The 68,802-nt window shown below is 45.9% G+C and overlaps 1 long non-coding RNA gene across 1 annotated transcript; it reads left to right on the forward strand.

Annotated features, from left to right (window-relative positions):
- The first annotated feature begins 30,019 nt into the window (after window positions 1-30,019).
- LOC144111239 (uncharacterized) lies at window positions 30,020-40,316 on the forward strand. Its single transcript, XR_013310008.1, has 3 exons — window positions 30,020-30,197; window positions 31,498-31,524; window positions 40,053-40,316. It is a non-coding gene; the product is annotated as an uncharacterized LOC144111239 (long non-coding RNA).
- The last annotated feature ends 28,486 nt before the right edge of the window (window positions 40,317-68,802 follow it).

Consider the following 68,802-nt stretch of genomic DNA (forward strand, 5'->3'; position numbering starts at 1 on the left):
TTCTGCAGTGAAGATGGATGCGCACTGTGGAAGTCGTATTGTTGTCTCCGAATTCCCTCGCACCACTGCACTTCCTACATAAGTATCCGTTTTCGAACCGTCAGTATAAAAGGCTGTGAAACCATTGTATTTTTCCTCAAGTGCCAGAAATTCTTGTACTATTTGGAGTTGTGGAGTTTGCTTTTTGCGGAACTGTGAGAGTGAAATCGCACAATGTAGGAAAATCATACCATGGAGGCAGTGGACCTCGTCTTTGCGCAATGCTGGGTAATGTGTTCAGTATGCCGAGATTCTGGCAGATCTCTTCAAAGCGCAAGAGCAGTGGCCTGGTGGTTTGCGGTTTGTTGTTAAAGATTGTTCTGGATGGACACTTTGTAACTATTTCATAACAGATGTGTTTTGGAAGGGAACGGATTTTTAGGACGTATGAGCATGTAAGCATGCTTCTTCTATCTGTAAGTGATGGTTCGTTTGTTTCGACATAAAGACTGTTTATGGGCGACGTCCTGTAAGCGCCAGTGGAAAGACGCAACCCCAAATTATGCACTGGATCTAGTCGTTTCAAGTAGGATGGCCTTGCAGAACCATACACCAGGCAGCCATAGTCTAAGCAGGACCGTACCACAGAGCGATAGATGTGTAGAAGGCTTGCCCTGTCAGAACGCCAGTGTTTGTGTGAAAGCACTTTGAGTATATTCAGCGATCGAGAAGCTTTCTTTTTCAAGGCATTTATGTGAGGTAGAAAAGTTAGTTTTCGGTCAAATGTTATGCCTAAGAATTTGTGTTCAGTTTTTAAAGGTAACTGGCTTTCGTTTAGGTATAATGTGGGGTCTGTCTGTAGACCCCGTTTCAGTGAAAAAAGTAAGGCCACTGTTTTCTGTGGAGAGAACTGGAAACCATTCCTGTCTGCCCATGTTGCCAGTTTATTTATTGTTAGCTGTATTTGTCTTTCGCAAGTGGATATGTTTGAGGATGTACATGCTATCTGAAGATCGTCAACATAAACAGAATACATAATGGACCTTGGGATTATTTTCCTAATAGAATTCATTTTTACGACAAAGAGAGTTGTACTTAAAATACAGCCTTGGGGTACCCCATTTTCCTGAATAAAATTCTTTGAAAAGGTCGAGCCTAGGCGCACATGGAATGAGCGATTGGATAAAAAGTCTTTTATGCAATTTAACATCCTGCCGCGGACGCCAAGCTCGGCAAGGTCTTGCAGAATCCCAAACCTCCAGGTTGTGTCGTATGCCTTTTCTAAGTCAAAAAAGACTGCAAGACATTGTTGTCTGTGTATAAACGCATCTCTGACAGTATTTTCAAGGCGGACTAGGTGATCTGTGGTGCAGCATCCTTTTTTAAAACCACATTGATGGCTGTCGAGAAGTTCACGGGATTGAAGGACAAAAGTTAATCTTATGTTTAGGACACTTTCAAAGGACTTGGCGAGGCAACTGGTAAGGGCTATGGGTCTATAACTGTTCGGAGCGGTTGGTGGCTTCCCGGGTTTAAGAAACGGCACAATAATAGCTTCCTTCCAAGCTTTGGGTATTTTTCCTGATACCCAAACTTTGTTAAAATACTTTAGAAGCGCCTCTACGGCAGGTTCAGAAAGATGGGCTAGCATTTGGTAATGTATTTGGTCTGGGCCGGGGGCGGTATGTTTACCGGCAGAAAGTACTGTTTGGATTTCTTGTATTGTAATTAAACTATTGTACGGTTCGTTTGTACCGCAGTCTGTCGGCAGTCTTTGTTTCTCTGCTGTCTTTTTGTATTTTAAAAATGAATCGCTGTAGTGGGATGAGCTGGAAACTTCGGAAAAATATTCGCCTAAAATATCTGCCTGTTGTTCTAGACTAGTCTGTACACCGGGGGCTGTAAGAAGGGGGACTGTGAACGGAGAGTAGTTGCCTTTTAGCTTTCTGACCTTCTCCCACATTTGTTTTGATGTGGTTGAGTTGTTTATCGACGACACGTAATTTTTCCAAGAAGATTTTTCTGCACTACGACGGATATAACGAGCTTTTGCTCTCGCCTTTTTAAATTTTATAAAATTCTCCTGTGTGGGGTATCTGCGAAAAATGCCCCAGGCTTTGGTTTGTTTCTTTTTTGCTTCTTTACATTCTTTTGTGTACCAGTATTTGTGATTTTGTTTTACTATTCCAGAGGATTGAGGAATAGCTTGGCGTGCAGCGGCAATAATACAGTTTGTGAGACATTCGTTTAGTTCGTCTACACTCCCGTCGTCAGAAACTATTCTATCTAGGCTGGCTTTTTCACGGAACAGTGCCCAGTCGGCTAAGTGCAGTTTCCATCGTTGTGGTTTAGTTGGAATTACTTCGGGTGAATGTGCTAAGCTAATTAGTATGGGTAGATGATCACTTCCATATGGGTTATCTAAGACATCCCAATTAAAATCTGTAAAATCGAGGACGAACTAAAAGACAAATCTATGCAACTGAATTTTCCTGAGCTAGGGGAACAATAGGTTTGTTTGCCAGTGTTCAGGAGGCAAAGGTTATTGGAGAGTATAAAATCCTCGATCAGTTGGCCTCTAGTGTCGGTTTTGTTACTGCCCCAAAAACTGGAGTGGGCGTTAAAATCTCCGACCATCAAAAACGGTTCTGGTAGTTGCACTAAAAGGTCTTGTAAGTCTTGGAGTGTTATTTTAAAATGTGGATCAATATAAACGCAGCACACTGTGAGTGTTTTAAATGTGTGCAGGATGGCCGCCACAGCTTCTAATTTGGTTTTAAGCTTGTGTTCTCGGGCTGCGATTCCATTGTTAACAATGATGGCTACGCCACCCGAAAGCCGGCTCACCTGCTCTCGGTCACGGCGGAAGACCTTATAGTGTTTTAGAATGTTTTCGTGTTTAAAGCCTAAATTTGTCTCCTGTAAACACAAGGCGACAGGTGAGTATGTGGCTAATATGTCTTTTATGTCGCTTAGGTTATGTAAGAGTCCCCTACAGTTCCAGTGTATAAAAGCCATGTTGTATTATGTGGGTACTGAAAGGAACTAGGTTGGGTTTTCAGGCGCCCTTATTCGGGGCTTTTCTTTTTTGTTTCGGTCTATGGAGCCCCGCCGCCCTTTCGACGTCGACGCCTTAGGACTACTTTGACTTGTGTCCATCGTGTCCATCGCATCTTCCGACACGCTGGACGAACGTGCAAGCCGCACGTTTGTTTTCATGTTCGGCCTCTCCGTGTGGGGAGGGACCTTGGGGTCCGCGGACCTGGAGGTCCGCGCGTCCTGTTTTGTGGGTGGTGGCGCAGCGCTAGCTGCTGCCACCTTGGGCACGGGTGGCCCCACTACAGGCTCACTGCGTGTGGCCTGAGTGGGAGCCAAAAGCGGCTGTGGTGCTGTGCCCCTTTGCACCACATCGGAGAAAGTAGGTTTGTGTATTGAAGCTACCCTCTTTCGCGCTTCCCTAAATGTTATGTTTTCTTTGACTTTGATTGTGACAATCTCCTTTTCTTGTTTCCAAACTGGACATGTGCGTGAGTATGCAGGATGGCTGCCCTCACAATTTACACATAGGTGTGGTTCAACTGCACAGTTTTCGGAATCGTGTTCATGGGAAGAGCATTTAGCACATGTGAGTTGGCCCCGGCAACTCTGAGAGCTGTGGCCGTAACGTTGGCATTTGAAGCAGCGTCGTGGGTTTGGTATGTACTGTCTTAGTTGGAGCTTTATGTAGCCTATTTCTACGGAGTCGGGGAGGATACTAGATGCAAATGTCAGGACAATGTGCTTTGTAGGGATTTCTTTATTATCTCGTCTCATTTTTATCCTGTACACGTTGGTCACGTTTTGCTCCTTCAAACCTTCCAGAAGTTCTTCATCAGTTACATATTTGAGGTCATCATCTGAGATAACTCCCCTAACAGTATTCAAAGATCGGTGTGTGCTGATTGTGACCGGTATATCTCCGAATGACTTCACTTCTGACAATTTCTCTTGTTGGTGGTTGTATAAAACTTCTAAAAGAAGGTCTCCGTTTGCTAGTTTTTTGATCTTGTACCCTTCTCCTATGGCACTTGTTAAAGTCCTGGTAACAATGAATGGTGACACTTGTCTAGCAGTTTGTTCCTCGTGTTCGCTGTGAACAACGTGGAATCGAGGGAAGCTTGTAGCGTTTTTTTTGAAGAATTTATCTGTCTCGGTGCGCCCTCTTTTTCGAGGGAGATCGGGTTGAAAAAAATGAGAAGCCATGGAATGCGTTCTTTGTTCGGCAATGGTGGCAGCCACCCACCATGGAGCCCTACATGGGGACGGGACAGGTGCCTTTAAAAAGCCCTGTCTGCGCCAGCTGTACACCATCACTATAACCAAATATGGCGTAACAAAGGTTTGTCAGCCACACAAGGTTAACCCTCGCCGCCAGGAAAAAGGAAAAAACCAAGAAGTGAGTGGGAGACAGGAGAGTTGTGAGAAAGGGGTAGGAAAGTGAAAGATGAAGTGGAGAATAGGAAAAGGCGACTGCCGATTTCCCCCGGTCGGGTCAGGCCGAAGGTGCCGTCTACAGGAAGCTGGGGCCGAAGTGGTGTGTTGCCTCCGCCGAGGGGCCTTAAGGGTCCAAACGCTCGGCATCGGCTCAACCACCAGGATCCCCTTTTCCCCGGACACGGCGATGCCACGCACGGCGAGGCGTGGGTGCTCGGGTCCGTGGTGATGCAGGGTTCACCATCATCCCCTTGCGGGGATGTCCCTGCGGATGCTCGGGAACCCGCGGTGTCGCCACTCACCGTCGCGACGCCTGCAAGCTGCAGGCGCCCCCCTGCGGGGGCTTATAGATTAGCGTGAGAAACAGTTAAAGACGGCATTGATTTTCCTTTATAAAAGCAGCTGGCTGTGGCGACACCTCTTTTTCGTTTTTCGCATTTTATAGGTAAAAGAACTCGCACTAAGCGGGCCTAGGCAATTTTTCGTTACAATGCCAAATCAATACAGGACAAGCTCAGTTTTCCCTGAGCCTGCTTTTAGGCGAAATAATGAAACTTCCTAAGCCACAGCTACACGTGTAAATCTAGATGACATATTAATAATGTTCTGAAACCGGTTGAAGATTCTCGCTTGGGCATGCGGCTCCACTGAAACACGTATTAAGCGGTAAGACTTGCTCAACTGTAAAATCAGAACTCCCCTACACACAGTGCTTCTGTTTCCGATTAGCAAGTCAAAAAGAGAACTATAAACCCACACGTCTCTACTGACGGCGAACTGACTGAATGAGATGAATTAGAAAAATTGCTCACTTAATATGCACCTGAAATACCTGACTTGAGCGAATATTGTGAATAAATCGTTACTTTGTGGAACGTTGCTCTTATTTATATATGCGATTGGATTCTCTGTAGTGGGAACGCTAGTACCAGTTTAATGGGCGAATAAATGGCCACGGCTAATCGCGAACACCATTACTTCTGTCTGTGCAGCATTATATTAAATCTGATAAGGTGTGCAGCCCCGGGCATTTTCAATTCAAAGTTGCCAAGGATTAACATCAGGTAATGTAGTCCTGTACCTCTATCATTTGGAAACTTTTGGTTTATGACTTCCCTGCCCTTGGTGTTCTGTGCCACCATCGCCTACCCGCGATTTATGTATAGAGGTACAAATAAAAAACAACGTGGTCGTCATCGCGCGATGCACCTGCGCATCTTCCAAAAGTGGGCTGGTCTTCTTAAGTATAGTAAACGTAATCGGAAATGGCAAGAAGCATGAGTATAATATTTAGTGGTTTCTTGGCTTCACATCCCTCTATCTATAATGACGGACGTTACAAGGAGCCGTTCGGCGCATCTTATAGTTCGGTAATCACATTAAACTCCATAATCGACTTTTGAAATGCCGCCATACAGAAATCTACTGTAATTTAAAATTTCTGGCCCTCTTGAGAGTTATGAGACAACTTCTAAATACAGCTCTAAATGCTAGCTGTTGCTGTTTGGCTCCACAAACTGTCTGAAAAATGACTGTGTTCCTTGTTGTTTTGCAGCCGCAATCGACGTCGTCATTATTAGATTTTCACCATATCTCGTTTTAACCACCCTTCAATTCATGTACGCTCACTTAAATTCATTTTTTCCCAAAAGAGGCCATTAGATCTCATGATTTGTTTACTGAATAAGTGAAGAAAATGATAAAATGCACTAGGCAATTTCCAGTTCATTTAAATTGATTGCATTCAACGTGAGAGCTCCTGCGTGGAAGTGTTTGAAAAGCGTCCGACAAAATTTTCAACTTGCATGCTTTAAGGAACATCGGGGCGAATTCCACGTATAATCCTCCCCTTTGCGTGAAAGGGCAACGAATTGGATCCGCTGTTTGGCGTCAATTTCAGGCCACCTCCGAGATGCCGACGGCACATCCCACTCATCCATCCCGAGCACAGCCTCCTCCTGCTACCATCCGGCCTACGCCGACAGCATCTTCCTCGAATGCGACAATCTCGGTGACTGGGGCCACGACTGATTCGATGAGTACGACCAAGGTGGCGACTGATTCCACGCCATACACTACGCTCTCGGCGACAGCAAGCCCGCAGACCACCGTATCAGCTCAAACGACTACGCCAAAACGTGAGGGCTGGCCTTTTTTTCATTCTAATGCTCATGCGTCAGAAATAGGAGATCATGTCGCAAGGGGAAGCTACGCTGAGCCAGGCGGGCCGGCAACAAAGTGGAAGTCAACGCGTTATCCTCATGCAAGTGCGATGGCATTACGCGTGGACAGGACAGCGACTGCACGAAACGCGGCGAAGAATAAAACTCACTCGAGAAATACGAGCCAACCTTTAGAAGTTTACATTCAGCCACGTGATACTTATGGAGACAAGCACGCGAGTAAGTAATAATAGTTACGGCAACATCACTATGCACGCACCGTTACTATAGCCTGAAGTGAAAAGCAGGAGCATAGTATAGTAGGTTCACAAAATACGATGTGCTAACTATCCACTAAGAACTACGCCCTATGTGCGGGTTGAGTAAGTGTGTATTCAGGTTGGATGCGTACCACGGCGAAAATGTGGTCTTACACAAGTACAGACACGGAGAAAACTTTCGGGATGCGGGCTCATGAAAAAAAAATAATGAGAGCATTAAAAGCGTAATCGGGGAAAAAATGTCGATCATAAACTAATTCACTGCTTGGAGAGAAGTGACGTCCCCAGACCTGAAGTGACAACTGTACGTTTAAATGTGTCTTCAATTTGTCCGTGCCGACACCTTTAGACACCTTCGGTAAAACATCTAAGCACGGCTGGATGACCCGAAGAGATGCCTAGCTGCGTGCAGACATGCGTGTAGGGGCCGCAAACGCAACCATGAAAGAATGACACCAAACTCGATGTTAATACATCAAAATTCCCTACCACATTCGCACTGCATTCGCATAACGTGAGTAGGTGCCCCTGTAAATTTTTTTTTCTGCGTTGCCTGCCTAGCTAGTGAACCGCATTCGTGCCAGCCGATAGAGCACGCATGCCCGGAATATTTTGCATTTTCACTTTCGTTTTCGGAAAGCATTATTTCTTTATAAAGAATCCGCATTCCGGAAAAGTGTTCTTGACTGTACACAGTACTGGCCAAAAAAGAGGCACTCAGATCTTCAACGATAGAAGGATTACCCAGAAAGCAACATACTAGACTGTGTATGTTCGAAACCTGCAGCTTGGCGTCCATCTCTATTGGACACACGCTAGAAGGCAGTTAACAAGCACGAATGATTCGTTTCAGAAAGAAAAATTGTTTCAAGGGCTTTGCACGAGCGCATGTGTTGTTGGCAGAACTCTCCGCTGGTGAAGCGTACCGCTAATATTCTCCTGCTCGCCCCTTAGATGGTCGTGGAGTAGGCACTTTATGCTCTCAGCCACTCCATCTGTCGTCATGTGGCTCAGACAGGTTTGGATCATAAGGTTAATGTAGCCAGAGGCTTAGGAGTTATTGATAATCGGCCATCCGTGGACCAGTTGGCGTTGAGAACAGGACGAATGCAGAGGCCTGAAATTCCACGCGTGAAGTACACATTTCCGGACGTTTGGATTAATACAGGTAGATAATACTTAAGGACCGATGAGGAACATCTCAAGAAGAAAAAAAAGAAGATGAACAGGGCCGTTATCAAGCATATATAGATCATTTAGGGGTACAACAAATATGATGTAATTCGAGTCCTTCGGATTGTTGCTGTGGTTACGCGGCTGACATCTGCGAACGCGGGAGTGTACACGAAATGAGACGTGCTATAAAAACTAGAGATTGACCAGACAGCGGTTGATGAACTCCAGGTGGTCACGGAAAGTCAGAAAGTAAAGCTATACAAGGAGAATAAGAGTTAGACGTCATTTCAGGCTCGTGAAAAACAAAACAAAATATTCTGAGGAAACACTTAGAAAATAGAATGAACAAAACAAAATATTCTGAGGAAACACTTAGAAAATAGAATGACAAGAAGTGGGCAGCCAGTCTGCAAGTTCTTGTATAGTAATAACAGAGACAAGCTGTGTAAGAAAAAAACTAGAAGCATTACGAGAGACATAGCAGAGACAACAAGATGGAAAAGGAGGTTACCGTGAGCATAAAAAAGACGTTCACGAAATCAAGACGGCCGATTGACACATAAATAGAAATAAAAAAATCACAGCTTAAAAAATGCCGTAAGATCGAAATTCAGAAGGTAGCGCTACATATTATTCGAAGATGCAGTGCCCTCCAGACTGAGGCTCGATAAGGTTGTCCTAAAAGGAGATATGTAAGTAAAGATGAACAGGAAGAAATTGCACGAACTATCACAGAAATTGAAATAGAGCTTTGAACTTAGGAAGAAAAATCCTCAGAATCCAAAAAAAGACAAGCAACCACAATAGGAACAAAAAAGTTTCGATGAAACGGCATTTTTAATTCTCTAGGCAAGATGGCGCTCGCCACCACTTTGATTCAACGTGTATGCGAATAAGATATACGTTGGAACCAAGACGCCATTCAGTGAAGCGGTGCGCAGTATCAAGCGTTCCCGTGGAAATAACGGTGCGACATTGTCGGGGTAAGTGGCTCCCTTTCTATATCGGGTGGAGGAAGCAATTTTAATCTGTCATTCACTCTTACTGTCGTCCGAGATAGTTATGAGACGACCAGAGTCCGTCATTGGACTTCTAAGGCACAAGCAGACCTTCATGCAATTGGCTTGGAAAGTCCCTATGCTGTTTTGAATGCGATGAGTGCGCTTAACATGGCGCCAATCAGCAGCATCTGGTTGCCGCTCGAGCGGAAAATAAGATTAATGATATGAGCATGAGCGTTGGGTCTCTTCTAGTTGACGTCTAAATGCGCACAAGCCGCGCTACGAATTTCGAAGAAATCTGGTTACACACCTGTCAGAGAGACCACGTACGCAATCAGACCGAAGTAGGTGAAGCAATGTACGTTCAACGGCCGAGGATGAAGGAAGCGCGCCCATTAATTGCTCTTAGGACAGAAGACAACATACCCTGTTCTTGAGGTCATATTCTGCTGTAAAGCACTTTTTGCGCGTGCGCGGATCACCTCAACAGGCGTTTTTTTCCTCTTGCTTCTACCCTCAACAGGTCCGGGTCTGCGTCGCTTCACCACCGTGTGCACAGTGAGCTACCTTCACATTGGTCTCGTGATGCCTCCGGGAGATAACTGCAACTACATCTTCTACGACTCGCTCTACTCACGGCCCGAGGACACCTTCATGGGGACATTCACCAACAACTACCTCAAGCCCTTCTTCGACGCGGCCAGGCAGAACACCACAGTCCGCTTCGGGTTCTCTGTGCACGCACCGTAAGCCATGGCGTCCTTCTCGCTCTTCGATGATATTTTTCATTTCGAGAAACGAAAATTCATAGAGAAAAAATTTATAAACTACCGTTCTGCACAAATGTTTTTGCGTAAGCGTCAGGCTGCATTTCTGGCACCACGCAACGCGGTACACGGTAGGGAATAATAAAAATCACTCATTGGGAAGCGGAACCTCACGTTTCCAGCCTTCGCATGCCAGGTTGTCCTGACGCAGTACTCTTTCCCTTATCACTGGGATGACCAAATTGGCCACACTTCGGGGATGCTGTATTCGTTGTTAAAGCGTACCAATGGCCATCGTCGACTTTCTCCGCTTTGTATAATTTATTAGTAGGCCTGAGGAGATTCATGTGGCACTCCATTCGTGGTTAATTATCACTACATGCAGGACCAAATAAAGTTTTCCGTCCGTCCGTCCGTCCGTCCGTCCGTCCGTCCGTCCATCCATCCATCCATCCATCCATCCATCCGTCCGTCCGTCCATCCATCCATCCGTCCGTCCGTCCGTCCGTCCGTCCGTCCATCCGTCCGTCCATCCATCCATCCATCCATCCATCCATCCATCCATCCATCCATTCATTCATTCATTCATTCATTCATTCATTCATTCATTCATTCATTCATCCATCCATCCATCCATCCATCCATCCATCCATCCATCCATCCATCCATCCATCCGTTCAGCTGTCCTCCGCGATTGCTGGCGCCTCTTTTCGCTGTGTTGATTCATTGAAGAGACTGATTGCGAATTGCGCTACGAATGCAATGAGAAGACCTCATAAACGACTCAGTGTGAGGAAATAATTTCCACCGGTTTTAAATTTTATAGTGCATATAGAAGTCATTGGACTGGTTCTGCGTGGCAATGAACACGAATGAATAATATGTATTCGGTAGCTGGAGGGGAAGTTAATAAGTTTTTGCACAGAACCAATGCCCAAAGTGGTTTTTTAACTATCAGTGGCCACTGCGTCTTAACTTTATTTATCGTAAATGATTATTAGTAATCGGGGTATAGGATTTCTGCTCTGTACCAATAGGCTCGTCTACAGTGGGATTCAAAATCATATTGCTTACAATCGAGTCCTAGCGCTACCCGATCGTTATCACAACCAACCCCAGTACGTCCGCTCCAGAGTTGTACCTCTTCCAATGAAGTCCATGAGTCCTGTCCTGCGCTACGTGCTGCAAACCTAAGCCTGCGAACAGCTCAGTGCAGGTCTAACCATGTAATTCTCTGTCGCCCCGAACGCATTTTATTCCTCCGAGTCCATTAAACTAACCTACTTGCTAACCATGACCTCTGCACAACGTGCCCTGCCCTTCTCTGTGTTCACTACGGCCTCTTGAGCTCAGCTAGGATATCATTGCGTAATCTCTGTTCACTAGTCCACTCTGCTATTTTCGTGTGTCTTACTGCCGCACAACTACACTGAAGTGGCTTTCCAGGTGGCTGCAATGGCACAGGGTCGGCCGATGCCGCAACAGTCAGTCGAGAAATGGCTTTAGTCACCTCTACAAGAACGTAAATTTTCCCTCGAGGGCAGTCGATGGTTTCACCAACGAGATCCGGCCGGTCGATGGCAAGAAGCACTACAAGGAAAACTGGCAGCAGAACGTCTACGGCTGGGGCTTTCTCAACATCCACGAGCTAATCGTAAAGAACAGCCCGCAGGTGGTGAAGTATGCACTCACCGCACTCAAGGTTTGGTGTCTGAACCTCTGAGCCGGTTCGGTAGAACAATGACTGAAACACCGCTTTTCAGTCCAGAAAGATCGAATCCACTTTTCGAAATTCAACCGGATGAATGAATTGTTTTAGTAGATTTACAGTCTTGTCATACCAAGAGATTATGTTCATTTCCTCAGGCTGTTTTATGTTCAATTGTCTTCATGCTCAGTAAGAATCGAGACAAGCAAGAGGAAGTGGTGCTTACGTCACGAGCAGTAGATGGTTTGTCGTGTACTGCGCTTTGCTACTCCCCGTTCCTAATTAAAGAAATGAGAAGCATGGCAGTAAGTGAGAGACGCAGCTTGCCATGAAACCATATTTCAAGCCACTAAGATGAATAAGATTGCATCTCTAAAGTGAAAGCGGCGATGCATATTAGACATTCTCAGCAACACTGTAACGCCGCTGTCAGCATATACAGTGGCAGTCTGTCTTTTCAAAGAATCTTATTCATAAAACTTATTTTAAAAACGCTGCTAAAACACTGACATAAATCTGTTGCTATTTACAAACGAAGAAAACAAGGGTGCCTCAGGTTACTTTAACAAGAAATGACTTCTCTTCCGCAAATAACTATTCAAAAAGGTAAATACACTACAGGCGACGTAGCCTATTTAGCAGCATAGAGAGACAGTTATTCACTGCCTTTTACATACAAAGGACAACACCAGTATGTTTAAGATGAAAAGATCAACGCGTTCGAGTTTTAATGTTTTATTTTCGTGTTCTGCAAGCACGAGCGCTTTGAAAAGAATATACCTCCTGTTCTCTTTACATAACGAGTTATTTTGGCGAGCATAGGTCAACAGACGCGTAATTAAGAACATTATAGCAGCGCTCAATATATTCTTCGACATAGGAGGGCCAAAGAAAAATTAGAAGTGTGCACATCAGAGGGCGGAAATGTTTTCTTGTAACGGCATGTGTCGATCTATATTAAAAAGTTGCCATATTACACTCCCGTGAATAATTCGTGGCAAATAAGTGTTTTCACGACCTGTAAAGCCTGTGTTGCTTGTGCTCGCAAAGCACCAAATCTCATCAGTCTTGTACGAAGAGCATTTACGAACTTATTTTCTCAAAGCAAAGTAAGTGTCCACTCGAAAAAGCGCAGAAAGATGCTGCTAAACGCACTGACAAAAAAAAAAGCTAACCAGTTATGCCGGTAAACAGCTTACCATTTCAACAAACATGCGTCTAGATGACCCGGCAATATAATGACATTGAATAGCGCTATTGGCGTATTGTATGTGCATGTGCGTGCTTCGTTGGAGTTTTACGAATTCAGACACTAGAATTACTTGGTGAGTTTGATCGTAGAACCTGAAAAGTTTTCTGAACTCAACAGTCAGTATAGCATATTTCTGCCGCTCGCAAGCCAAACACTTACAGCAGAAATTTCAGTGTGTCAGCAGCTCAGAAGTCTCACTGCAGAGACGCAGATATTACTAAGGCTGAAATTCTTCTATAGTATATACCATTCTAAAACAGGTTTTGACCATGACCATTATTTAATCCCGCCAGACTATATGTCTGCAAGAAGGAACCACCCTTTCAAAGTAAACGAAATTAAATGCAGAACTGATTTACTAAAAGTGTCCTTTTTTTCAGAAATAATAAATGAATGAAATAAGTTGCCCCAGGAAGTCCTTTCAACGAAATGTAATGAATAGTGCGCCGCATTGCTGCAATTTTATACTTGTGTTTACATCAAATTATGCTGCAATGTATTTTCTGTATTTTTTTTCTTTTCCTGTCACTATGTTGTATGATTATTGTAACTCTCTCCCTCCGCTGTAATAACAAACCGGCGCTGTGGGTAATGTGATAAATAAATAAATAACAGCAGCAAATTCTAGGTAAGCGAAATTTTAATTGTCTACACGTTAGTGGGTTTGCGTATTGCGGCAATCAACAGTTGCATTTTGGTACAAGGATGCTTTTTTTGTCGCCCGCGCGGCTGATGGTTCGCTGCCCTTTTTTATGTTTGAAGATAAATCTTTGCCAACTTTTACGTCCAGTGAGCCATAATTAATAGGCTCAACATCACAAGCACCCCTGTGCTGGCGCATGCGCCAATTACAAGCTGGCAGGCAGCCTCAATCTTCGTAGTCGGATTCAGGGTTGAGAGAAAATTTCGAATGTTTCGATATCGGCAGGACACAATAGAGTTCCTTCCTTTCTTCCTTCTTTCCTGTAGTGTATTTACTTACTTTACTCTACTTCATTACATACCTTACTTACTTTACTTATTTACCTTACTTTACTTACTTTGCTTACTTTCTTTCTTCCTTTTTCTTTTTTTTTGTGTTGCGCGTGGAGCAGCACTAGTTACTTGCGCTGGTGTGAACAGCGGGGGTGGGGGGGGGGGGGGGGAGGGGGGAATTGAAATTCGGAAGTAGCTGCGGCAGAGTACGAAAACGTTACGTCTTTGAGTGTTGCTGGCGGCTGTGGCCGTTATGGTCAAAGTTCACCTCAAGCTCTGCGATTATAGCACAATGTCTCGCAGGAGTTGGAAGAAATCGCGGTTGCGGAAGGCAAGAATGCTTCCAACACGGTCATCGGAATTTACTGCCGGCCTCAAACAACCTGCGATCAAGTGGCGGATTACATGAAGTGAGCGCTCGATCTTTTGATTTCTTTCACTTCCAAGAAGCGCGTCGGCACAGAGATTGTTAGACTTGCTGCAGTTTCCTTTATTAATCCTCATCCTATTTTGTATGATGCAATCATGCCTTAAACGCCTTATCATATGTCATACGTTATCCCTGTCGTGTTACCGTAAGTGTTCGGAGTCTTTTGTTCCCGAAGCGTCGCAAAGTACCCCGTAAAGGAGCTGTTGGCAAAATTTCTTTTTGCAGTTGGCATTTAATATTCATGCTGTACTTGCAGGACTACATTCATTCCGGGAGGAGTGGTGATTCTTGGACACTTATCTCACCGCGACAACAACATCACTGAATGCTTCATACTTGCGCCAACTTTAAGGATTACTAAGGGCAGAAATTATGAAAACCTGAGCTACATACATACTCTGGTGAGCTCCACATCAATCAGTTGCCTGAGTTTCTAATCCTGCAAGGTGCATGCTGCATAGCGTATTTGTTGCTCTTATACTACAAGGGGCCAAAATTGGGTGCAATTTCCCCATGCTACCGAAGTACTGAAACTCGGCAAGATCAAGCGTAACATATACATTTATTCAAATTACCCAGTCCTGTACCATCCGCGGCTACCTTATTCACACAAACTGCCTAAACTTCCTAAACTTCTCAGTCTCCATATGGCTGAGTGCAAACAAAGGTATTCACCATGGGTAGCACACGCGAGATAGCCCCGAGTCTTTTCGAAGCCAAAGCACCAGGCGGTAGAGTATATATGCGAAAAAGAAAGAAAGAAAACGTATTTTTGGTTTCAAACTTCTCATGTATCTGCTTGTAACTTACCAACATATTCTTCTAAGTATCTTACCTATGCTTCTAATATCTAAGTGAGAGAAAAAACTTTTTCGTTATATTTTCAGGAGCACTTAAAATTTCCGGAAATTTTACCTTTGTATTCAGCAACCAACCGCCACAACAACTGATCCTCCACGGCGGGTCCCGCGAAACAATGTTTTCTTATTGCAAGGTGCTTCCATCAGAGTTAATAATAATAATAATAATAATAATAATAATAATAATAATAATAATAATAATAATAATAATAATAATAATAATAATAATAATGTTATATAGTAGTTACAGAACTAAGTTTAGTTATATCAGTACCTGCCCTAAATTTTCACACATTGAATTATCTCAAGTGCTTGAGAGATTTTTACCTCACACTCCCCAGGACAGCTAGTCTGAGAACGGCAAATTGTATAATGGCAAACCTTGTTGTAAAACCGTGGTGTTATCGAAATTAGTGATGTGTTCAGTTAACTCGCTTCCGCAACAGGAGTTGTGTCTTCAAACTTAAGTCCTGTTCTGCCCTCTTTGCTCTCAGGCGAAGCTTTTAACTTGCTAAAAGTCAGACTGCCCGTCAGGTGTGAGGAAATGAGTGGTCCCTGACCCATGCCCAGATTTCCAGCCTTCCTGCGAAATCAAGGGCGGCGAAGAGCTTTGTGAGAGAGCGCTTTCTCTATTTCGTCTTCCAATATGCGATAAAATATTTATTCGGTCCCTAGCATTGTTTAAATGTTTCTGCATGTAGTCCTTTATAAACTTCACTCAATTACATCGCGGCGCACAAATCGGTAGGCCTTGACGCCGTCTGGCTAACTTGCCCCTGTGACATATTATGCAAATCATCAACATCATTATGGTATGACTGGGTAGAGTGAACGATCGATTAACTGGAAGCGCCTGAAAATTGTTATGACACACTCCAACCCTGATTGTTATGAAGGTCAACACTCTAAACACGAGTTATCCCATATGGGAGTAAAAATAGCCGCAAGCTCTCCTGTAGCGCACTCTCTTTAAGGGGAAAGGTACTCTACTCGAGCCCTGGAGTAGAGCCCTAGGGTAGAGCCCTGAGGCAGCCTCCTCCCATTACTAGGTTCATCGTTATGCTTTGCGGTGGGAATATGACTCCGCTGCCAAGAGTAAGCATTCCGTATATTTACTGAACAATGTCTTCCCCGGTACTTCAGAAACATACTCAGCCCCTAAAAGGGTGTCCGTAAAAGGGAAGCTTATTCCCTTTTTACTTCCATATAGGTTAATTCGGTTTTAGAGTGTGCGAAAGAGGCTTCCTTCAATTCGCGTTCGCCTAGAGATCTATACCGGCCTCTTTTCTTCTCTAGATTGAAATAAATGCTATTGTTGGCTGTAATTAGAGTACGGCCTTTCCTCTGAGCGTGGCGAGAACTCTCAGCAGCTCTTGACTATATCTCTTCTCTCATTTATTCCTTTTATTGCACACACTAGTTTTAGACCTCTCGAAGTAAGAGCGCAAAAAATACAGACGGGACACATAGAACAAAAACACACAACGAGCGCTGTTTTTCAAAGGCACATAGAACAAAAACACAATGAGCGCTTTCTTTCAAAGAGAGAGACAGCGCTCGTTGTGTGTTCTTGTTCTATGTATCCCGTCTGTGTTTCCCACGTTCTTAATTCATGTTGGATCACCAACAAGCCCAAGCTGCTGTTTTGACTAGTATTAGCGTCGAAGTGATGCTTTTAAATCAATGCATTGGATTCCCCGATATCGGCTTGTTTAGCAGAAAGGAAACGTGTCTGAAGAGATTATTTTTGCCATATGCGCGGTCTTGTGATCTTTCTTTTTTCTTTTTACTTCTTACTCCCACCCCGAACAAAGCATTCTTTTCATTGCTTGCCTTTAAATTTACTAACCAACTTTTTTTTACTTTCCTTTTGCGTTTTGCATAGCACTGTTACAATATGTTTTCATATGTACATTTTGACACAGTACAATATTCTGGATAGTGTTGCTTGTTCTTGTATAACTGTTGTTGTGGAGAGCAACTGCTGACGCGCCACTGTTGCTGCACCGTCGGTGTCCTCTGAGGCCAGGGCCTAGTCAGGAGGATGTGTTCAGTCCTTTTGCCCTGCCTCAAGGGGGATAACTATGTATTACATCAATAAACAATATAAACACACTATATATCTTAAAAATCCGTGCTTTTTTCGAGCGAGAAATGAAGTCTCGCTCATTTATTCCTGTCGCTTCACAGCAGGATTCTATGGCAGCAGTGAGGCACCTGCAAAAGACGCACGGCATCGACACCATGTATTCTGTGTCGTTCACGATGGCGGGGCGTTGGTACCAGCCAAGGAATCCGGACAATCATTTCTCCAGAGCAGGAAGGTACCGCCCAGGGTACCCCTGCAGAACCGGAAACTACTCGCAAAAAGTATTCGTGCCAGAGGCAAGTCTCGTCTTGCTTACTGGGTGTACGATATGCTCATAGCGTCGATTGCAGAGAGAACTGCACCATGAAGAAGGGATAAATACGAATTAAAGTGCACTGAACCCGTGTGACACACCTTCAACCAAATTTGCGGAACCGGAGTGGCACTGAAGTGAAATCCATGTGCAACAAAAAGTGCAAATGTTTCAACGTAATTAAACCGAGTAGACATGCGAAAGAATGTGATTAGCCTGGTTGTCTAATGGTTTTGCATTGCTGGGTCATGGGCACGTCTGGCGGCAATATTAGTTCGATAACAGTATAAGCTGATGAAGACGACGATGTGCAATGCACAGCGCGGGAGTGTTATGTTAGTTGGATGGTATTATTAATTGATGAACACTATGATGTGCAATGCACAGCGCGAGTGTGTCTATATTAGTAGGATAGTGGTATTAGTTGATGAAGACGATGTGCAATGCACAGCTTGAGAGTGCATTGCACATTAAGGCGAGATAGGTTGCGGCGATAGCATAGTGGTCTCGTGCAGTGGCCTGTGAAGTTGATCTTTTAGTGCGGGTTTGGCTACGGTAGCCCTCAAAGGCAAGCTGGAGAAAAACTCGGCGAGTCGGTTGGAACTCGTGAGGCAGTGTTCTCGCACACGGAACGCATGGACATCGTGGCAAAAAACGAGGGACGCTTAAGCTCCCACTTAGCCACCTCAGTGGTTCAGTAGTTAGGGCACTCAGCTGCTGACCCGAAAGACGCGGGTTCAATCCTGGCCGTTGAATTTCGATGGAGGCAGATTTCTATAGGCCCGTGCAGTGTGCAATATCAGTGCACGCTAAAGAACTCCAGGTGGTCTAAATTTACGGAGCCCTTCATACGACGTTGCTTACTACTAGCTAGGGGTTGTTTAAAATGCAACAGAAAACTTAAATATCACTCGAAAAAAATGTAATCATCAGTATAAAACATGAGAATAGAAATCGTATTATGTATAGATAATGACAGTGTTAGAGCCATTTATCATAGGATCGGAACAAAAGGGAGGTCTTACATATGGGAAAAACAGGGAAAAGAAAATATCAATCCCGCTAGCTTTTATTATGCTAAAATTGCTAAATAAGGTCATTATTTGTGTTTCTAGTATATCCTGCAATATTAGTAACGTAAAAATAAGTAGGTCGTGTTAGAAAAAAAAAACGTTTGGCTCTGTCACCGTCAATCCGAAGTGCCGCTCGCTCGCTGGGCGCACTCCGCTGTGGTGACCATACGAGCGGGCGAGGGCGCAGCGCCGTGAACCCGCTGGTCCGCCTGAGCGTTCCGCTTTCGTCCGCTCCGCTAGCCCACTCTGCTAAAAGTATCTGTTAATGGCAACTACCGAAGAGTTTTATTTGCGGCTCCTAGGCGGCGCTTCCATCTACTAGTGTCTTATTTGCGGTTAGTCTCACAGGCATTTATAGCTGACCTCGGTAGTGTACCGAATATCAATACATACCAACGCAAGGCGGTCACAGGGAACACCAATGAATCTACACAGAAGCTCATTGTGCAAAGCTCGCATGTTTCACGTGAAATAACATGATCATCAGTGACACGTAGGCCGCAGTAATGACTCATATGGCTGACTATCTCTCATGCGGCTCTTTATTATCGACGCCTCATTCCGCGGAGGTCGGGTAGGTCGGGTAGTAATCACGCGAACTACAACGATGACTGGGTAACTGGTCCAAACAGCGATTGCACACTATAATGGACCATGTAACTCACTATAATTGTCATGTGACCTATTAATTATCAGTGGATTGTTTATAGAGATCACGTCGTTGTCACAAAAATGGCGTCATTAACACGTTAGTGCTCCCGTTGACGTCTAATAGTCATGTAACTGGTTTGCCAATGGGCGACATGACCCGTTGAAATCCTTTTAAATATGACTTCTAGCAACTTACGCTGAAACACGTTCATACAGGAACGTTCCTTTGGTATTTTTAGTACGCTAGGGGCCATTTCCCTTATTTAGCCGTTGTGTGTTTGTCTATTTCTGTTTGTCTGAGGCCTGTACTGTGGCAGGCTGCTCACCTGCCCACTGGGTGATGGGCAGCCTGCCTATGTGTATATACCTAGCAACGAGCCCACCGTGTCAGGCAGCAGCTGAATCGTGAGAGGCTGCTCAAGAAGAGCAAGCTCTGTCGCAACCCAAGTCACATCGATGGTAGAACCTGCCATAGAAGGGCAGTGGCGCATTGCTTGACCCCTTCACCACTGCGCCAGGAGTGGAAGGAAGAGTCCCAGGGATCTATGAGTGCAGCGAACGACCAGTTTCATATTATGGACATCAAACCATTATCGCTATCCGAACAACTGCCGTCCGTGTACACTGGATCTGAACACCGGAATCGAAGTCAAAACCAAACTGCCAGAGCACCTAATTCGCATTTGACCCTACTTCGCAAATCAACAATTTTTTTTTCTTTAATCGTACTCGCTCCTTTCCTTCTAATGGGTCCTCCGCTTTCCTTCCCAGGTCTGCGACAACACATCCCTCACATACAAGTCGACATTTTATTACGCCTCGACCGACAGCGCTGTATTCGCATTCGATAAGACTCACGGTTTTACGGTGACTCTTGACAACTCGGAATCCTTCAGAAGAAAGGTAAGCTGCCTTCCCTTAGCCGTCTCCGAAGCTCACACAGCGCTTATGTCTTTCCTTTTCGAGTGAAGGTGTGACGAGCGCTGCGAAGTCTGACTTCAAATCTTTGTGCTGTGCCGCATGGATTGGACACGAATGCAGAGTGGTTCCTGCAGCACAGGGGATATAAGGCGGGATAGAAGATGATTGGCTTTGCGCTATTTTTGAACTGAAAATTCTTGAGGAAAGTTGGTGTTCGAGTGCCGTACAAACTGAGAGACCAAAGGCCTGACAACTTCATAGGAAGCTTACAATACACTCATCCTTTGACGAAGGGGAGACGTATATGATTTATTCTTCCTTTCCTAAGCACAGCGAAATGTCATTTCCAACTTCACTTGTTCATTGAGCAGCAAGCAGTAGTCAAGTTGAATTCCCAGCTTTTTCTAACTACATCACTTCAAGAATATAATTATATTCCTCATAAAGGAACTCTACCAACACGCCCTTAATTGTTATCATTGGGAAAGATATTGATCCCTGCAATATGGTGTTATTCGTGTTTTTTGAGTTGCCTGCATCATTAAGGAAAAGATACGATACCACTAGCCCTGCCTTTTCGTGTGTCACATTTGTTTTGAGGCAAAACGAACAACTAATAGTTCGGGTTAGCAAACTTGTTTTCTTTCTTTTTGCCTTGTTAATGTTCAGCCGGAAAATAATTGCACAGCGAAAGCTGTACAAATAATTTTTCTCGAGATTACTTCGTCGGTGGCCGCGTGAGCTGTGAGAGCAAGAAGTGAGACTGCCAAAGAGCTGTCTGATGAGCGGCGCTGCGTACCTGCTGTACTTTCTGCCCGTTACTGATGGTAACAATCCGGCGATTTTATTGTTCAATAGAAATTTCGAGCGGTGTCACAAAGACTTAAAAGCGATACTCCGTGCAGCGATCTGATATTCACGGAAGCTCGCAAATCTGCGTTGCTATCACGCTCTGACACCCTCCAGTTCGAACTTCGTAAATTTTCGAATCAATTGGTGAACCTTCGCCTATGGCGTACAATAAAGCATTAGGCAGTTTTAGTTTCACGTACGTACACAGTTCACGTACGCAAACGTGAGGAGTTTACGTAGCATACGCGCATTTCGTTTCAAACCCTTTTAGTTGCACGTACGCCATCTACTGACAGATGCAGGCAGTGCTGTAGCCACACTAAGACAAGAAGAGTTAAAGCCAAGCCAGTCGAACTGAGCGTCGGAGCACTGCTTCGTTAGGGTTAACAGCTTGGAAACCGCCTTTATATCTGAAAAAAAAAAACAACACCTATTTCTCGCTTGAAACTTTATGCGAGGGTAAGAATGGACAAATCGAAGGCTAATACAACAGTTTAGAACACGATATCGCGTCGAGAGATTAGCCACGAAGCTGTTATCGTTTTGAAGCGGGCGGGCAGGGCGCCGCTGTTTGTCAACGCTACGTACTTGCGCAAACAACGCAAAGATCGCAACGCAAAAATCCGAATCTCACGCACATACGTGAGACTCGCGCATACCCTTTACGTTCTGCGCATGCGCACTGGTCACCCGTAAGAGCTCTACGTACGTGAAACAAATTATTAACGTCCCGCATCGTGAACGTCCTCCGGTTATAGATGGTTAGCGGCGTTCGCTCAGTGATTTCAACCCTTGGTTACCAAATTTCAGTATCAATGGGCACCTCGCACGAATGCGACGATCGTCCGACACTGGCGCTAGAATCATAAAGAGATTAGAGTTTGAAATGTAACTACACCCTTAGATGCCCACAGTGTATTAAATAATCAGGGTATAAAACACATGTAATCCGTCGCGGGAATAAGTATTATGGCAATCCCCTTACATTAATGAGCCTCTTTTATTTCCGTATCTTGCGTTCAATATTATTGTGACCGTTCGCACTTCAATGCTTACTGATTTTGAATGTAATACAATGAAAATTACACTGTGACGCTTCCTGTCGCAGATTTGCGATACTTGGACAAACAACACGGACCTCCTGGCTGGTCTCGCTGTGTATGACGCAAACTATGATGGCGCGCTCAAGAACTGCACCACGTATAAGGGGGCCGCTTGGAGTTTTCTGCAACGGTTTAGCATCGCCCGAAATCTGCTCAATACGTGGGGAGCTAGCAAAGTTGGAAATTTCTCGGCAACATGCTACGCGCGTAAGTATAAGCACCTGCGATGGTTGACCCACTAAAAGACACATTCTTTTTCGAACATGCTATAAGTATGGGCCATTCAAAATCAGGCCGTCCATCTCTCTGCTGAGAAAAAAATGCTTTATACGAGCCCTTCGCGCCTTGAAGCGGATACAGAGTGCCAGAAAGTAGACGACAATCTGGACTCGTCATGAGCCAGAAATGATTAATTTTTTCATGTTCCCTTCGTTCAACCCCCGGGGGACTAGACCAGCCAGGTTCGTCACATCGATGACTACCATCTCTGGCACATGAAGAGTTCAGCTTGTCGAGTGTTTTCTGAAACACTTTCTCCGATTTGAGACGAGAAGGTCTCGTCCAAAGGATTTTTTCTTCGAAAAAAAAATGCAGAGTGGGTACTAAACGACCATTTTGGTACCATTTTGAGAAAAAAAATTGTTAGGCGAGTAACAGTATGCAACTTTACAAAAAGTAATCGTGATGGTGTAGCACCCGGTTGCTGAAGATATCGGGACACGAAGGAAGAAATAAAAAAGAAAAAGAGTTAGACGAGCGCAGACTACATGCTAGGTGTCACAAACGCGAAACTTCATTCACTTTGATTGCCCACAGACACCCAGAAAAAAAGGTGCCTTCCTCGTCGTCTACAACTTCCTTCATTTGAAAATGAAAATTGGTTTTTGGGGAAAGGAAATGGCGCAGTTTCTGGCTCACATCTTGGCGGACACCTGAACCGTGCCGTAAGAGAGGGAATAAAGGAGGGAGTGAAAGAAGAAAGGAAGAAAGAAGTGTCGTAGTGGAGGTCTCCGGAATAATTTCGACCACTTGGGGATCTTTAACGTGCACTGATATCGCACAGCACACGAGTGCCTTTTGCGTTTCTCCTCCATCGAAACGCTGCCGCCGCGGTCGGGTTCGAACCCGGGTACTGCGGATCAGTAGCCGAATTCATTCATTGAACCTTCATTTATTCATGTTATTTTTTCACGATACCGCCCTCCTGCTATTTACGCGCCCGTTTCGCGGCCTTAAACGGAGTGATTCGAACCCAGGCCAGTTCGGAGTCTGTGGTCTCCATCACTACTACTTTAGACCACTCGACCATGGTCGTTTTTGTGTGCTTCCAACTTGTGCGCAATCACACACACTATACATATACAAAATGCGCTGACCTATGTCCACTGGCCTGCGAGGTTCACGTTTTTGAGTATCACTAATTCGTCAAGTACGGACAACCACTCACTGGAAAGTCTGTCTTAAGCGCTTCACATGTAAGCAAAGCTCTAATTGAAATTTCCTCGCGCTTACCGGTTCAGCGATCACCTCGAGGCTTCGAATTATGCGTCTGTTTTGTACTTTCAAATATCTTGCATGTTTGTGCTGCGTGGGAACAGTTCTGAAATGGCGAGTTTGACTGGATAATTCGAGTGAGTGCAGCCTTATTGAGAATCTGGAATGCGTCGCGAGTTTGGTTTGAGGCTTTAGCAGAAAAGCGCTGGAATCAATAGAAACTGCAGAATATGCACAAGATTGGGGCTGAACTCGTCTCTACGCTTCAAGGGGAGCAGATTAACGCTGCCCAAGAGCACTGGCTGCCATTCATTAAAAACGCAGGCTAGCAGCACCTACCATCCGCCGTAGTTGTGCGACGAACATGATACGCAGAGCGGTTGTTCGAAGGAGTTCCAAAAGTATAATTGTGGGGCATACCAAGGAAGTTCTCATGCGTACTAACAAAAGAGAAAGTGGCGACGTGGAACATCATTCACTGCGGAAAGGTTATGAGGTGGTGGCTTTTTTTTTTTGCCCGGCTAGTGTAGGGTTGTAAACGTGTATTCAATCCTAAAAGCAAGACTTAACTGCGGATGCAGTGAAAATGATATAGGTTTTAAAAAGCAGTTAGGCTGTAAATGCGAAAGTAGTTCTCGGAGTCACTTGCTCGGGTCACACTAAACGATGATGATTGGGAAAGGCGACATATGGATGTGACCTTACGGATTCTCCCAAATAGAAAATAAGAAGCCTCGAATCCGGCTAGCACTGATTTATAGTGTCTAAACACTTGCATGAAAACAAGTTTGTTAGAAATGAGGCTGAAAAGCGATAGCGACAGTTAAAGGGAAGGTGAAATGGTTTTTTGAGAATTTTAGGTTCTTCAAGAAATCCAACCTATGAAGCTTCAAGGTAAAGCATGCCAAGTATTTTTTCGCCAGCATTGAAAATTTTGACGTAATCGCCGATTAAACCGCCGCGATAGTCAGGCTTCTCCTCACTGCAATAGAGATGTACGGAGAAACTCGTGATGAAATCTTTGTTGCCGAAATTTAAGACGTCCGCTGCCTTCGCCCACGAGCTGCAGTGAGCCTTCCAAGACCACCAAACAATGCTTCACGGGCTTCACTGTCGGCGGTGTTGGCTTAATTCCTTGAAACAAACGTTTATTAGCTGTAAACGCAGCGCCGCTCTATGTGACGTCATCGTTGCGGTCTCTGCCCATCGCAGGCACTGAAGAGAAGCCTGACCAACAATGCGGATTTATTCTGCTATTACGTCACCATTTCAAATCTTAGCCCCAAAATACTTCACATGCTTTACCTCCAGGTGTCACACATTCTACCCCATTTAAACTCGTACAATTCTAAAATATCTTCACCTGCCCTTTAAGGTACCTGATTAGCGGAATGAGATATGATTACATTTCACATTATACGCAGCTTCTGTTGCAATCCCAGGGTGTGTTTGCGTCAGTTTCTTTGCAATTGTCAGTGCATCAAGTGTCATATTACGATTACCAGCTGCAGTAGCAGGTACCTGCTGTGCTGTGGCGGTGACGACATTTGAATACCAACCTTTTTTTCCCCAGACTTCTGATATCGAGTCTCTTCCTTGCTGTCTCCAAAATATTCTCGACCAATCATTATTTATTTGTCATCTGCCACGGTGAGCAGGTTTTGATGAACTGACAATGTTTCGTGACCTCTCTCAAACAATCAAGGTGTTTCGTCAGGGTAGGTTGGGATGATGTCACAAGACCACACGACATCTCTCGGTCAATGAGCGAGTTTCATCTCGGACAGTGGGGAGGGGGTGAGGGGGGGGGGCGGGGGGTGTTTGGTGTGTCAACTCTAATGGCATTGCATTAAAAGCAACGCACGCATCAGAGGAAGGTGAATAATATCGTAGTACGACACAGCAAGAAAGCAACATGGATAGTTAGATGAAAAGCGAGTTAAGGATTTTCCAGCTATAACTTCGGCCTAAATTATAACTTCCACTTTCCAGCTGTAACATTCAAGCTATACATTTTCCACTACACCATCTACACAGACTCCCAGGATTCGTGTCATTGAATCAAAAACACTCCCATCACACCTGTCCACGGAGCTCGAGGCCGCACTTGCGTCGCTGCACCCTTGCCCTCTATTCCTTCGATGGATCCCTGGGCGCTCGGGGATTGACGGCAATGAGCTGGTTAACCAGCTCGCCCGTGAAGCTCTTAAACACTTGCCCGGGTACCGTTCAGCCCCTGGCCAAGGAACACGGAGGGCGGTTCGAGACGGTCCTTTCGCGCCACCATCAAAGAATATTACAAAGCACTACGCCTCGACCGTAACATCTACCCCGACCCTCATACGGTCTTTCTGTGCAGGAGGCTCACATCCTTCGACAGCTACAACTTAACGCACTTGTCACACCTGCAGGGCTTTATCTATACAAATTTCATCGTGATACTTCATGCCACAACGGCCCTGCCTTTTATGCCAACCTCTCCCACTGTCTATTCTCCTGCCCGGTTACTCTGCAATCAGATTTCTTTCCCACACCCTCCCACGCACTGTCGGGACCTGGCTGCACAGGCTACGAGCCCGTACTACCACCACCACCACCACCACCACCACCACCACCACCACCACCACCACCACCACCACCACCACCACCACCACCACCACCACCACCACCACCACCACCACCACCACCACCACCACCACCACCACCACCACCACCACCACCACCACCACCACCACCACCACCACCACCACCACCACTACTACTACTACTACTACTACTACTACTACTACTACTACTACTACTATTACTATACGAGTGTGTATCCCTCCCATTACAACTGCTTTGCAGTGTCCGTGGCTATCTGGAAATAGACGAACACTAGACGTGCTAGAATAATTATGAGACAGTCGAATTAGAATCTGAGCGTCACGCGTTGACTAATCTGAAGATATTTCGCCCTGTCCAATCTCCTTCACTTTGATATGGATAAACAAATTTTCCTACTTTTTTTTTGTCCAGCGCTAAAAACTTTTCATTTTTCCGGGGGAGAAACACCACTGCTGTGCAACGTAATATGTACAACGTTAAATCGATCCTTTTCGGTGATTATAAAATAAGCGCGAGAAACTGAAAAGAAAATGAAATAAAGAGATGCAGGCAACGTGGGCGCTCGAATTTCTTGCATCTCTTCGTACCGTTTTTTTCCTCGCTAATTTTGTGAGAAACTTACACCATGTGCCTGAAAAACCGGAGAAGCCGGGTAAATTTTATTTTTGGGTGTGCGAGTTGCCGTCTCCCATTTTGTTCTTACTGCTTACATACCGCAAGTCACAAAGAGAAGTAAAAAGTTTAAAAATATCTAAATTCCAGAATAATTAATGCTAAGTCTACATTCTGTTCGCAGTGCCTCGCCTGAAGTAACGAAGATGCGCCGCCATACAGCCAGCCCTCCGGAATTTGCCTTGCGGACTCCCCCTGGTCTCGAATGGACTTTAGTTCATTCCTGAGCTCAATTATGTGTTCATAACGCTATCTTTCGTTTGCTTTTTAGTTATCTTGTATTTATTTTAATATTTGCGTAGACACTGATATAGGAAGTGTGCTTTTGGTCGTTACGTTTTCTCATTCATGGCACGGTTTTCCAAGTGTGGACCGGCTGCTGATGGCGCCATTGCGGACTTCCCGGTCATTACTGAAGATATAGACGCACAGAGAGCAAGCATCCACGCACAAGAGGAGCAGTATTGCGCAATGCACGCTCACCAATCAGCAGGGACGCTCGTGCAGGCACTTCTGATCGTCGTCGCCGGCGGCTAATCATGGTGACCGTTGATAAAGAGAGGAGCACCAGACACCGCTGTCGACACTCAATGCGGAATTGTTAATGTTTTACCAGTTTCTTATCAGAAGATGGGAAAAGGTGGACAGATGAGGTCGCAGGTGTGAACAGGGTACAAATAACGTCGTTCGTCTTGTATATGAAACTCCTGCAAGAACCCCTGCTCTGCTGACTGATCCGCAGCTTTATACAAGAAGAGGTTAAGCTGCCTGCCCATTTACGGCGATTTGGAGTATACGACAGAAAGCGACACAAGCGGTGCTCTACTGCGACTTTTTTTTTCCAATGACGCTACATGTTCCATCACCTGCATGGCATTTGCTTTATATAGGTGCTGCGGTCGCTTCGCCGAGCGCCTCCCATATTTTTACTTCTAAATCTCGACCGAAATTTCTTCAGACGAAACTTACTGACAAGTGTTCGAAGTATGTCACTAACACCACACTAAAATTTTGTCCCCCTTCCAATGTCTTGCGTCCCTCCGCGCTGAATTATCCGCCAATATGAACTACATGCAACTTGCCCAACTCGCCATTCTTATACCTCACTAAAATCTTGGATGCCATTCCTTCTGAATAATCAATGATGATGATGAATTTTTTGTGTTGCAAGTGCATCTGGGGCCAAAGAGCGCCATGGCACAAGATATTTTCGTTTACTCATGTGGGATCCCAAATATTTCATCCTGAATAAGCTCAACACCAGGCCAGGGAAAGCTTGTACCCATTGTATCATTGGCGGGCACCAGGCGGCGCTGCGGATCGAATCCCGCACCACCTGCAGACGGGGCGGATGCCCAAACTGCTAGGTCACGGCTCCGGTAATAAACTACCAATAAAAGTTTACGTTTCACACCATACTTTTTTGTGGCATATGTAAATTAAGCTGGGATGAGACTTATTGGATCTTGCTTAGAGAGCATTTCTTCAGCGCTCAGAAAATACGATATTAAACTTGAGTGTTCGAGACTTTAGAAACACTCTCTTTAGAAATCTCTCTTAGTGGCAACATCGGGAGGAGAGGTACGAGTTTTCAGATATGTCATCAGCATTTCTGTATGCTCACCAACAACAAAGTTTTGCCAATATTTCAAACAATGATTTTTTCATGGCTGGTACCACAATCAAAAGCACAAGTCTATTTGAATTTAAATCGCTGAAGAAAAATTCGACGGGAGCAATTTCATTGAAACAAGAAAGAGACGTAATGTATTGTTTCTTCAATACCCATACTTAGGAATCAGTTGTGTTGAACAACATATTGTACTTTTGCGCAAAAATTGCGCTGCTTTTAGTAGATTTTAAGAAAAACAAGGCGATGAAAACTACTGGGCAGAATTTCAGTCGAGAATTTACAGCTGAGGCAAGCTGAATCTATTTTTCAAAATCGGTGGAAAATTTCGTAGCCACAGCTTTTAGTACAACTTCTCGACATCCGACTTTCCAAAACTATACTCAGTTTCGCCGCACCTCAGCAAAATGAGGCTTTTTTCGACCAACTTTCCAAAACTGGCGGCACGAGCACCAGAGGTGGCCAGTATAACAACTATTTGTATACAACCCAAACCGCGCTAGAAACCTCAGTCGTTACAGAATGGTAATAAATTTGCGGAAAGGTCAATTTCTCTTAAGCGTCTCTTTCACTAGCAGTTTGTATTCCTTTGGTACATGGCCCAGCGGGAGCATGCGAGGCCGATAGTGCTCCACGCTACCTCACGTTGATCAAGTAGCGCGGCAGAGTGCTCAGTCTAGCTGCCCATTCAGAACACTTTCACCATACTGACCATATGCTCGCATCCACGTTCCTCTTTGGTGTATTTTTACACCTCTCCCTCCATTCACCTCTTGATTTCATCTGACAATGCGGTTCAGGGTCACTCCTCATTTTTCCTAGCCAGATGCGGCTGCCTCCCCGCCTACCTCTGCGCGAAGGAGGCCGGCCAATGATAGGTTGTATCTGGGATTCCAAAAGACGAAGCACCGTAGTACTTTAATGTGAACACTGACAAGCTGGACAAACGCCTGAAAAGGTCGTACAGGCAGCTAAGCGGCCATTTTTAACGCGACAGCGTTAAAGGCCCCGTTCTACAGAAAATGCGGTGTAGGCGTTGTGAGCGAAAAATTAATTTAAAGCAAATATATTGGTTGACATTTGAAAATATTTTGGTTCTCAATCTGTTGTTAGCTTTGGGGCTGGTTTAGGCAAATGCATTACCGAAATTCAATATCTTAGTTTCTCAGCGAAACGGAACACAGTCAAAGAAAAGAAGAAGGAAGAGAAGAAGGACGAACACAGCGCTGAAAAATTATGAGAGTGAATCAAGAATACCAACTTGACCAAGAACTAATTCGGCTGAAGTTCATTACCAAAGTATGATATCTAAAATTTAGGTCAAATCTCAATGAAGAACTCTTTCAGAAGATGCCGCAGAGAGGGCACTAGGAGGAAAGCTAATCTTGAAACGACCTTAAAACAATAAATTTAATGTTATCTACAAGCTATTCAGAAAGGAAATGAAATCACAATTATTGAATTCGATACTCACGAAATACTATGAATCAGGCTCCATAAAATGACAAAGCCCGCACGCGCCACGCGCGTCTCTATATTTTCCGGCGCACGCACAGAAGAAGAAGAACTGGGCCGCCGTCAGAACGATTTTTTTTATGCTCCCGACTCCGCATCCAAGCCTTTTAGTGACGCCAACCTGAACCTGACTTCTCCCACCGTTTGCCTAGGCTTCGTTAGATCTTCTTCGCACAGGAGAACGTATTCACACCGCAAAAACCGAGACGATGGGTAAGCCACCCGAAATGCATGAACACGCTGCCCGAAGTCATTTCAATCCGGGTCTGATTTTTCACTTACTGTTTCTTCTAACTAGTATTATTTAAAGCGGTTGCTTACTTCTGTCCCCACAATTAACCACGGCGGCTGTAGGTCGCACCACATTCCATGCCCTAAAGAAGAATGTTAAGTTTGGCCACTCGAATACACTGTCGACAATGGCAACGTCTGCTGACGCTTGACAGCTCCTTATTAATCAATGTGGGCCTGGTTCGAGTGGGCATTGCTGTCAGTGTGGGCCTCAGGCTATGACTTTGGCTCGGAGCTCTAAAACGAGGCCCTAGACAGCGGTCTTAGGGTAGTGTCGGAGACTATCATTGAAGGTCAGGCTTTAGATTAGTCCTTTTGTCACCTCCCCTAGATTCTGGCCTTAGAGTAGGTGTTTAGAATTCTTCATTTGGAGATAGGCTTCGGAGTCGGGCCTTGAAGTCGGGATGAAATAGGGCGTGATTGGAACAGCATGGCTGCTGCTGTTCTCTTGAGGGAGAGATGTGGAAGGCCTTGAAGATCTTTAAGGACAGTACTCAACTATAGCCTGCTAGTATATCTCGAATAATGGTAATAAAGAAGGGCTCTCAGATCTGCGCCTTCATAGGTCGCAAACGCTGCGTTACTAATACCATTGAATGCAGACTAACGGGTGGACGGATCCTTCATATAGCCCTGTGGGTGTCGGAAAAAAAAAACGTGTGTCCATTAATGTTCGAGTTGCGATAGGAGAGTTTCCCCATCTTCCTAGTTCGCGCGCCTTCCACACCGTCTGATATGTTTCATGGAATGTTTCACACAATATATCGTGACAGTCGGCGTGATATTAGCGAGAAAGGTGTCAGCAGGCGGTTTACTTGGAAGCGACCCTCCAGTTGGGTCAAGCCTCACCACTTTCGATCCTGGTTGCTTTACACGCCCAACACAGGACGGATTTGTTATATATTGTTCGGGTTTCTTTGCTGTTTTCTTTTTGTTCCCTCAGCTGTCACGAGTGCTGAAATTAAATAAATTAGCTGCGCACAAGTCGTTCATTATTGCGGCCAATTGCGTCTGTATCTAACAGCTGTCGGCGGTGTCTATTCTTACTATATACTTTAAACTCAAAACAGTTTTTTTAGATATGAGAGCCATTAATCTAACGGTGATGTTCTCCATAAAGCGGCTTAGAAAAACAAATCTTAGCCACACGACGCGTCAGTGGTGGTACTTAGTACTAATTTTATTTTATCTTCTCTATGTTACCTTTTGGCTTTGTTTTCAGACGCAGTAGGGGCAGACATGTCGGCTAGTAAGTATTGTGCCCTTGAAGGCACCCACGGCTGTATAGCCGTAGAGTCCTGAGCCATGGCCACTGCTGCTCACTCTATACCAGCTAAGTTAGGATAGCCTTAGTAGCCAACGCTCTCACGCTAAAAGTGTTTCTTGCTGATGGCTGTTCAAGCCATTGAGGTAGTAACAGTAACGGCAGCGTGGGGTGCGTACTGAGGTCCGTCTGCATGGACAAAACGTGTGCGTCGCGCGTACCAGCGCTCTGTGGTGCATGGGGCGTCGAATTCATGGCCTTTCGAGTCGCTGGGTCGCGCTCTTTCCGAAGACGCCCTTTTTATGAGCGCGTTTGGAATGCTCGCGTCCGAATTAGACACAACTTAATCAGCGGTTTAGACTGCATGCTTGAGTCACGGTGTTCAGGTTTTAGGGGGCCCGAGGCACCGCCTGCGTGCGATGATCCTTGCGTCCTCACTCCGAATGGTTGAAGTGGCGCCAGTGTTGTTGCTTTATCATCTTGCTTAATTTCTTCGGAAAACGCCGGCAAGACAACGATTGGTAAAAAGCGAGATATTGACACGCAATGGACGGAATGCGCATGCCCAAGGAGGAGCTCGCGGATTTGGTTAGCAGCGGCCGATGGAGAAGATGCTGTCGTGACTCGGAGGCTGACGGAGAGCCAGCATGATGCTGAAAATTAGGCGGAGCCTGGGTAGCAGCGAGCACACCATAGTGGAGTATATGTTATGTCGAGGCCGTACAAAACGCAAAAATATGAGCAGCCGGCGATGTCGGTGAACGAGTATTTACGATAGACTTAACATAGTGGACAGAAAAAAACTGCACAAATACTCAAACTAGACGAGACATGCAAGAAAAAGTAGACACCACCAGCGCTGACTCGTTTAATTTGAGCTGTGTTTCATCGTGAATATCCAGCAACTTGCTAAAACTTCTGCTTTACACCAGGCATCTTCCATTCCCGATAACCCGACGAAGCATACATTGAGAGCATATGTCATAGTTTGGCTGAGATGTTCGATAACTTCGTTTGGGAATGATAGGCGACGATGAACTGATGGTCGGTGGAGGAAAGGACAATATCGTCAACAAATCTGGAGAGAAAGCAAATTTGAAATGAAGATATCTCTTTGGCTGGCCAACAATAAGTTTATTCTTGCATGATATCATGCCATGCGATGGACGCTAGACTAATCAGTCTAATCAATGAATGCATAATATTTTAAACATATTATCCCGGAAATCTAGGACGACAAATGTAAGAAATTTGGAGCGAGAGGGACCCTCGACCGTATTATTTCGGAGTGTACGCACAATCCCCAGGCAGGGCAAATAAAACAGATAGGAAAGACGCCTGGGAGACCTTGCTGCGTAGTACGCAACCTGAGCACCAGCTCCTTGCCGTACGACAGGCTGAAGAGGCTGCCTAAATTCAAGAAATCATGGCCAGCATCTAACGCAGCGACCCTGTCCACCACAATCCCTCCTGGCCCTCATCTCTCGACTGAAAAGGAGAGCCGCAGGGTAGGATGAGGTCGTCTTTTTTGTTGGACAATAAAGTCTTTACTCACTGACTCCATTCCCTGTTTGCTAACTTCCACTGCAGATTTATTTACATCACCCTTGTTATCTCTCTCTAAACCCTAGGGCCTCAGGAAGAGTGACTGTGCCTGCAGCGACATCCGGATGGGTACCATCACATTTTAGTATGAGGTGTTCACCCCCTGACCTAGCTTAAAAGAGTAGGGCACTGCCTATGGAGTTATCATAGAAGGCTTCCTTTCTAATATCCCTTTTCTAGTATCGATATAGTTCTACACTATGCTTCTTTTTCATTGAATTAATCCAATTTTACCTTCCGTGCTTTTACCTGTCGTTTAATGCTCTTTCTTTCTCAGTCCTCGTGTTCGACATACTTATTATTCAGTTTCCTAGTTATTTTCCATCATTTTGAGTCGACGCCCTTTCTGGAAAAAATTTAGACATACTTATTATTCAGTTTCCTAGATATTTTCCACCATTTTGAGTCGACGCCCTTTCTGGAAAAAATTTAAATGCCTTAGCTGCCGACCTGTTTTCGTCCAATTTTCTCAGGCGTTCTTCATATAGTATTTTACTCTGAGCTTCCCGTGCTTCGAACGATTCAAGTCCATATCCCCTGTACTGCCTCGTTCGTGGTCTTGCCGTGGGCATCTGGTGCTAATCTTCCTACAGCTACATGATTTACTCCTAATCTCGACTGAACTTCTTCTCTTAAGCCCCTGCACCATTATGTTTGTGGCTTGGGGAGGCTATCTGCCGGCGCCTGACGCAAAGTTCGTGGGCATGCAGACGCTTCAACAAGCTCGTTTCCGGGGATGCTCATGGCCCCATGTAATGGTGATGTGTTGCAGCAAGGCTGGTAGCGTAGACAATGTGTGGGCTGAAGACGAATGAGCGATGCCTTTACTGAAGAATATGTACAGATAGAGAGAGGATCGTGTGACCTGTGAGCAGAGTGCAGATGTTTGCTATAGACAAACTTATGGCCAGGCATTCTGCCTCTCTGGTGTTCGTGGTTACGAGGGTTGCTGCTCCTATATCCAGGAAAGAGGCTGTGTGGATGCCTAGGAGTTGTAAGTGTGGTGTTGCCTCGATATATGGGACCTCTTCCCTGGCGTTGTATAGTTTTGTGAGGTTGGATGCGCATGCATTCCTGCCACCTTTGTGGTGGTTTGGGTGTATGTTACGAAGCAGTAGTTTGAGCTGTAGGTTGCTTTGTACATGGGCAGTGAGGGTTGTTAGCCTGGGCGCGGCGGTACATCGCGGGTTATAGCTCAGTGTCCTGATTTCCGCAAGTTGTTACCCCAGCTGTGGCAGTTAGGTGGTGTTAGCGTTTCGAGGTAGGTGTGGCGCTGCCTTGACAGCTGTTCGGTGTGCTTAGTCACTTGCGCATTAGTGAGGTTGTGATATCGTAGGCGGTATGACAAGCCACTGGTCATTAGAGCAACAACGATGCGCAATCGGTCGTTTTCATTGAGCCTGTTATTTTGCTTGGATACGCGTCTGACGAGATGTGCTATTTGGCTTATTTGAGTCTGTGGGAGATGTATGGTGTTCGTCGTCCTGGTGTCTTCCTGGGTGTGTAGGCCAAATAATCGTAGTTTTTTTTTCTCTTAGTATGGCTGTGTTGCGAAGGCTTATTTAAATGACAGTTGCGTGAATGCGCGGTTTAATGATAAGCAGTTCGGATTTAGTTGGCGAGCGGCTAAGAGCGAGAGATTGTGTGCTTTGTACGGTGTTGGTTGCTCTTTGTAAGGTGGCCTGTACATGACCTGATGCTCCAGTGATAGATCAGTCTAATGTCATCGGCATATATTGTGTGGTGGAGATTAGGATTATTTGCATGTAGGTCGATCAGCCAGCGGAGTGATGGCGAAGTTGAATAGCAGCGGTGATACCGTACTGCTCTAACTCATCGATTATGACTTGCAGTTCACCTCCTGGGTAACTCAGCAAAGCAATGTCATCAGTGAATCGCTGATTATTTAAGTATTCTCCATTAACTCTTATCCGCACTGTTCCCAATTCAGTCCTCGGAATACCTCCTGTAAACAGGCGGTGAATAGCATTGGCGAGATCGTGTCTCCTTGTCTGACGCCCTTCCTTATTGGAACTTTATTGCTGACCTTATGGAGGACTATGGCAGCTGTGCAGCTGCTATATATAACTTCCAGTATTTTGACATAGGGCTTTCCTACACCATTATTACGCAATGCCTGTATGCTTGCCGAGGTATCCCCCTGAGTCGAATGCTTTCTCGTAATGAGTGAAAGCTATATATAGCGGTTTGTTATATTCTGTACACTTCTCTATCATCTGATTGATAGTGGGAATATGATCAATTCTGGAATATCCTTTACGAAAGCCTGTGACCATTTGGTTGGTTAAAATCTAAAGTTGCCCTGACTATATTAGCGATTACCTTCTTAAATACCTTGTAGGCAAGGGACAGTAATCTGATCGGTCTGGAATTTTTCTAGTTCTTAGCGTCTCCTTTTTTAGGAGGACTTAAGAGAATGTTTGCGTTCTTCTAAGCTTCTGGTACGGTCGAGGTCATAAGGCATTGCGTATAAAGGGTGGCTAGTTTTTCTGACACAATCTTCCCTCTATTCTTCATCACATCTGCTGTTACCTGATCCTCATCAGCTGCTTTCCCCCTTTGCATTGCTTCTAAGGCTTTCTTACTTACTCTTGTGTTACTGACGGGATGACACATCGCTGTGCGTCACTTTCTTATTAACGTTCTGATTACGTTGACTACTCTATAAATTTTTGTCCGAAGCCACGAACTCCGAATTGCGCGTTTGTTGTTCTACCGAATAAGCTACAGTGACGGCTGTCAAATGTCTGCTTTCGGGGGTATTTCTGTTTACGTGCGATCTAACCTTCAAAGTGTTCACCAGCGCCACCCTCGTCCATAAGCGGAGGATGTAGTACATTCTGTATTACCGCTGGTGTGGCGTGGAACGTCATTGAAAGGCAAGGACGGAAGCTATCTAAGTACCCTCTTGTGTTTCCTATGGCATCAAGGCTGCCAGAACCGAGGGCCTTGTAGCACGATATGGTCGATTATATTTATCTATGAAGCTAGTTGGGGACATACGACGGAGGTTGCCTAGTGACATCGCTTTCGCAGGTTTTTGGTACAACGTGTTTCCCCTGTTGTGGTATGGTGCCTGCCTTCTAGTGTTAGTTGTATTACCGCATGAGCTGTTTCATAGAGGTGTAATCCATGTTGGAACAAGCTGATAGGAGATTTTGTCAGGTCAGGGGGTTGTGTTGCGGGTAATGCAGGCCATGGCAGTCTTTGCCACGGCTACGGTGATATCTTCGTCAGGGTGTGGGGGGTTTGGTGGTGGACATCCCGGTGTTGTCGTAGCTTGGAGGGGAGGTGCTACGTATTTCTGTTGTAGGTATTGCAACCTATCCACTCCTTGCTTGGAGGCGGTGTGTATTAGTTTCTGCGTGCGGTCAGCCGTTTGTCGTTTGGTGGTTGGGAGTCGACGAGAGTGCGGAGGATGTTCCATGTTTGGTGCTCAACGTGCTTTGTAGTGGGCCACAAAGTCCTCTCCCGTTGGAATTGGTTAACGTTCCTGCGTATTCAGCTGCTTATGTTGTAACCTGTTCTATGCGCTTCTGCAGCTTTTTATTGTGCCGTTGACGCTTTCGTCGTTTCATCAAATTCCTTCTGGCTTCGAATATGTGTAGGAGATGAATGGCAATTTCTGTAGTTTGTATACGTTTGGTGTGGTGTTGTAGTTCGTCTTGAATTTGGTTAATCCACGCGTCCCGAGGGCAGTCTTCTGGGCTCGATGCGTTCTGGCCTAGGTGTTCTCGGAATGCTTCCCCGTTGATGAGGTGTTTTGTGCGGGGTTCGATACCCAGTGCCGGCGGGTACTCACCGGTGATACAATGGGTACAAGCATCCTTTGCCTGGCGCTCGGCTTCTTTGGGGTGAAATGCTTGGAAATGGGATTTTCACACCACCTTGAGAAAAAAAAGCCACAAGTGGGCTACTACTGCACGAGACATACTTAAGGTTGCTTGACGGCAGAACTTATCTCTGATCCGTCAAGGCAACGATTTAACCTCCAAGCTACCGGTTCGTAGAGTTTTGTGTTAAGTTGTATTTGCGCTTGTGTTATGTGGTGATCACTGCCCAGAATGTCTGGTAGAACCTCTTGGGAGATGATATTGAGAGTGCCGGTAAATGTGAGATCCGGTATGGCGTCTCTTATCACGCTATTCCCCATCAGCGCAGGCGTATGGGGGTCAGTCAGGAGTGTGAGAGAATGTTTCATGCATGCACCACGTAACCGAGTTCCTTTGGGCGTGTTTTGGAGGACACCCCCATGCTGTCTGTCCTGCACTGAAGTCTCCCCCGAGTACTATGTGCGCTCCACGCTGTGCGTTTGAAATCTGCGAGTACCTGTTGGAGCCCCTGGCCGGCAGCTCGGGGGAGGGGGGGGGAGGTATAAGCGATGAAGAAAAGAAGCTGGATGTATGGTGCTGGAGCGAGCATCTCTATGGATGTGCGTTTTATTGTTTGATCCCCGAGCATATGTTCGACAGTTGTAAGGGCATATTTCACCAGGATTTCCGTGCGTGTCGATTGTGTGGCTGTAGCTGTGGCTGTAGTCGCAGTACCTGTAGGGCATTAATGTCTGGTAGGGTGATGTAGTTCTGCATGAATGCTTGGAGGGGTGCTCGTTTGTGTCATAGCTATGACAGTTCCACTGCAATATTGTGATGGTTGGCGTCTTCTTTTGCGTTCTTAGCCCGACCCATTGTCTGTGTTGTTGAGGTCCGGGCGTGCTACTGGGAGGTATGAGCAACCCCTCTGGGCTTCTCCGAGAGTATCTGAAATTACGACGGCAGGTCAGATGGCGAATGAGTTAGTGCGGCTTGTCACTGTTACAGCTATTTGTTGTTGGAATTTGGCCTGCATGGTAGCTAGCTGTCTCATTTTCTGTCTGTGCTGTAGATATTCTTGCTATACGTATTCTTTGATTTTCTCGAGTCCTGCGTCAGCGTGTGGTTAAACTAGCTGTGTTGCCTCACTGATGATTTATAATCTGCATTGCTCAGATTGGTTTTTAAGTTTTTTTGACAGGTGGATGTTAAGGGGGAGCCAGGGTAGATAGATCAAACAATCTTTGGGATGGCATGGAACCCTAATGGAGGTTGGCTTAGTCGAAGTATAGAAGCAGTAGCCTGAGCCACTTTGTAAAAAAACACGAAGGCGTACGAAACTGTCAGATGAGAAAAGTTGAAGATGTCGCCAGAAACTTTCTACCAGACTGCCACTGGATGAATAAGTGAAAAGGCAGAAAAACTATCTCTTTTCAGATGACATGTCGAACTGTTATTCGAAACTAATGTTTATTTGACTGGTGTGGGATGCACCGCAGACGGTAGTAAACGAATCCCGAAGGTGACAGGGATCATTTACGCGGTTAATCATCTGCAGTCGCATGTTAGCCATGTAATGGGTGACGTCATATGTAATAAATAAGAAAGCTGCGGCCCGAGGACCGAGCTGAAATCATAAGCTGCAGGGCCAGCCCTCTTCTAAGAGACTCACTGGGAACAATAAGAGTAAAAGCAAGCAGGAGTCCTCTTAACCTGGTTAAGGTCATTTAGCATAGGTTTAAATTTGCAGTGAAGTTTAAAATGGAGTGCGGTGTAAAGAGCTTCCAAAAAAACTTAAAATACACCAATCCTGCACTCACCTAATGGGGCTACCGTGCCAAATCCAAAGCCGCGTCATATTTTAGAAAGTAGAGTATTTCATTCTAGACGAAATTTTATGTGATTGACGTGCTTTAAGATCGTGTAAGGCTACGATGATAATAAAACTGGCCTGCAGTTCAAGAAATGTTGCTTGTCACCAAATTCGTTTAGTGGGAGCATTGTTACTATAATGATGATAGAGGAAGGGCAGCTTCAAGGGATGAGGTCTACGACTGGTAGATATTTCGAGGACTATATAGAATAACGAACCAGGAACGGATTACTACTAGGTTTCAGTAGGGTGCATTTGTTAATTATGTAAGTTGAATAAAAAGCTTACAAAGCCATCCTTATTACAACATCACCGATTGATTTGAAAGAAACAATTTCGTGAATTTGTGTAATGAGGTTGCTATCAGAAACTGGCTGAAAGTACTTTTTTTCGAAAGCAGCTGAAACTATCACCCGAACACTTATTACGAAATTGCGTATTTTGAAGAAAGTGGATGAAGAAAAACGGGGTAAAATAGAATAACAAATAATAAAGAGATAGTTCTTAGCAAGTCGTACAAAAAAAAATGCGGAACGTTTGCCGGGGTGCAAGTCGATAAGACGGCGATGACGACGAAGCTGGCAGTGGCGCGGGACGGAGCGCTCGCGTTAGGCCAGCCGCCATTAAAAATCATCTCACTGCCATCGTTCATCTCGCCTCATTCTTCGGCTGGTCGCCACGTAACATTTGGTGGAGGTGCGGGGTTTCGTCCCCATCCTGGTGCTGCAGCCTCGGCGTCCTCCGTCAGCCGTGGTCGTCGGCCGTGAGTTCCTGATCCGCACCGCCTGGCCGTGCCCCATCCTGCCAAGACCGAACCGACCTCGCCGCTCCCCCCAGCCCCGTCCCCCGACTTGGTCACAAAACATGACGACGCTGCCACGACCTGGCCCTATGACCCGAACGTGACCCGAGACGCTGCGCCGCAGCTGCAGCCGGGGGGGGGGGGGGGGGGGGGGGGGGCTCTGTGTTGCGTGTACTGCCTCATTAGAAGCGGGTTAATGTTCAAAAGCTTTCCTTACCGAGGTTCATTAGAAGTTTTAGTAGCAGGTCTGCATTGGCTATTTTGCTTACTTTGTGCCTTAAGCCTAAGGCATTTATTAGACATTTTGATACTAGGAAAGGGGACAATATTCGGGCTGGTTTTTCTTAAGCTTTGGAACGTATCACATGATATTTAGATAAAGTATTTTTGTTCTTTGCAGGAAATCTACTGTGACAGGTCCACCTCATTTTGTCGGTGTCATGAGTTTTTGAGGAATTGGAAACGACAAAATGGATACGTTGTTCGGCCACGGTGCCTACCGCCCACCATGGACCCCAACAAGCGGACGGCGCAGGAACTTGGCAGAAAGCCCGGCCCACAACGGAAGCCTAAGGGAGTTGGTGACGGCTCACTTGCCACATAATCCGTAAATGCTAATCCGTAAACGTTGTTGGAAGATAACGTTGTTTGATTGCTTCCCATATTTCAGCGGTTTTCTATCTCGTCTTCACTGTTAAAGTGCTTATATTGCCTGGTATCATGCAATAAAGGTTCAGTTGTAAATTGCCGCCCGTCCTGTTTGTCTCCCTGCCTCCGTGCCTGTTTAGCGCGATGTGGCAAGTGGCCCTGCCCACGCCAATTCTACACTTACTATAGCCAAATATTACAAAGCGCAGGACAGTGCGCCACGCAAGGTTAACCCTAGTCGCCATGAAAAAGGAAAAACCAAGAAGGGAGAACGAGCCAGGAGAGTTGTAAGAGACAGGAAACTGAAAGATGCAGGGGACGTCAGGAAAAGGTGACTGCCGATATCGACCCGGTTGGATCAGGCCGTAGGTGCCGTCCACAGGAAGCTGGGGATAAATTGATGTGTTGCGTCTGCCGATCCTCTTTTCCCCCAACACGGCTGAGCCATCCTCGGCTAAGCGTGGGTGCTCGGGTCCGTTTGTGTGCGGGTTAGTCGACGTATTAGGTTGGTTCGTTGAGCGTCGATAAATTGTGACACAGTATTGCAGGTGCCCGTTGCGAGTTAGTGATTTGTGCTGCCAGTTGCAGGCAGAGTGCTGAAGTAGTCGCCTTTCTTATAAGAACATCAGCGTTTTGACGTGCAAGTGGTAGGAAAGCTGATAATTGAAACGGCCAGTGATTACGGCGTCTGTCAAATTAAGAAAAAAGATCAGTTTTTTTAAAGCTGTGCCCCCGCATCACCAATCAAGTAACAAAGAAAAGTTATTGGGACAAGAAGCGCGCTAGGCCCTTTGCAGGATGCGCCGTCGGAGTTGTCTACGAAATACCACTGACTTGTGGAAAAACGTACGTAGGCCAGACTGGACGCTGCTTGAACGATTGTGGACGGGAACATGGATTATCGCTAACAACGGGGAGGGATCTACTTTGGCTAAGTATTGTCTGTCCTGCAGTGACTGTCGGCCACGGCTGAATGAGATTAGAGTTCTGGGCGAGAGTCGCGATACAATCACACGCCCGCCGTGGTGGCTCAGTGCTTATGGTGCTCGGCTGGCGACCCGAAAGACGTGGGTTCGATCCCAGCCGCGGCGGTCTTTTGGGCGTAAACGGCAGCACCCTACCTATGGAACAGTGTGCAGAACAATTCAATAGCCACTTCTCACAAGTTTTTACGAACGAATTGCCCATTTACAACCCACTGCTGCTTCCTGAGGCCGATATTCAGATTCCCTTTTCACCCATTCACATATCTGCGCTTGGCGTGGCTCGTTGCAATTGAACGCCTACCTCACCACACTGGCCCAGGACCCGATGGTATCAACGCGAAACTGTTAAAAATTACCTGCAAGCACACAGCTTTACTGCTATCTCTTATTTTCCAACAGTCACTCGATACGACATTTGTGCCAGAAGAGTGGAGGTCCGCTTATGTCATCCCGGCATTTAAATCTGGAGACAGATCCGTTCCTACCAATTACAGGCCAATTTCTCTAACCTCGATATGTTGCAAGGTACTCGAATACATAATATCCACTAACATTATGACTCATCTTAACCAGAACAACTTGCTTCATAACAACCAACATGGCTTCCGCAAACATTTATCGTGTCAGACACAGTTATTTCAGTTAATAACGGACCTTCATCAAGCAATCGACTCTTCCCTCCACATTGACTCCATCTTTATTGATTCCTCTAAAGCCTTTGATCGCGTGCCTCATAACCGCCTGATGATAAAGATACGCAAGCTGCAGCTGGATCAACGTACTACGCAGTGGATCAACGCATTTCTAACAAACCGCTTCCAGTCAGTTAAGTTAGGGAGCTTCTCATCAAGACGTACAGGTGCTGCTTCAGGAGTACCCCAGGGTTTGGTGTTGGTTCCACTGCTTTTCTTCATATTGTTACGGGGATGTTACGGCGGTAAGTCTATATGGCGGCTGCTCTGAGAAGGCCAGCACTCAGCTCAGAACCGAGCGCCCAGCTACCAACTGTCAACGTCGTCGTCGTTCCGCGCACCGCCACTTCTTCGTTCATGATTCGTCCACTTGTAACACTATCCCCCTTCGGCTGAAGGCAACGTCCCGGTGCGTGTTAGGCGTGCGATGTCGATGGTGGGTGATAGGGCTTGAGGCGAGCTACATGAACGACTTCGGACTTCAGTGGAGCGGACGTCGACTTTGGGTGCAACGGCGTGATTTCATACGTTACGTCGGTCACTGCCCGTAATACACGATAAGGACCTGTGTAGCGCGGCAGAAGTTTTTCACATAACCCCACACGACGGGATGGGAGCCACAGCAGGACGAGAGATCCGGCAGGGTATCGCACATCACGGTGCAGGCCATCGTAGCGGTGTTTTTGAGCCTCTTGGGAGGCGGAGAGCTTGTGTCGAGCAACCTGGCGGGCGGCGTCTGCTCGGGCGATAGCGTCACGCGCATATGTAGTGACAGGGCCAGCTGTGGGCAGCAGAGTGTCGAAGGGCAGTAAGGGGTCTCGTCCAAAGAGAAGATAGAAGGGCGAGTAACCAGCGGTATCATGGCGCGAAGAGTTGTAGGCGAAGGTGACAAAAGGCAAGCTTATGTCCCAGTCCCGGTGGTCGTCGGATACGTACATGGCGAGCATGTCAGCGTGCGGTTGAGACGCTCCGTAAGGCCGTTCGTCTGAGGATGATAAGCAGTGGTGAACTTGTGACGAACGGAGCACGAACGAAGGATTTCGTCAACAACTCGGGAAAGGAAGCAGCGGCCACGGTCGGTAAGGAGTTGACGGGGAGAGCCATGGTGTAATATGACGTCGTGCAGAAGGAAGTCAGCGACGTCAGTGGCGCAGCTGGTTGGAATGGCACGAGTGATCACGTACCGCGTGGCATAATCGGTGGCGACGGCAATATACTTGTTCCCCGTGGCGGACTCCGGGAAGGGCCCAAGTAAATCTAGCCCAACACGAGAAAACGGGTCGGTCGGGATGGGGATCGGCTGCAGGTGTCCAGACGGCAGGACAGCGGGCTTCTTTCGGCGCTGACAGACGTCGCAAGCGGCGACGTAGCGTTGGACGGAGCGGTACAGACCAGGCCAGAAGAAACGCCGGCGCACGCGATCGTACGTACGGGAGACACCAAGATGACCAGCCGTAGGTGCGTCATGCAGTTGTTCGAGGATAGTGGACCGTAGGTGGCGGGGAACAACGAGCAAGTGCTCAGCGCCATCAGGTCGCATGTTGCGGCGGTACAGCGTGTTCCCGTCCTGCAAAAACCGGGCCAGAGAAGTGTCGCGGCGGTCGGTGCTGAGGCGGTCGATGAGAGAGGTGAGGGTGGGGTCCAAGCGCTGTTCGTCGGCAATGTTGAGAGGTCGGAGATGGAGAGGACACAGGCATCCGACTCACAGTCTGTAGAAGGAGGATCGACGGGATAGCGGGACAGGCAGTCTGCATCTTGATGGAGGCTACCGGACTTGTGAACCACGGAAAAGGTGTATTCCTGCAATCGCAATGCCCACCGGCCAAGACGGCCAGTAGGGTCCTTGAGAGATGAGAGCCAACACAGGGCGTGGTGGTCGGTTATAACAGTGAATGGGCGGCCGAACAAGTATGTGCGGAATTTTCCAATGGCCCAAACAAGAGCCAGGCACTCGCGTTTTGTGATGGAGTAATTCTTCTCGGCGGAAGAAAGAAGACGGCTGACGTACGCAATCACGCAGTGCTGGCCGCGTTGTCGCTGAGCAAGGATGGCGCCAATTCCGTGACCACTGGCATCGGTGCGAAGTTCAGTCGGGGCAGACGGGTTGAAATGGGCCAATACAGGAGGGTTGGTGAGGACGGCGATAAGGCTGGAGAATGCAGTAGCCTGCTCTGGGCCCCAGGAAAAAGGAACGCCTTTCTGCAACAGATTGGTGAGAGGGCGAGCGACGGCTGCGAAGTTCGGGACGAACCGGCGAAAGTAGGAACAGAGACAGATGAAGCTGCGGACATCACTGGGCGAGCGGGGACAGGGAAAAGCACTGACGGCACGAACTTTATCAGGGTCAGGTTGTATGCCACTCGCATTCACCAAATGGCCGAGGACTTTGAGTTCGCGGCGGCCGAAAGTACATTTTTTTAGTTGAGTTGAAGACCGGCGCGGCGGAAAAGTGCCAAGATGGACGAAAGGCGAAGCAGGTGGGTTTCAAAAGAGGGCGAGAAAACAATTACATCATCTAAGTAACAAAGGCAGGTCGTCCACTTGAAGCCCCGGAGTAACGAGTCCATCATCCGTTCAAATGTGGCAGGGGCGTTACAAAGGCCGAAGGGCATGACCTTAAAATGGTAAAGGCCATCAGGGGTGACGAAAGCTGTTTTCTCGCGGTCTCTTGCGTCAACAGAGATTTGCCAATACCCGCTACGAAGGTCGATGGAAGAAAAGTAGCGGGCGCCATGTAAACAGTCCAGGGCATCATCTATGCGCGGAAGGGGATAGACGTCTTTCTTCGTGACCTTGTTGAGATGACGATAGTCGACGCAAAACCGCCAAGTTTGGTCTTTCTTTTTCACGAGCACGACAGGAGATGCCCAAGGGCTGTTTGAAGGCTCGATGATATCGTTGGCCAACACCTTGTCCACCTCCCGCTGGATGATCTGGCGCTCTGGTAGCGACACACATTAAGGCCTCCGGTGTACAGGTCTGGCATCGCCGGTGTCAATGCGGTGAGTCACTACCGACGTTTGACCCAGAGGAGCAGAAGCGAAGTCAAAAATGTCGGAGTAGGACACCAAAAGGTTGTGAAGATCCTGTGCATGCTCGGGGCTCAGGTCAGAAGCAATCATCGCAGAAATGGATTGCGGAACGTTGGCCGGGAGGTCGGCCGCTTGAGAGACAGTAGAAGGCGGTCCAGGTGAGAGAGCAGTGACGGTACAGTCGGTGAGAGAAGACAAAGTAGCAAGCGATATGCCTGCAGGAAGAACTTGTGGTGACAAGCTGAAGTTGAGGACAGGAATGGAGGTGCTATTCTTGGTGACGGTCCCGATGAGGTGCGGAAGAACAACATTGCGGGAGAGAACGACATCGGCGAGTGGACAGGCAAGATAATCCCCATCAGGAACCGCAGGAAATGGGGACATAGGCAGATAAACGGCAGAGTCGGGTGGGCAGGCGAGCGTACTCGGTGGAGCGAAGGCGGGGCGTGCAGCTTGAGGGTGTGTCGGCTGAGCTGAGAGGCAGGTCCAATCGTAGAAGGCCGCTGGAGCAGTCGATAAGGGCAGAATGAGCGGTTAGAAAGTCTAGACCAAGGCTCACATTGTGAGGGCAGTGTTCGAGGACGGTGAACAAAACTGGGATGTGACGATCGGCAAGAGTGACGCGGGCAGTGCACAGGCCAGTGACGGCAGCAGTGCTGCCATCGGCAACGCGAACGGTGGGCGAAGCGGCAGGGGTCTGAACTTTTTTGAGGCGACGGCAAAAGGATGAGCTAAGAACCGAGACTTGGGCACCAGTGTCAATGAGGGCAGAAACAGGAACACCGTCCACAAAAACGTCGAGCAGATTACAGGGCGAAAGCTGGGTCAGTAGAGGATTTTCAGGTCGGGGCACCAATGCAGCATCACCTCCGGGAGCTGCACTGGCTAGTTTCCCGCGAAGCGGCCTGCAGAGGACGGTGAGTAACTGCGGTGCGGAAGAGGTGAGCGGGAACGGTGGGCTGTTGGGGAGGGAGAGCGGCTGGTTCTACGAGGAGGCGGTGTGGACTCGGCGCTGGGTGGGTCATTCCGAGGCGTGAAGCGACGGGGTCCATAGTCATAACGGCGGTCGACGTAGGGCAAAGGTCGGGGAGGTGCGGACCAACGGCTGCGGCAGTGGCGGGAGATGTGACCTATGCGCGAGCACGTAAAGCAGATCGGCCGGTCGTCAGGGGTACGCCACTCATCCGGATTGCGATACCTTGTGTAACGTGGGACGAAGGTGTTGCGGGCCGTAGCAGTAGCGACCACGGGAGAGATGGGGCTCGCACTCCGAGGTTCGACGGGACGATGGCTGGAGGGCATGCCCAAGTTGGCGACCTCCTGGCGGACGACAGCTTGAATAAGGGATATTGTGGCCAGGGTGTTGTCCGACAAGGGCGCGTTGGGCGTAACAGGAGCCAGCGCCTCCAGTTCACGGCGCACGATGTGAGTCACGTTGTCGGGGTTGGAAGGCTGCCTTAGTGTCGGCAGATCCTCGCACGTGGAACTGGCAGCTGTGTTAGGCAGGCGGTCGAAGCGGTGTGCAATGCGCCGGTGCTTGGCCTGCTCGAAGCGTCGACACACCTGCAGAAGGGAGTCAACCGTAGAGCAGTCCCGGCATAGAAGAAGGTGGAAGGCATCGTCGGCAATGCCTTTAAGAATGTGGCCTACTTTATCGTCTTCGGTCATGTTGGGATCGACCTTTCGGCACAGTGCCAAGACGTCCTGAATGTATGTAATATATGACTCAGTGGCCGTTTGGGCGCGAGCTGCAAGTTCTTTTTTGGCAGCAAGCTGACGGCCAACTGGTTTTCCAAACGGGTCGCGGAGCTTTTGCTTGCAGGCATCCCACGTGGCAATCTCTTCTTCGTGGGTTTCGAACCAGACGCGTGCGGTGCCGGCGAGATAAAATATTACATTGGCCAGCATCAGCGTGGCGTCCCACCTGTTGTGCTGGCTAACACGCTCATAAAGCGCGAGCCAGTCCTCGACGTCCACGCCATCTGTACCGCAGGATGTGCCCGGGTCGCGAGGGTGGGCTACGACGACAGTTGGCGTGGCAGGCGCAGACGGAGGGGCCGGGTCGGTAGTCATCTCGCCGGTTCGGCCCGTCGTCTCGTCGGCTCGTCGGGTCGTCGGCATGTCGGCTCGAACCCGCACCTCCACCAAAAGATGTTACGGGGATGTTACGGCGGTAAGTCTATATGGCGGCTGCTCTGAGAAGGCCAGCACTCAGCTCAGAACCGAGCGCCCAGCTACCAACTGTCAACGTCGTCGTCGTTCCGCGCACCGCCACGTCTTCGTTCATGATTCGTCCACTTGTAACAATATATATTAATGACATCACGTCGAACACAACATCAACAATACGATTATTTGCAGACGACTGTGTAATTTACCGAGTAATATCGAGCCCTTGCGACATCATTGCTCTCTAGACTGATCTTGATGAGCTAACTCATTGGTGCAGCAGGTGGCAAATGGTGATTAACGCAGATAAAACTAAACATCTCAAGTTTACTTCCGCTGCCAACACGAGTCCTAATGCCTACACAGTTAATAATACCATCATTGAAACTGCAGCGTCGGTAAAATACCTCGGTGTTAATTTTAGCTCTAATTTATCCCGGAGCTCTCATATTGAACTGATCACTACTAAAGCCTTAAAGAAACTTGGTCTTCTTAAACTCCGACTACACCAAGCCAACCAGGACACAAAACTACACGCATTCAACATGCTAATCAGGCCTGCAATAGAATACGCGTCAGTCATCTGGAACCCTCATTATAGCTATCTTATTAACATGTTGGAATCTGTGCAAAACAAGGCTGCTCGATTCATCCTTTCCCGTTACTCTCGGTATCAAAGTGTAACAGCATTGAAAATATCGCTCCATCTCCCGCCTCTGGTCATGCGCAGAAAATTCAGCCGTTTATCTTTTTTCCATACTCTCTACCACAGCAACACACCATTTCCAAGTTCACATCTTCTCCCGGCACCGCACACATCGGCTCGTGTAGATCATATGAAGAAGACTACAATTATTTTCGCCGGGATAGAAGGACACAAATGCTCACATTTGGTACTAGCTATTGAAGAGTGGTATTCGCTTCCTTCTAGCATTGCGGCTATCGCTGGAACATCACCATTTCGAACAGCTCATTGATCAAACTTAGAAAACTCCAATGTAGAATGATGTGCGTTTTTTTTTTTCGTTTGCTTCTGTGTGTGCGTGTCGGCCGTAACGTTGCATGAAATGTTAGATGCCATTTTTGTAACTTATGAAGGTGCGATGTTTGTTTTGTTTTGTGGAATTTGCTACACGTGCATTTTTTCAGTACCTGCTCCTGGCCATTCCCCCTCCCCCATCCTATTAACTTGTACCTGGCTTCTTGACTTGTTTATTTCTGTCTTCAGCCGTTTATATGCTGTGTTGTATATCTGTCAAGTTTTCTTTGATGAATCTCCCCCCCCCCTATTTAATGCCCGCATTGGGCATTTAGGGTATTGAAATAAATAAATAAATAAATAAATACTATCGGGAGGGATTTTTTGAACACATGCCTCACATTTGGTCTATCTCAGCTCGTCAGCAACACGACAAGGCAAGATACTCATTCTTCTAGCGTTCTCGACCTCGTGCTCGTTACTCATCCTGACAGCATCTCATCGCTTACGCACCTATCAGGCTTGAGTGATCTAATCTACGGCACCTATACCCCAGTCCCCAATTACGCCCCGAAAAATTAACGGAAACATTAACGTTCTACGACAAAGCTGACTACGATACCATGAATAGCAACCTCACGGAATTCTGTAGCTCTTTCCTTACAAACTTTTCAAATCGCTCAGTCGAAACTAACAGGTCTCTGCTCACTGACAAAATGGGCGAGCTCATCCACACCTACATCCCCACTAAAACAGTCACCACACGGTCATCATCGCCATGGTTCAACGGAACGTTAAAAGGGCTGCTTAGCAAAAGGAAAATGCTATTCCGATGTGCAAAGCCTTCTAATGACGCGTGCAGATGGGAATATGCTACCGAAAGAACTAATTTTTTATGCAATGTAAGCAAAAAAAAACTCATCCACACTACTAATATGCTTCAAAATAACCCCAGGCAATCTCGTAAGGCCATAAACCCAAAAGCAACCCCATCAGTATCGCTGTGCGACGAACACGGTTCACCTATTCCACACACTGACGCGGCCAAAGCATTAAATAATACATTTTCATTCAATTTTACTCACGAACCTGTACGCGACGTGCCCTACTACCTTTATTTTGATTATCCTCCTAAGCCGGACATACATGTTTACCCTAACGGAATAATCGCGTCAATTGATACCATGAAACTAGCTTCATCAGCTCGTATGGACGAAATTAACGCAAAGGCTCTCAAGAATACTAGAAAAGTTGTAGCCGTTCTTCTTTGTAATATCCTAAATCAATCACTCGAGTCCGGTACTGTAGTACCTCATCAGTGGAAAGTGAGGAAAATCATCCCAGTGCACGAAAAAAGTCCTCCATCATCTAGTAAGAACTACCGTCCCATTTCCTTGACTAGTGTTCCCTCTAAATTAATGGAGCCCGTAATTTACTCACACATCATGAACTTCTCTCAGACTGTCAACTTTTTGCACCCTCCTCAACACGGACTCCTGAAAAACCTATCCTGCTCTACCCACTTGGCTCTCTTTATTCACGACACCAGTTCTGGTATGGACGCAAACACACCCGTGGACGCTCTTTTCTTAGACTTGGAGAAAGCTTTCGAGAAAGTTTCCCGTCAACGCTTCTTATTTGAACTTTCACGCCTAGAACTGAACCCAGTAGTTTTTGACTGGCTCCGAAATTTTTTCATTAACCGCCAACACCTGTATGGGCTAACAATCACGCATCTTCCATGTCCCCTTTCACCTCAGGCGTGCCACAAGGCACAGTTTTAAGGCCTCAATTAGTCCTAATTTACATTACCGACTTCCGAAGTAATCTAGATTCTACCATTCGCTTGTTCGCCGACGACTGCGTCATTTACCGGAGTATCACTAATAACTAGTTACCCTCTGCAATGCGACATAAAAATTTCGGAAAAGTGGTGCGCTAACTGGCTTATGTCTTCAAACGTTAATAAAACAACTCTAATATAATTTCATCGTCGTCAATCGTATCCTATGCCTAACTACACCCTCTGCGGTTCCATGATATCCAAGGCATCTTCATATAAATATGTAGGAATCAGCCCAACACAGGATTTCTCTTGGACCACCTCCATAATGAACATAGCTTACGAAGCTAACCATATTCTTGGTTATCTAAAGCGGAACTTGCGTTTGGCACTTGCAGCAGCAAAACTTTTAGCCTAATTAACTCTTGGTCATCCTAAACTTGAGTATTCATGCTCAATCTGAGACCCCCCACAAATTAACCTTTCTAAAACCTTTGAGTATGTCCAGTGCCACGCGATAAGATTCGTATATTCTGATTATTCATATCGTACGAGCTTAACAGCATTGAAAAAAAAAGATAACCTCCCCAGCCTTGAATCCCGTCGGAAAATAGCCAGACACAGCCTTTTCCACAGGTTTTTATCATCTCCCTCTGAGTCACTCCGTTATCACCCCAGCACACCGCCTTCAACTTCGCCACAGTCATCCGAGAGCTGTTCATACACCTCGGGCATCCACTTCTGCGCATCTTAAATCATTCTTCGCCCAGACCTCAGGAGACTGGAACAGCCTGCCCGCTGAATCTTTTATCCGTCGTGGCTAGAATCCTTCAAATCATTCATCCCTGATCTAATTAAATGATATGTTAGCCCACTGCTCATGTAATGCCCCTAGTCGGCCTTTGAGGTACTAATAAATAAATAAATAAATAAAAAAATAAATAAATAAATAAATCAAAAGGTTGCATGTGAAAGAAAAAAATTCTATCAACACATTCTTCCATTTCTTCTGAAACACAATCCTAAGTAATTTTGGAATGTGGTCAGCGGGAATAATCCGAATAAATGAGATCTTTCCCATGATAACAACGTATCAATGCCTGATAGTGACTGCTGAAAAGTGTTGAATGAATATTTTGCCACAGGTTTCTCGTCTACTTTTCCGAACTGTTACCCCGATATTTGAACATCTGGCTATTTTTCATGGATCCGATTATCATTGATTCTGTTGGTGCGTCATGTTTAATTGAAAGGCAGACAGTTTCAGCTTCGTCAAGTGTCGATGGCATAACAACCAAGTTCCTTAAAAGCAAAGCTACATGTTCACCTTTGATTCTTACTGAGATCTTTATGCAGTCATTGCAGACTTGCACCATTGCCAAATGACTGGAATGTGCGGAAGATGGTTCCTTTACATAAATCAGGTAACAGTTTTTCAGCACTTCATTATGGGCCCATTTCATTACCAGCGTACTCTGCAAACTTCTTGAGCACATAATTTACTCTCACCTTGTCACAATCCTTGAATCTAACCCCTGTTTCAATTCTTGTCAACATGGTTTTGGAAGAGTTTCTTCAAGTGAAACGCAGCTCCTTTCTTTCACTAATGATTTATTTCAAGTTCTGGTTACTAACGCTGATATGGACTATATTTTTTTTATATTCTGCCAAGGCATTTTACACTGTTTCGCGTGACTTGTTACTAATTAAACTCAATGCTCTTAATATTGACGATCAGGTATTAAGCTGAATTAAATGTTTTATTTCAAACGGAAACCAATATGACTCAGTTAATGGTCATGAATCTTCTCTTATTTCTATAACTTCTGGAGTACCTCAAGATTCTGTGTTAGATCCACTCTTGTTTCTAATTTATATTATTGATCATCCTAACAATATTTATTCCCACATTCAACTTTTCACAGATTATTGAGTGCTATATAGTATAATTACTCATCCATGTGAAGAGGCATGTTTAAAGAGGGACCTGGATACAATTTATTCATGGTGCACTGACTGGCTTATGAAGCTTAACGCTACTAAGTGCAAATAGATGTGTATTTCTAGCCGAACTCATGATAACACCACTCGCTATCTACTTAATAACACTCCGTTATCGACTGTTTCATCGTACAAATATCTCGATGTTCACATAACACACAATCTCTCCTGGAAAATGCACATGAACTATGTACCTAAACAGGCTATCCGCACACTCGGTTTCTTACGCCGCCATTTCACAGCTGCAAACATATCTGTTAAGCTTCATTTGTACAGGACGTTAATAATGCCTAAACTAGAATACGCATGCTCTATTTGGGATCCTAATCAAATATCCCTAATTAACACTTTAGAGTCCGTTCAGAACCACACCGCCAGCTTTATTGTTTCAGATTACTCACGAACAGCACGCGTATCTGCAATAAAGTCAACCCTTGGTCTTCCAGCTCTTTCTCTGCGCGTATTTTCGCTTATGTGTTTTCCATCAGATTTATTATACTAATCCTATTCTCAAAAATCAGTTACTGATTCCTCCATCTTACACATCATCACGTACTGATCACAGCTTTAAGGTAAGAATCCCGCACTGCAGAACCACCCTATGCTTGAATTCATATGTTCCACGAAATACAAATGACTGGAACCACCTCCCTGTCTTCATCGCTGCCATCACCGATGTTGAAAATTTCAAAAAAATACTGCTGATTTCGTATGCCCTCCTTTCTGTAATGCCTCCGGGCGGTAAGAGCACTAAAATTAATTAACTACTTGGTCAAAAGATATGCCTATGAAGGATACTCGGCTCTGGAGCTCACGGCCCCACCCTTACCCACTTTCCCCACTCCGCCGACCAACGTTTAAAACCTAGACGACCACCCAGTCTCCCACTCCAACTGGAAACTATCATCGTCTTCGTCTGAACGCCGCATTCAAAAAATGTTTGCTATAGCATGTAGATATAGTGAAGAGTTCGCTTTTCAACAACTGTGCCTCAGTGGAAAATGCGCAACATATTCTGTTTCAATGCCAAGGGTATGCCGACAAGCGTGCGTACTTGAACATCATATGGAGCCACTAACCCGAGTGCTTCTAACAGTGGACTGTGTGCGGTATCCCCTAGCCTGCTTCACGCTGCCCATATATGCCATAAGATTTCTATTTGCCTATTTAGATGATGTTGGTCTACGCGACCAACTCTGATATCCCCGTGAATCTCACTATTATGAACTCTGCATATAGTGACCTTTGTCATCCGTTACGTAGGGCATTGAATTTCACCTCTTCATATCACGTAGCATTGCTCATTGATGTACCACTGCCAAAATTCAACACGCATTCATTTTTATTTTCATACGCAATTACAATTAACATTTTTCTCTTTTCCTTTTTATTTATTCACCTCATAAATTAGTGCGCCTTTCTCTTTCCGTCTGTCTATCCCAAATTCCTTTCAACACGCAGAGCAGCATGTCAGCGAATTTCTCATGCCGGGTAAAATCTCTGCTTTTCACTACAGGGCATGTCTCTATCTATTATAGCGAAAGAGGAAGTAAAAGAAGGCTTACGAGAACTAAGAAATAGGAAAGCAGCTGGGGAGGATCAGGTAACAGCAGTTCTGTTGAAGGACGGAGGGGAGATTATGCTAGAAAAACTAGCCACCCTGTATACGCAATGCATTACGCCCTCATTACGCCCTCCCAGAAGCTTGCAAGAGCGCTAACATTATCTTAATTCATGAGAAAGGAGACGTCAAGGACTTGAAAAATTACAGACCGACCAGCTTAATCTCTGTTGCCTACAAGCTATTTAATAAGGTAATCGCAAATAGAATCAGGGCAACCTTAGACTTCAATCAACTAAATGATCAGGCAGGCCTTAGTAAAGGATAATCCACAATAGACCATATTCACAAAATCAATCAGGTGATAAAGAATTGCGCACAATATAACCAACCCCTGCTTGAGTATATCATATTCACTGCACTTGTGAACTTTCTCGACAGCAATTTGTTTTTTTTCTTTGTACAACGGGGTTTCCGCAAATCATATTCATGTGGCATTCAACATTTCTTTCACAAGTAGATTACACCATATACTCAAGAGGTCATCAGTCGCTGAGTGCATTTTTTTAGACTTCTCAAAAGCATTTGATAAAGTTTGTCACTATTTCTTTCTTCATAATTGCACCGCCTAAATATTGATAATAACTTGTTCATATAGACTGAATGCTTTCTCGTTAGTCGTTCACAATTTGTCACCGCTAACGGTTACTACTCATCTTATGTTATCGCACTTTCTGGTGTTCCATAGGTTTCCGTTCTCGGACCACTGCTAGAACTAAACTATACCAATGTCTTCATTCTCATGTGTCATATAACATGCATTTATTCGTCGATGACTGATTTTTCGCGAGACTAAAAACGGCAATGATATTAACATCTCACAGCGCGACATTACGGCTATAGTTAATTGGCGCAATATGTAGCAAATTAAACTTAACTTTAACAAATGCAAGGTCATGCGTTTCTGTACTGCTAATCTGTCTCCAATTATTCATCTGAATGATATTGCACTTGAAAGCGTCAATTCTTTTAAATAACTAGGCATTCTCATTACATCTAACCAAACTTGGAGGATTCATATAGATTACATAATCAATACCGCTAACAAACGTTTATGTTATCTGCGATGTAATATTTCTCGCGCTATCTTCTTTGAAATCAGTTTTTTATAGAATATTAATACGTCTAAAGCTAGAATACTCAACAGCAGTCCGGGACCCTAGCCATGTCTACTTAATTACTTCGCTTGAACGTGTTCAAAATAACTCCGATAGTTTCATTCTTTCTAACGATTACCAATGAGCAAGAATAACAGAAACTAAAGCTAGTCAGAGTTTTCAGTCTTTGGCTTCGCGACAAAAGATTTGTCGGCTAACCCTATTTCATAAGTTATATTATCACTCCAGCCGGCTCAATAATTTCATTCATAGACTATTACTTTTCTAGCCGCATTATCATCCCCACAAAGTTGTCATCCCCTTATGGAAAACAGTTTCTTTCTTGAGCTCATTTGTTCCCTGTACTTCTAAAGAATGGAGCGATCTTCCTAATGAAATCGTGTCTATTACTGACAAACACTTTCGCAAAGCTTTGGCTAGCGCTGTATAAACTCTGACAATTTTGTTCTTTACTAATGTATTTATTGTCTTAGCTAACGTTTTATATAAAGGATTAAACCTTTACGCACCCTTTTTTTTCTAGCATTCTTTGCTGCAAATTTTTCTGCCCTTTCCCCTCTGCAATGCCTGTACGGCCCTAAGGGTAAAAATAAAGAATAAATGAATATGTTACATTTTTTATTTTCTTATTTTTTTATTTTGACTCAGTGGAAACCTCTCCAACCATGCAGGCATTGCGGAATCAGGATTTAGAAGTGTCTTATCCGAAAATACTGGAAGATATCTATAACGAGTGCACAGATATACATAGTCCTCCATAAAGACAGCAATAAAATTTTAATAAGGAAAGGCGTCAGGCAAGGTGACACGATCTCGCCAATGCTACTCACCGCCTGTTTACAAGAGGTATTCCGAGGCCTGAATTGGGAACAGTTGGGGATAAGAGTTAATGGAGAATACCTAAATCTGCGATTCGCTGATGACATTGCCTTGCTGAGTCACTCAGGAGATGAGCTGCAATGTATGATCAATGAGTTCGACAGGCAGAGCAGAATGTTTGGTCTAAAAACTAACATGCAAAAAACCAAAGTAATGTTCAAAAGTCTAGCAAGAGAACTGAAGTTCACAATTGGTAGGGAGGTGCTGGAGGTGGTAAGGGATTAGGTCTACTTAGGGCATGTACGATAGCAATCGCTAGAGACCACCTTGTCAAGACCCACATTGAAATTGAAGTACTCAGGACCCATATAAGGCATCTAGCCAGGAATCCTCGTCACCATTTAGCCTCTCTACCAGCGGACAGGCCACACACATCTTTCAGCCAAACGATAACTGCATATGAAGAATCATTGCCAGCTTGTTTCACTCCGGCTGCGAGACCTTCGATCCCTCCATGGTGCCTCGCTCAGCCAAAAATCAACCTCGCAATACCTGGTATCTCGAAAAAAGCTGATCTGTCATCACCAGCCCTAAGACAGCTCACGCTACTACATTTGTACGAGAACTACCGTGACTCAACGCATATTTACACTGATGGATCTGTCCTTCCAAGCAGCTCCGCGGCGGCAATCATCATTCCAGCGAAAGCTACAACAATCAAATTTAAGACGACCCACGCGACAACATCGACAGCAGCAGAGCTCGCAGCGCTCTTAACTGCCCTTCATCACATTGGTGATGAACCGCCACACAAATGGACAATATTCTGCGATTCGAAGGCGGCACTGCAGTCTCTACTGTCACCTCTATGACGCGGACCGTACGAACAACTAATCTTCCTTATTACAGAGACGTTACACCATATAAGTGATGCCGGCCATGAAATAATGTTCCAGTGGCTTCCAAGTCACTGCGGGATTATCGGCAATGAACGGGCGGATCACGCTGCCCGCTCAGCCCATACTGAGGAGCGCCACGTCCCAATTCCTCTTTCTAGAACTGACGCGGCACGGAAGCTCCGCCTACTTGCTTGGCAGTGCACCGAGTCGCAATGGAATGAGCCACATTTAAGAAATACGGGACTGTACTCACTTGATCCAACATTAAGTATTCGAGCGCCATCACAGCTTCGCCGTAGAGACGCCACGCTTTTATATCGACTTTGGTTGGGTGTTGCCTTTACTAAAGCCTATGCCTTCCGCATAGGGATGACCGACACCCCAACCTGTGACCACTGCGGCCATGAAGAATCAATTGGCCATATATTGTGCTCCTGCCCGAAGTACAGTCCACAGAGGGCATGCCTTAGCCACGAACTTGACCAACTGGACGACCAACCGCTATCCGAAAAAAGAATTCTACAACATCGAAAGGACCTACAGTCGCAGAAGAAGGCCGTGCAAGCGCTTTTGCGCTTCTTACAATCTACCGGCCTGTGTGAAAGACTTTAACTGGAACGCCTTGTGTGTGTGTGTCTCCATGTGTGCACGTTCCTTTTTTTTTGCGTTTTCCTCTCTGTCATCTTTCTAACCCCTATCCCCCATCCCCAGTGTAGGGTAGCAAACCGGAGACTCACATCTGGTTAACCTCCCTGCGTTTCCTTTTCATTCTCTCTCTCTCTCTTTTAGGGCATGTAGCGGCCGCTGATCTGGATCATGTGAGGGAAATAACTAGAAGAATAAGAATGAGGTTGAGCGTATAAGGCTGTTTTTTTTATATCATGAATGGCAGTTTACCAATATTCTCAAGAGAAAAGTATACAACAGGTGTACCTTACCGGTAATCACCTATGAGGAAGCAACGTAGACACTAACGAGAGAGATATAACTTAAGGAGAACGCAGTGACCTATGGAAAGAAAAATGATAGGTTTAACGTTGAGAGACCGGAAGCAGCCAGAGTGGGTGAGGGAACAAACGCGGATTAATGACACCCTAGTCGAAATCAAGGGGAGGAAATGGGCTTGAGCAGGGCATATATGGCGAGGACAAGATAACCACAGGCATGTAACTTGTGTTTGTCCCCTGAGTTCTTGCAAGCGCTATGGAACATAACGCATGCCTACTAGCCCGAACCATCACCTTGTGAACAGCTGGCCTTTAAGGGATTCCAAGTGGATTACAAGTGGATTCCAAAGAAGTGGATTCCAAGAGAAGGCAAGCGTGCATGGGACGGCAGAAAGTTAGGTGGGTGTATGAGATTAAGAAGTATGCGGGGATACGATGGGCGCAGCTGGCAAAGGACAAATTTAATTGGAGACACATGGAAGAGGTGTTTGCCCCCTGCAGTGGCGTACTCTGGCTGATGATGACGATGATGATAGCTTCACCGTTTTCGCGCGTTCCTTTTACCAGGTTATGACATCTTGCTTTTGTAATGTTGAACACGGATCTTGTGTGGAGCACTCATAATATTACTTGCTGTATCATGCCTGTTGTCTTTTGCAGCTTTTTCAGTTCTTGTGTTTTTTCGTTGGTATTTTTCAGTTCCTATGACATTTTTTGTTATGCATGCTTTCGCCGCAATTTGCAGTCTGGAAACCAATACGTCCGTCTTCTTGTGTAATGATTTCAGGCCCTTAAAGGGTAACTGCATAGGTTTTAGAAATGTACTAGATTAAACGGGGCCGAATGTGTGGAACGTGCAGGTAAAGCAAGTGAAGTCCTTTCGGGTTAGCATTTGAAATGGCAACGTAATTGCCGATTAAAATAGCGACGGCCGTCAGGCTTCTCAGCAGAGATCAGCGTCAAGTGTGGGGCGCATCATGACGTCATCGACGGCAACGGTACATTTCCAACCCGTAAACGCTTGCTCTCCAGGAAAGAAAAACGCCACTAAACGCAAAGGCCGCAGAGCGTTGTTTGGCACCACCCAACTAAGCACGGCACAGTGTGGTTGACGGCAGCGGAAATTTTAACTCATACTTTTCGTGACCTCACATGAAGCTTCTCCGCACTACTGCAGTGCTGTGAAGAGAAACCCACATCTTTATCGTCTATAACCCCACTTTTTTTAAACGCTAGCGCAAAAACACTTGGCATGCTTTACCTACAGCCTGTATAGATTTGAATCCTTGGAAAGCGGCGAATTCTGAAAAAGTACAGTAGTTGCCCTTTAAGGAAACAAAGGAAATAAAACACATTGAATCAGAGCTTCAGATTGGCTATCGCAATCACGGTAAGGCACTTAGGCCTCCGGTGCATTCTCCTCTACCTGCTACCACAATGACATGACGACGACACCAGCGATATGCTCTTCAATGCTTCATCTTTTTGTCAGGAGCGAACGGCGTATACCCCTCAGATGATCCTTCGTGTTGAAAAGCGGCCGCAAGTCCAATGACGCCCGGTGCGAAATGATCACACTTTCTTAGCGCATCTATTAATCTAAAATCAGAGGCTCTATCCGTAATGTTGTTTGCTAAAAAGTCAACGTTATTAGATGAAGCTTTATCTAATAACTCCCAAACAAGCTGTGGATGTCATCTTTGCAAGCGCCGGCTGATTTTGACAGGACCATAGGCCCTGCCTTCTTCCGAACACAAATCTGTTTGCCGAACAATAGGTGGCGTTGTTTGTCGTTTTTCTTGTGTAGGGGAAGCAAACAAAATTAGTTTGGGTTAACGGGAACCAAGGCAGCAACGTTCTGACAATAGTGAAAACAGCGCTAAAGAAGAAGCCGGAAGGCGAAACGAGGAAGTGACAGGAAAGAGCGCTGCCCAGGATATGACAATTCCAGTGGCTCCATGTCTTCACCGCCGACCATGTCCCCGAAAATTCGCAGCACCACGTATTTCGTTCAAGAGATCGAAATCATCATCAGCCTGGTTAAGCCCACTGCAGGGCAAAGGCCTCTCCCATCTCTCTCCAATTAACCCAGTCCTTCGCCAGCTGCGGTCACCGTATCCACGCAAACTCCTTAATCTCATCCGCCAACTTAACTTTCCGCCGCCCCCGCTACGCTTGCCTTCTCTTGGGATCCACTCCGCTGCCCTTGAGCACCAGCGGCTATCTTGCCTTCACTTTATATGCCCTGCTCAAGCCCATTTATTCCTCCTGATTTCATTTAATTTATTTCATTTATTTTACCCTCGGGGCTTTCGCATTACAGAGGGGGTGGGGCAGTGAAAAAACAATACATAGACCAAAAAAGAGAGCTATATATACGAACAATATATAAAAATGCTAAAGACAGAGGACCAAAAGATTCAGAACAAAAATAAAGAAATAAATAAAAGGATTACAAATATAAAACCTTAATTATAATCTCTATACGGGTAAATAATGTATCACAATTGATCTGATTCTAACAGTGCGAGTAATTTGCTTTTAAAACGTCCAGAGTCGCTAATACAAGTAGCTGTGGGTGAAAGATTATTCCAGTCGCGACATGTTTTAGGGAGAAAGGATTTAGAGCAGGTCACTGTGCTGCAGTGCGGAACAGCTACTTTTTGATTGTGGTCTATGCGAGGTGAAGTTAAAGATAGTGCATTTACACAGATTGCTTTCAGGCAAAGATTGTGGTAGTAAATGTTATGGAAAAGGCAAATACGTGAAAGTTTACGGCGAGTGAAGAGTAAGGGAAGTTTAAGATTACATTTCATTTCTGTTACACTGGCAGTGCGATGATAGTTTCCAACGATGAAACGGACACTTCGATTCTGCACGGCCTCTAGTTCTTTTATTAATGTGATGTTGCAGGGGTCCAAAATCGAGCATGCGTACTCTAGCTGCGGACAAATGAGTGTATAGTATAGTCGCATTTCCAATGAAGGTGAAGAGGAAGAAAAATTTCTGCAGACGTACCCTAGCATGCGGTTAGCCTTTGAAGTGATGAACTTGATATGGGCATTCAAAGAAAGGTTATAACACACATTAACGCCAAGATATTTGTAAGACGATACATATTGGATTCAGCTTTTCAGGCAAGGATGTCATTAATTCGCGTTTGTTCTGTCATCCAATCTACCCCCTTCCGGTCTCCTAAAGCTACACCTATCATTATTTTCCCATAGCTCGTTTCATTTTCCTTAACTTAAGCTGAACCCTTTCCGTTAACCTCCACGTTTCTGTCTCATTGGTGAGTACCGGTGTGATGCAGCTGCTGTGTACTTTTCTTCTGAGGGATATTGGTAAACTGCCATTCATAATCTTAGAGAACCTGCCATATGCGCTCCCCCTCATTATTATTCTCGTAGTTAATTCCCCCTCATGATTTTGATCAGCGGCCACTACTTGCCCTAAGTACACTACTTCCTTACCACTTCCAGCACCTCCCTACCAATTGCGAACTTCTGTTCCCTTGCTATACTTTTGAACATTACTTTGGTTTTTTGCATGTTAGTTTTTAGACCAAACATTCTGCTCTGCCTGTCGAACTCATTGATCATACATTGCAGCTGATCTCCTGAGTGACTCAGCAAGGCAATGCCATCAGCGAATCGCAGATTATTTAGGTATTCTCCATTAACTCTTACCCTAACTGTTCCCAATTAAGGCCTCGGAATACCTCTTGTAAACAGGCGGTGAATAGCATTGGCGAGATCGTGCCTCCTTGTCTGACGCCCTTCCTTATTGGAACTTTATCGCTGACCTTATGGAGGTCTATGTATATCTGTGCACTCGTTATAGATATCTGCCAGTGTTTTCGGATAAGGCACTTCTAAACCCCGATTCCGCAATTCCTGCATGACTGCTGAGGTTTCCACTGAGTCGAATGCTTTCTCGTAATCAACGAAAGCAAATGTAGGGGTTGCTTATGTTCTGCGCATTTCTCTATAACCTGATTGATTGTGTGAACATGGGTCTATTGTCGAGTATCCTTTATAAAAGCATTCCTGATCATTTGCTTGATTGAAGTCTAAGGTTGTACTGATTCTATTAGCTATTCCCGTAGTAAATGCCTGGAAGGCAACGAACACTGATCAGTCTAATTTTTCAAGTCCTTGACATCTCCATTCTTACGAATAGAGATAATGTTAGTGTTTTTCTAAGATTCTGTTACGCTCGAGGTCATAAGGCATTGCGTATACAGGGTGGATAGATTTCCTAGCACAATCTCTCCTCCATCTCTCAACATACCTGATGTTACCTGATCCTCGCCAGCTGCTTTTTCTCTTTTCGTTGTTCCTCAGTGTTTCTCTAATCCCCCAGTGCCGCCGGATAACCGCCGGAGATACGATGGGCACAAGCTTCCCCTATCCTGGTGCTCGGCTTATTCAAGGTGAAATGCTTGGGAAATGGGTCTTCGACCCCACCTTGAGCAAACGAAAATACCTTGTTCCATGGCGCTCTTTGACCGAAGATGCCTTATCGCCATAAAAATTCACTATCATCATCATCACTTCCGCCTTCTTTATTGGCCGGACGTCCCGTTGCTGCGCGCTACTGCCTCTCTCATTAACGTTCTGATTACATTAAATACTATACGGATTTGAATAGAACTCTTCGGCGACATTAATAATCTTATTTATATTGCTAACGACATTGTCCTCTTTGTGTCTTCATGCACACATCTGGTTTTTACCTATCCTCTCCACCCAGTTTAGGCTGGCTCCTTTCTCTCTAGCATGTTCTATTCTCTCCATATTAAACTTCCTTACGTCGGCTACCTTGCACTCACTCATTATTTTTTGTATAGATCTTCCAGTTATATTCTGTAGGTAGGGTTAATGCTTTCATGGTTTGGCGTTTCTTAAACGGATCTTTCGTCTCCTGCCTTCTCCGGTATCCTGTCGAATCAACCTGCCTACTTTACTGTGCACTCCGTAATGATAGCTGTGAGATTATGGTTCATTTTATCAACATTAAGATCGGTTTCCTCAGTTAAAGCTGAATATCTGTTCAGCAACAGTATCACAAATTCCTCTACATTGCCTCTCACCCTTAACTCGTTAATGGGCTTCCGTTTCACTAGCTTATTCCGTTCCCTGTTCAAGTCTACTCATCTTCTGGCTCCTCATGTTCTAAATTCATTTGTAGCTAAATCTTCCTAATCCCTGCATGTCTAGACCCATTTCCATTTTCAGTCCCCAACCTCACAGTGTTTTATTTGTTCTGAATTTCAATCACGAAGCCTGCCTTCTTTTTTTCTTTTGAAAAACTTTTCGAGCACCTCTCAGTCGCCGCCTGTGTCTTGGCCAAACCCCTGCAGTTTTTACAATCTTATTATAGGCAACAACAACATTTGGAACGCAGGAGTGACCCATTCTGCGTGGCTCAGAAGCAAACCCGGCGGGATGTGTGCATCTACGAGAACAGTGTTTGAGAAAAACGCGTGCGAAAAACTGCGATATATTTGGCAGCCTTCCTGTTATTTCTAGCGGCCATGAGCAAGGGGAGGTGAAGAGACAGGGCAAAAGCCGCGCGTTGGCAGTGATGAACAAGACTGCCGATGGTGAAGGTCCAGGAAACAAAGCTGCTCTGTAATCTAACGATTTCCAACAGCGTTGGCCGAGCATGTCGTCTACGACGACATGAATGAATATAGTTATGCTCCTTGAACTGGCCGGGCTTAAAAGGAATAAAAAAATAAGAAAGCCCAAGATGTTTTCTGACGCGACGATTTCAATGCGAACTTGTGTGACGTTGTATATCGTCGTGTAAGTCAATGCATAATTCTTGGAAATTTCATCCAAAAGGCTCAATTATGACAACGATGAGAAGACTCCCTGCTTGCGCATATTAATTGTTGGCTGTTAAATGCAGAGCCTGCTCAGACACGCGAAACTTAGAATGATACATCAAGCTCAGTCAGGCTGTCAACAGTAACATCAGTACAATGAAGCATCGGCGTAACTAGAGGATTCCTTCTCAACATATCTGTGCAGCGAGCGATATGAAAGAGGGAGCTACCGTACCCAGGCAGATTCCATTCAATTGCGCGCCTGTGGCTGACCTAAATATCGAAGGCTTCTTCCATGTTATGCGTGTGGCTTTAGAAAACAGAAATTTGCCCTTTCTGCTCCATCTAAGTGCAGGATAGCAAACCGGTTTATTCACCAGGTTAAAGCCCGTTTCAAATGCAGGCCTAAACGCTCGCACCCGCGGCCCAAACACCTGTTTAGATCTGCCCCGGCGGCTCGAGCCGAAAGAGCGGCCAGGTTTCAAAAATCGTAAATTTTTCGCCGCTTCGCACCCAGATCGCGGTTGCTGCGTTATTGCTCAATAACCACCACAACCTCTTGGGTTAACCGTAGCGAAAAATATTGCTGGTTATAGAGCGAAAGCTCTTATGCTCCCGTTCTTCAAGGTCGTGTGGATATGCAAAACGACTTTGGGAGGCAGCGGCGCCCAAAATAAAAAAGAATAAAATATTAATGCAATAATAAAATTAAGTAAAACAAAAAAAATTAACACAATATATCAAAAATGCAAAAGAAAAATAGAAACAATAAAAGCAAATTAAACGTGAGAGCTAAAATTTTAAAAAAATTAAAAATGAAGTCAATAAATTTAGCCTTCGCTCTGCATAAAGGTCCGGCAGAATTCCGACAAACCTGCGTCAATATTTTGGCGTATGGTTTGTGGGGTTTAACGTTCCAAAGCGTCTCAGGCTGTGAGAGACGCCGTAATAAAGGGCTCCAGAAATCTCTACCACCTAGGACCACGTGCACTGGCATTACCCAGTACACAGGCCACTAGCGTTTAGCCTCCATCAAAATGCGATCGCCACGGTCGGGATCGAACCCGCGTATTTCCGGTCAGCAGCCCAGCGTAAAAAAGCATTGCTTCGAAATTCAAAAAATGCAGTGCTAGTTGAGCGGCAGCGCTTACTTCCCTCCCTTCTTTCTAAAACAGGCGGATGCGATCGCATCAGGACGTGCTTTTCACTTCTACATCAGTCGCAGCCACGCGATCACCCTCAGAGACACAGGACTTCATCTGCCACTGCTTTCACCTGTGACATCTGCGATTGGCCCAGGGAATTCCCCAGGGTAAATATAGGCTTTTGAGGCATGTTTGCATGAGCATTGAACGCATTTTCGATGCTAATAAAAGTTCGAGGGCTGAAACACCTGCGGGTGTTTCTAACCATTTCGCTCTCTTTCTACCGCCTTGCATGTTTGTGTACCTGATCGTGGCGTTAAATTTATTCTTAGTAGTTTTCTTCCTGTACCTCCCAGCGGTCATTTTGTTGGGCTCGGCCGCCATTGTTAAACTTCATGCTTCGCTTCTACCTACCCCTAAGCTCTGAGCCGCAGTGGTACCCCCTAAAAAAGCTACTGCCCGGCCTGCCAAAGTGATCTCTGCTCCTAGCCTTCCACTAAAATGGATGCCATATCGTGTAAAGCCTCTGCCAAAGCCTGCTCTATGCACTTCCCTGTTTATGTCTGCCACTTCAAAGCCTTTCTTCTGTCTTAACTTCCTTATCTCTCGATTAACAGCTACAACGTCCTTGGCAACCTCTCCGTTCCATCCTTGCACCTCCGGCACTGTGAACGCCACGATCTGGACTTGATGTGCTGTCGCCCTTATGTATATAACGTCAACTCCCTCCGCTAATCTTTCCACTACTTGTGCAGTTTCACCATACACGGCATCATTTAGCCCCACCGCTACCACTATCAAATTGCGCTCTGCTACACTCTCAGAAAGTTCGTTTCTTGTCTCTCTCAATACTGCGTTCATTGTCCTGCTTGGGACTGACCCGACTGCTACCCGCTTATCACCCTTTACACGTTCCATTATAGTTCTTCGGCACTTCCTCATGTTTGCGTCACCAGCGATAAGTACAACGGGAATTCTCTGCCTCCCTCCTAACTTCCGGATTTTGCTGCCTCTTATCAGTGACTATCACCTCATTCCTTGTGGTTAGCTTGTTCCCCTTCTCTCCATCGCCTCCAGACTTCCTAGCTGCCACGTCTGCGTAGCTGTTCCTGCCTGACCTACTTTCCTATTGCTGTTCATACCAGTGCAGGCCCCATCCACGTGACTGGCGCTGGAATGTCCGCCATCGTGACTTCGGATGGCCGTGTCAGCCATTTTTGCGTCCAACAATTGACTAAGCTGCTCTTGGAGTTTGCGCTTCTCTGCCCTCTCTACCTGTAGCTCTCTCTCCAGAGCATCAATACGTAACGCTAGGTTGGTGTTCGCGTCGTCAGCCCTGTCCAGGCGTGCACTTAATACGCAGCCTTTGCACATAAAACCCGCGCCTTCGGCCTCGTCTACAGATTCGAACTGCGTTTTCTTCAAGTTCGCCGACGCCTCACACTCCTTGCATTTAACCTTCATTTGCTCACCATCTTAGCAGCACTCTGTTATTGCTACCACAAAATACTAGAAAGAAATGTTAGAAAACGCTAGAAAAAGACCACTTGCAAACACGTGCTCAAATAAAATGTGCCTACCGCAACAGCCGACCACCTAGAAAAGGAATAACTACCTGTCTAAACTAGCTAACTCACAAATGAGCGATGCAAACCTATACTGCCGGCCAGAATAGACCCGGTTGTTAGGTCACAGACCTGCTATTTCGCCTGCAGTTCAACTAACTAGCCTAAATCTAATAACTAGCCTAACTAAATGTAAACTCTCAAAATATTAAAACAAAGAACTCATCTGTTTGTCGTAGTCCCGGCGCTCTCGCAGTCATCAGTCCGTCCGGTCCCGGCCACCACGCGTAATCCGAAGAGCACTGAAACATACATCCGCACAGCACGGCTGTCAAACTCACGTGATGCTACGCTATTGTGTCGCCTATGGCTGGGAGCGGCGTTTACAAATGCCTGCTCCCACTTAATCGCAATGGCAGACTGTCCTGCGAGTGAGAACCGTGGGTGCGACGAAACAATAGAGCACCTACTCTGTGACTGCCCTCGGTTTCAGCGTGAGCTTGTCCTCCTGGCTGCAACACTCTTCCCCTTAGATCATGGGCCCCTTACTGAAGTCAAGATTCTGGGTTCTTGGAGTAAACCTTCATCGAAGAGGACAGCTGTGAAAGCACTATTCAAGTTCTTGAAGAACTCAGGGCTGAGTGCAAGGTTGTGAACTATCAGTGTGTGCCCTGTGTACCCTGCAAGTAAGGGCCAACGGACAGGTGGAAAAGTGATCTCTCTTTCCTCTCTTCCCTTTCTATCTCTCCATCCGTTCCCGTTTCCTGTAGGGTAGCATACCGTGTGTCGCCTAGTTAACCTCCCTGCCTTTCCATTCGTCTTTTTCTCTCTGTCTCTCTCTCTCTCTCTTACCGTCTGTCCTCCAGCTTTATATCCCTTCCCCCCAATGCTGGGTAGCCAATCGATCACTTCACTCTGTTAACCCCCTCCCCCCCCCCCTTTCCTACTCTATATTTTAACGAGAGATACTTGATTATACAATGCTGGCCTCGGTCCAATGTGGTAGCGGGGAAAGAACAGTGCCTCGAAACCTGCAGTACTCGTTCAGCAACAGCCACGGCGCTTACACCTTTAAGGAAATGGTTGGAGAATTAACTAAGCAACTACTAATCGGATACTTTTCCTACAGATCATTACCGTCTTAGTAACTGGAAGTACTAAAAGCATAACTAGTGAAAGTTACTACGCTAAGGTGCTAATGAAGTGCACTACAGTCACGAACAAAAGGGTAGTAGCATTTACTGGGACAATGAGTACAGACCGTTTTCGCATGTGTTGCTAGCTTTTAGATTGGTGTTGGCTTGGCTGGTTAATTTCTGTGCACACTAAAAAAAAACTATGTTCTATGAGACTAGTGCCCAACACCAATGAAAGCTACCAGGCTGTGCTGGTCGTAAATCATACTCTCTGGCTTAGATATACCGGGGCGTTACGTGCCATCGGCAACAAACTAAATGCGAGCAGCGGATTGCGTGGCCAAATGTCCATTTACGCCGTGTGTCTGGCGCCATCAGAGACAGGCGCGCACTTCCGGTCTGCGATAGTTTTACTTCTGTTTTCGTTCACGTTCGTTTTCTACCTTTGTCAATGGAGCACCTCATTTCTGGTGGCAGAACGGCGATGAAGCATTGCTCAGTGCCAGAAGCAAGTGACTCAACAACGGCCACGTCGGACATCAGCCGCCACCCAATCGGTCTTTTTCACTGTTAGCATCGCAACCAGACGCTGATAACCGGGCAGTGATACACAGAAGCAAAATCAAAGCGCTGCAGGCCAGGGAGATAAGAGCGCTCGCTTCACCCACGCGGTCTACAGACGTCGCCGCCAGCTAAGCCGCGCTGCGCAAGTTGAGATCGGTGGAAAGTACGAATGTGGCGCTCCATCGGCAAACCGAGAAAACGAACGTCAGAGATAACAGAAGGAAAACAATCGCAAATCGGACGAGCGCGATCATCTCTGATGACGATAGGCAGACAGCGTAAAACGGACCTTTGGCTACGCTTTCTGCTGTTCGCATTTCAGTTGTTGCTGACGCGAGGCGGCGGCATCACAATAACCCTAACGGGCACACACAAAAGATTTAGAAAGCAAGAAAAGCGCATATCAGAAAGAGTCACTCAAGCGCGACACGCGTACTTCACGTTGCAGGGGTAAATTTCTCTCGGTATTTCATACTCCGTAAATCTGCCTCAGTTTCGGGCTGATGGCTCTCACTCGTTGAGCTAAAATATACCAGCCTTAAGTATGAAGTTTTGATTGCATAAACTGATTAGTTGACCTAGCCGCACGACGCTGAAGAAATGTTTAATTAAAAAACCATTTTATTCACACAACATGTCAGCCATCTTCTAAGACATTATTTTAGCGTTGAAGGAACGGTTACTAAACAAGTACTACCTAGCGACCATAGGTAGTGAAAAAGGTAGGAAGGGCCGAATTTTACTATACACTTTGAAGATGGAAGTAAATATTTAGTAAAATGAGCAGTAAAATGCAGTTAGAGTTACTAACTGCTTAAGTTACTACCATTTTACTGCCACTTTTTTTTAAACAGTGTTCCCTTCCTTCTTTCTAGAAACGGACGGTCCGCGATCGTGTCATGGCATGTCTTCTAATTGCACAGGGTGGACCACTCTTACGACAGGGCGTGGCCTCACTCTTTAGAGGTCCACTAAGTGCGATACCGCTGCTCATCGAAGCAAAATGAAGCAGGAGTAGACAGACCTTGATGTGGTGCTTCGCGTCATCTGTCAGTTCGCTTCGATGAGCGTCAATATTGGACGCAGTGACTGTCCAATGAGCACGGCCATGCGCTCGCGTGTTTGTGCTAAAAGTGTTCGACCCTGAACATATGCGGGCAAGTGCGAGCAATATGGAAGAGGGAGCTACCGAAACCATGCACATGCGACC

The sequence above is a fragment of the Amblyomma americanum genome, chromosome 11 (assembly GCF_052857255.1).
Source record: "Amblyomma americanum isolate KBUSLIRL-KWMA chromosome 11, ASM5285725v1, whole genome shotgun sequence".
Classification (NCBI taxonomy): domain Eukaryota; kingdom Metazoa; phylum Arthropoda; class Arachnida; order Ixodida; family Ixodidae; genus Amblyomma; species Amblyomma americanum.